This window comes from Myodes glareolus, chromosome 25 (genome assembly GCF_982192425.1).
Source record: "Myodes glareolus chromosome 25, mMyoGla1.1, whole genome shotgun sequence".
Classification (NCBI taxonomy): domain Eukaryota; kingdom Metazoa; phylum Chordata; class Mammalia; order Rodentia; family Cricetidae; genus Myodes; species Myodes glareolus.
Genome location: NC_142050.1, coordinates 27,405,105 through 27,468,298, shown reverse-complemented (window position 1 = coordinate 27,468,298; position 63,194 = coordinate 27,405,105). Strand labels below are relative to the sequence as shown.

Sequence of the window (63,194 nt, the reverse complement as noted above, 5' to 3'; positions counted from 1 at the left end):
AGTGCCATAATGAGCAGCCCCAATAAGATACACAAAAATGCCAACAAACTTTCTAGGCTTTTATTTCATGTGTCCGAATGCTTTGCCTGCTTGTATGTATGTGCGCCAATGGACTCATGGGACTTATGTGAATCAGAAGGGCTTCAGGTCCCCTGGGACTGAAGTTACAGATGGCTGTGAGCTACCATGTGGGTCTGGGAATTGAACCCAGGTCCTCTGCTAAGAGCAACAAGTGCTTTTACTGCTCAGTCATCTCTCCAGAAGCCTTCCTTCACATTCCTGCCCCCCCCCCCCCAAAAAAACAGGGTTTCTCTGTGTAGTCCTGACTGTCCCAGAACCCATTCTGTAGACCAGGTTGGTCTTGAACTCACAGAGATCCACCTGCCTCTGCCTCAGGAGTGCCGGAATTAAAGACGTGCAGCACCACCACCCTGCAACATGTTTTATCACTGTAGGAACAACTCACTCAAGTCAGAATTCTGAATTGACAAATCTCCTTCAAGGTTTTAAAAACAGTGCCACAGGGCCCTCTGGCTTCCTTGGTTTCCATTTGGGTATGCAAGATCCTATGAGTCAGTGTCCCTGTATTGTAAAATACAACTTTTCTGAGGCTACGCTCTACTTTTTTTCTAAGACTTTGTCTTTAATAGTTTCATTAAGATGTGAATAGCTATGTCTTTCTTTGGGTGATCTTACTGTTTAAGCTTCTTGAATCTCTCAATTTATAAATGTCACCAACTTTAAGGGGTCTTTAATTTTTATTCTTTTTCCAATTATTTTTTCTTTTTATGTGGGTGTGTGGTGTTTGTGTGCATGCATGTGCCTGTATGTGCGTGTAGCGGCGTCTGTGTGCATGCATGTGCATGTGTGGTGTTTGTGTGCATGCATGCGTGTGATCCAGGGGCTGATGTTGGTTGTTATCCTTATTTTTTTAAAAAAATGTGTACACTCATGTGTTGTATACATGTTTTTGCATGTATGTGGGAGCACATGTGTGCACATGCATATAGAGGCCCAAAATTTATGTAAGAAACAGTCCTCAATTGCTTTTCCACTGCATGCATGGGGGGCAGGATCTCTCAATCAAACCCAGAGCTAGCTGATATGGTTATTCTTTTAGGCAGCCTTCTCTGGAGATCTTGTCTCCTCCACCTTCTGAGGCTGGAACTACAGGCAGGCGACCAAGCTCATTGGACCTTTCCATTGGTTTCTGGGGATCCAATTTGCAGACTTCACATTTGTGTAGCAAGCACTTTAATCACTAAGCCATCTTTTGTAACCACTCCCAGTCTTTTTTATTTTTATTTTATTGTATTGGTGTTTTGACTGCATGTATATAGGTATGAGGATGTCAGATGTCTTGGCATTACAGACAGCTGTGAGCTGCCACGTGGGTGCTGGGAATTGAACCCAGGTTCTCTGTAACAGCAGCCTGTGCTCTTAATCACTGAGTCATCTCTCCAGCTCTCACCCCCCACTAATTGTGTTAGTTAAGACTGTCAACTCAACAGGACCTAGAGCCATAAGCCTCCCATGAGGGCACACCTATGAGGAACTATCTAGATCAGTTTAGCCTGAGGGATTACACTGGTTAAGTTACTCAGGTGGGAAGATCTAACCTGAATTGGCAATGTGCAGCAGCGTCAGACTCCCCGAAAGGAAGCCTTGAGCAGCCACTGTGTGAAGCTGTGGCAATGAAGTAATGGAGACCACAGGACTTCCTGTGAGGGAAGCTCAGGTTAGAGACTGTGTACTACAGAGGACACAGTCAGAGGAACTTGGCCACTCAAGCTCTCTGGAACCCAGATGATTCCATCATGAGCCCAAGATGCTGGACACAGAGCTGCAGGGTTTGGTGTTTGCCCTGCTGGATTTTAGTCTCGTCTTGGTCTGAGCATTGCTAGGCTCCTATTTTTCTCTTTGGACTGGGAATGTTTACTCTGTACAACTTTATTTAAAGTATGTAATTTGTTTTTAATCCTATGGAAGCTCAGAGCTAAGGGACTGTCTGGAATGTCAGAAGGAATTATAAGTTTTCAATTGTATGGAACTGGTAGACCATGAGCACTTTTGAAATTTGGATGTAATACATTTTTTGCATTATGAGGTAGCCATGAATCTATTGAGACAAATCGTAGAAGGTGCAGATTAAAAGTGATGTGTTTGGGGGCCAGCAAGATGGTTCAGCAGGTAAGGCGCCTACTGTCAGCCCTGACAACCCTGGTTACCTGAGTTTGATTTTCAGGATCCATGTGGTGGAGAAAACTGACTCTTGCAAGTTGTCCTCTGACTTCCACACATGTACATTGACACCCACACATGCATACACATATACACACAAAAAATTAAGATGCAATAAAAAATAAACTTGATGTGTTTGAGTTTCAGGTTGACAAGGGGTATAGACAGAAGTTTCTGTCCCACCCAGTCCCAAAGAAACACAAAGAGGCTTGTATTAATTATAAACTGTTTGGCCTATTAGCTTAGGCTTATTATTAACTAGCTCTTACAACTTAAATTAGCCAACAATTCTTATCTATGTTTAGTCATGTGACCTCGGTACCTTTTCTCAGTAAGGCATTCTCATCTTGTTTCCTTTGTGTCTGGCTGACACAACTGTGGCTACCTTTCCATTTCCCAGAATTCTAGTCTGTTTTCCCTGCCTATACTTCCTGCCTGCCTACTGGCCAATCAGTGTTTTATTAAACCCATATGAACGACAAATCTTTACAGTGTACAAGAGCATTATTCCACTGCAAAGGAGTAGAGTTTTGATCTATTTGTGACAGATTATCTAGATTAGGTTAGCCTCTGGGCATGCCTATGAGAGGTATTCTTTCCTGGGTTAATAGAGATAAGAAGATCAACCCTAGAAGGGGATACTGTTTCCTAAGCTTATGTACTGGACTACCTAAAAATGAGAATGCCAACTATACCATACAGATCCCAGAAATTGAACTCATGTCTGTAGGCTTGGCTTTTACACACTGGGCTATCTTGATGGTCCAAAAATAGATGAATTAAATAAAAGAGGAGGAAGGAGTAAGGAATAAGGAAGAGGCAGCAGACAGCCAGATGTGTTAGCTCACACCTATAACCCAGTACATATGAGGAGGACAGGAGAACTGCCTCAAGTTCTTTGTAGTCCACCCTTCGCTACAGAGTGAGACCCTGTCTGGGAAAAACAGAAAAAAAGGAAGGCAACAGACAGGCTCACATGATGGTACACATCTTGAATTCCCATCACTTGAAAGACTGAGGCAGGAGGATGGCAAGTTCAGGCCAGGTAGGCTAATAAGCAAAACCCTGCCTCAGAGAGGGAGAGAATGTATGCTTGCACAAACAGTTTTGGTAACTTTTTTGTTTGTTTTTTGAGACAGGGTTTCTCCGTGTAACAGCCCTACCTGTCCTGGAACTAGCTCTTGTAGACCAGGCTGGCCTTGAACTCACAGAGATCCACCTGTCTCTACTTCCCAAGTGCTGGGATTAAAGGCATGTGCCACCACCATCCGGTTCTTTTTTTTTTTTTTCAAAGTTTTTTGAGACAAAGTTTCTCTGTGTAGCCCTGGCTGTCCTAGAACTCATTCTGTAGACCAGGCTGGCCTCAAACTCATAGAGATCTACCTGCCTCTGTGTCCCAAGTGCTGGGATTAAAGGTATGCACCCATGATTGCTCAGCTTGGATAACATTTTTTTAAAAAATGAATAAAGCAAATGTTAACATTATTTGATAAAGTTTTCTGAATACATCCAAAATCTACAACATAAGTCAAATGGCAAGATATGGAAGGAATGCGTGTGTTTGTTAGGTTCCCAAATGTAAGAAAGTAGCAGATATTAATTCTAATAGACTATGAAAGGATGCACATGAGTTATAATACCTAGAGGAAATGAATTCAGCTTCTACTGCAGGGCCTTTGCCAAACTCCTGATACGGTAGCAAATGTAAAGATTATTTATTTTCAGTTCTGTACATATGGGTGTGTTCCTCTGTGTGGGATGTACATGGGAATGCAATGTGCCTGTGAAAGCCAGAATCATTGGTTTTCGCCCAGGGCTGGAGTTAGAGGCAGTTGTGGGTGCTGGTAACTGAACTCTCTACATAGAGCAGTGTGCACTCTTAGCCACTGAATCTTCAGCCACCAATGGTCATATGTTTAAATGTTTAAATGGCACCCTAAGCATTCAAATGACCCAAGAGAAGAACAGGAACAAACCAGAGAACAGAGAACAAAGAGTAAGTGGATAGACCCAAATCCAGCCCTATTAACTCAAATCCTGTTGGTCTAAATATTCCAGTTAAAATTTAGTAATTAACAGATACATTACAAAGATATATGATCAGTAACCCATACATATAAATACATAGATTAAAATTAAATAGGGGCTGGAGAGATGGCTTGGGTTTTAAAAGTATGTGCTGCCCTCTAGAGTTTAGTTCCCAGCTCCCACATCAGGTGATTCACCACCACCTGCAAGTCCAGCTCCAGAGGGATCTGCTGCCTTTGCTCTTGGCAGGTACCCATATTCACAAGCACGTACTCACACACATATAAGAAATTAAACATAAAATTTATATTTATAATTATTAAATTTATATATTAATAATTTGTAATTAAATTTATAATTTAAATTCTATTACAATTAAATATTGTAATTAAATATAATAAGCTGGGTGGTGGTGGCACACATATTTAATCCCAGCACTCAGGAGGCAGAGACAGGTGGATCTCTGTGAGTTTGAGGCCAGCCTGGTCTGCACAGAGAATTTCAGAACAGTCAAGGTTGTTACACAGAGAAATCTTGTCTTGAAAAACTGGAAAAAAAATTAAAGTCATAGAACATTTTAGGTCTCAAACTTCACATGAAGGTAGGGAAATCATCATGCATTTGTTGTTGTTGTTTTGTTTTTGATTTTTAGAGACAGAGTTTCTCCATGTAACAGCCCTAGCTGTCCTGGAACTTGCTGTGGTGGTGGTGCACGCCTTTAATCCCAGCACTCGAGAGGCAGGGGCAGGTGGATCTCCATGAGTTCGAGGCCAGCCTGGTCTACAAGAGCTAGTTCCAGGACAGGCTCCAAAAGCCACAGAGAAACACTGTCTCAAAAACCCAAAAAGAAAAACTTAACCAAAGAAGGAAATAAGATTTTAATGCACAAACCTGAAGAAAAATTCTTGAATTTCTAATGAGCATTAAATTGAGAGCTTTGGCCCAGTGCTTCCTTAGTATGCACAAGACACTGAATCTATGAGTTTTGAGAATAGCCTGGGCTATATAGCCAATTCCTGGCCAAATCCCATCTCAAACAACAAACAACAACAACAACAACAAAAAACCTCTAGATGAAAGAAGAAAATGTTTGCAAGCATAGGAGACAAAGGTTTCTTTTTGTTGCTGTTGTTTTGTTTTGTTTTATTTGTTTGTTTTTCTGAGACAGGATATCTCTGTGTAGCCCTGGCTGTCCTGGAACTCTCTCTGTAGACCAGGCTGGCCTCAAACTCATAGAGATCCACCTGTCTCTGTTTTCGGAGCACTGGAACGAAAGGAGTGTACCACTGCACGGCCCCTGCAGGCTTAAATAGGATTCTTTTTCTCTTTCTCTTCCTTCCTTCCTTCCTTCCTTCCTTCCTTCCTTCCTTCCTTCCTTCCTTCCTTCCCTCTCTCCCTCCCTCTCTCTCTCTTTCTTTTCTGAGGCAGAGTTTCTCTGTGTATTTCTGGCTGTCCTAGAATTCACTCTGTAGACCAGGCTGGCCTCGAACTCACAGAGGTCCACCTGCCTCCGCTGGGATTAAAGGTGTGTGTGATCAGTGCCCGGCTTGAAATAGGATTCTTAAAAGAGAAACACATATGCAGTATTGGACGTTGGCTTAGGAGTTAAGTGTTTGCTATGCAGACTTGAGGACCTGAGTTCAAATCCCCAGCACAGACATAAAAGTCATCCATGGAGATAGGTGTCCATTACTCTAGCACTGGAGAAGGGGAGGAGTCAACTGGATCCCAGGAGTTCATTGGCCAGTCTAAATAGGCTTAGTGAGAGACTCTGTCTCAGAAAATAAAGTGGAGAGCAATGGAGGAAGGCACCTGCCTTGGACCGTTAGTATCCATATGCACACACACAGGCACATGCATCTGTACTCATTCAACACATACACAAAGCAGAAACACAGTACAAAGGCCTCAGTACTCTCACCAGAGACTGCAGATCCTCACCTCTCCCTCAGCTCCTCAAAAACCAATCCCTCAGTCTTATCCCCAGCTTGTAGCAACCACCCAGTCTCCCTCCACTGTCCCCATCTCCAGTGGATCACACAGATCTTCCCCTCCTAAACCCCACCCCATTCACTGCTTTATCCCAGTCCAATCCCCCAGTCTACCCCCAGCTTTGTAGCAGAACACTTGCTGCAGCCCCTCCTCACTCCATGCCCCCGTGGCCAGGGAGCTAAGCAGACCCTGGAGGAACACCAGGAAAGACCCTGCTTTCCTCCCTCCTGTGCACCTCCTAGCACACCCTCATTTCTAAGTATCAGCTCCCAATACCTAGAAACATATTTAACTTAGAACCCCCAGCAGGATCCCAGAATTTCCTCCACAGCTACCATAATCCTAGAACCAGAGAGGGCAACAGAAACCAAGGAACAAAACAGAAACCAACAAAGATAAGACCAGATATCAACACCTAGAATTGCAGTCTTCCCAAGCCTAGAGACCATTGTAAAAACACAGTAACCGCAGGACAACGTGTTTCCATTGGAGCCCCGCAACCCTACCACAGCAGGCCCTGAGCACTGCGACAGAAAGACCAGAACACAGCCTCTGTGGGTGTGACACACGTCTCTAAGAGGACAGGAGTGTATCCTTTAACCTATGGAAACACAAGCAGTGGGAAGAAATGAATAAAACAGTTCAAGAAAGTTCCTGAAAGTGGAAATAGAATCAATAAAGAAACCTAAACTGTGGAAAATCTGGAATGAAAAATTTAGGAACTCAAACAGGAAATTCGGAGGCAAGCTTGACCAACAAATACAAGAGATGGAAGAGAGAATTTCACGCACTGAAGATAACGACAGAAGAAATGGATTCCTCAGTCAAAGAAAATGTTACATCTAAAAACATCCTGACACAAACCACCAGGAAATCTGGGACACTATCAAAAGATGAAATTTAAGAATAATAGGAATAGATTATATTATATTATATTATGAAAAGCACAGAAAATATTTTCAACAAAATCATAAAAGAAAATTTCCCTAACTATCAAGGTACTCAAAACATACAGAACACCAAATAGACTGGACCGGAAAATAAAGTCTCCCTGGCACATAATAATCAAAACACTAAACATATAGAATAAATAAAGAATATCAAAAGCTGCAAGGGAAAAAGACCAAGTAACATATAAAGGCAGGCTTATTAGAATAACACATGACTTTTCAGTTGAGACTCTAAAAGCCGGAAGGGCCTGGGCAGATGTTCTACAGACTCTAAGAGCAGAGATATCAGCCCAGACTACTATACCCAGCAACTTACAATCACAATAGATGGAGAAAATAACACATTCCATGATAAAACCAAATTTAAGCAATATTTATTTACAAATACAGCCCTATAGTAGGCACTAGAAGGAGAACTCCAACCCAAGAAAACACAAGGAATAAATAATCCCAAACAAGGAAATCAAAAGAAGGAACACACACAGCCCACAACAACAAAATAATGGAATCAACAAACACTACTCATTGATGTCTGTCAACATCAATGGTCTCAATTCCCCAATATAAAGACATAGACTAACAGATTGGATAAGAAAACAGGATCGATCTTTCTCCTACACCCAAGAAACACACCATAACATCAAGGACAGACATCACCTCAGGATAAAATGATAGAAAAAGGATATTCTATGTAAATGGACCTAAGAAGCAAGCTGGGGTAGCCATTTTAATACCTAACAAATAGACTTCAAACCAAAACTAATCAGAAGAGACAGGGAAGGACACCATATTCATCAAAGGAAAAATCCAAAGGACATTGCAGTTCTTAACATCTATGCACCATCTGCAAGAGCACTCAAAAAAGAGAAACCGTCCTATAGCTTAAATCACATAGAGCCTCACCCCTTGACAGGAGACTTCAGTGCCTTCTCCCACCAACAGACAGGCCACCCAGTCACAAACTAAACAGAGGAATGTCGGCGCTGAATAGCATTATAAATGAATGTATCTAACAGATATTTATTTACAGAGCATTTTTGCCCAGATATAAAAGAATATACCTTCTCAGTACCTCATGTAACTTTCTCCAAAACTGACTATGTACTCGAGCACAAAGTAAATCTCCACAGATACAAGACAACTGAAATAACACTGAGCGTCCCTTTTGACCACCACTGATCAAAGCTGGAAATCAACAGAAACAACAAAGCTTACAAGAAAGCTCACAAACTCATGGAAACTGAACAACTCACTACTGAGTGAAAAACTGGTCAAGACAGAAGTTGAAAAAGAAATTAAAGACTTTCTAGAATACAATGAAAATAAATATACAATATACCCAAAGTTGTGGTACACAATGAAGGCAATTCTAGCAGGTAGTGTAATAGCACTAACTGCCTAGATTAAAAAAAAATAATGTAGAGATTTATTTATGTAGATCTTATGTAGATCTACTAGTAACTCAATAGCAAGCCTGAAAGCTCTAGAACAAAAAGAAGAAACCACATCCTAAAGGAGAAGGTCATAAGAAATAATCGAACTTGGGGTTGAAATTAATAAAATAAAAACAAAACAATGCAAAGAATCAATGAAACAAAGAATTGTGGGTTTTTCGAGAAAATAGTAAGACTGGCAAATCTCTATCCAAATTAACAAAATTAAAAATGAAAAAGGGGACAAAACAACAGACACTGAGGAAATCTAGAGAATCATATGGACAAACTTTAAAAGCCTATACTCCACTAAGTTGGAAAATCTAAAAGAAATGGATAATTTTCTCAATATATACCACTTACCAAAGTTAAATCAAGATCAGATAAGCAATTTAAACAGATTTATGGCCCCTAATGAAACAGAAGCGGTAATTGGAAGACTCCCAACCAAAAGAAGTTCAGGGCCTGGTGGTTTTAGTGCAGAATTCTACCAGATTTTCGAAGAGGAGTTAATACTCCTCAAATTATTCCAAAAACAGAAACAGAAGGAACATTGCCCAGCTCATTTTACAAGGCCACAGTTATCCTGACAACCAAGCTACGTAAAGACCCAACAAAGAAAGAGAATTACAGACTAATTCCCCTTACGAACATGATGCAAACATATTCCATAAAATACTTGCCAACAGAACTGAAGAATGCATCAAAAAGATCATTCGGCATGATTAAGTAGGCGTCATTCCAGAGATGCAGGGATGATTCAACATAGATAAACTAACAAGTATAATCTACCCTATAAACAAACTAAAAGGCAAAACCCAAAAGATCATCTCAATAAATGCAGAAAAGACCTTTCACAAAGTACAACACCCTTCGTGACAAAAGTCCTGGAGAGATCAGAGAGACAAGATACACACAGCAGAGGCAGTTTACAGCAACCCAAGAACCAACTTAAATGACAGAAACTCAATGTAGTTTCACTAAAATCGGGAACAACACAAGTTGTCTACTCTCTCTACACTTATTCAATGTGGTACTTGAAGTAAGACAACTGCAAGAGATGAAGAGGATGCAGCTTGGAAAGAAAGAAGTCAAAGTATTTTTATTTGCAGATTATATGAACCTAAAAATCCCACGGGGAGGCTCCTACAGCTGATAAACACTTTCAGCACAATAGCAAGATAGAAAATTAAATCACAAAAATCAGTAGTCCTCCTATATACAAATGACAAATGGACTGAGAAAGAAACCTGGGAAGCAACACCTTTTACAATAGCCTCAAATAATATGAAATATCTTGGGGTAGCTCTAACCAAGCAAGTGAAAGATTTGCATGATAAAAACTTTAAGACACTGAACAAGTTATCAGATGATGGAAAGATCTCCCATGCTCATGGATCAGCAGGATTAACCAAGTAAAAATGGCCACCCTACCAAAAGGAATCTACGGATTCAAAATTCCAACACAGACCTTGAAAGGACAATTTTCAGCTTCATATGGAAACATTCTCTCTCTCTCTCCTCTCTCTCTCTCTCTCTCTCTTTCTCTCTCTCTCTCTCTCTCTCTCTCACACACACACACACACACACACACACTAGGATAGTAAAACAATCCTGAACAGTAAAAGAACTGCTGGAGGTACCACCACCCCCAATTTCAAGTCTATAGTAATAAAAACAGTATGATAACAAAACAGTCATGTTGATTAATGGAATCTAATTGAAGACCCAAACATAAATTCACACACATATGAACACCTGATTTTTTATGAAGAAGTCAAAATACACACTGGAAAAAAGACAGCATCTTCAACAAATAGCGCTTGTCAAACTAGACGGCTGCATGTGGAAGAATGCAAATAGATTTCATATTTATTACCGTGTACAAAACTCAACTCCAAATGGATCAAAGACCTCAACATAAAACCAGATACACTGACCCTGACAAAAGAGAAAGTGGGGAAGAGCCTTGAAGCCTTTGGCACAGGAGACAACTTCCTGAAAAGAACATCAATAGCTCAGGCACTAAGAACAACAATTAATAAATGGGGCCTCATGAAACTGAGACGCTTTGGCACAGCAAAGGACACTGTCACTTTGAACAGCACAGGTTGCTGCCATTTGGACAAAGCAACAGCTTAAAGATTTTTACAAACAACCCATCTGATAGAGGGCTAATAACCAATATATATATATATATATATATATATATATATATATAAAGAACTCAAGAAACTAGATATCAAAAAACTCCAGATAATCCAATTAAAAATGGAGTACAGATCTAAGCAGAGAATTCTCAAAAGAGGAACTCAAAAAGCTGAGAAGCATTTTAAGAAATATTCAACATCCTTAGCCATCAGGGAAAAACAAATCAAAAATAACTCTGAGATTCCATCTTACACCTGTCAGAATGGCCAAGATCAGAAAAAGAACTGACAGGTCACACTGGCCAGGATGTGGAATAAGAGGAACACTCATTCACTGTTGGTGGGAATGCAAACTTGTACAGCCACTATGGAAATCAGCATGGCAGTACCTCAGGAAGATGGGAATCAATCTACCTCAAGATTCAGCTATTCCACTCCTGGGCATATACCCAAAGATGCTTCATCCTACCCCAGAGACACTTGCTCAACCATGTTCACTGCTGCTCTAATTATAATAGCCAGAAACTGGACTGGAAAGAACCTAGATTTCCCTCAACATAAGAATGGATAAAGAATCGTACATTTGTAAAATGGAGTACTACTCAGCCATTAAAAAAAAAATCTGAAAATCATGAAATTCACAGGTAAATGAATGGAAAATCATCCTGAGTGAGATATCCTTGATCCAGAAAGAGAAATATGGTATGTATTCATTTATATATATGTGGACATTTGCCATTAAGTCAATGATGAAGCAATCTACAAAGTGTAGAATCACAGAGGCTAGGTATTGAGTACACACTAGAGGGGACAGACAGATTTCATTAGGAAAGTGAATTAAAATAGCTATGGATGGATGGGGGCGAGGAGATGGAATGGGAGGTTCAAGTGGGGAGGGGAGGAAGGAGGTGGCCCAAGGAGGGAACACAGGGAGAGACAGCTAATATGAAGTTATTTGTGCGGGACAGTGTGGAAATCCAATACAGTAGAAGTTTTTTAAAATATATATAAATATGAAGGTGATCTAACTGCAATTGTCAAATAACAGGGAGACAAGAGTCCCAACTGGCCGTCTATCACCAGTGAAGCTTCCAGTAACATGGCTGAGTTACTTACAACTGAGTTGCTGGCCAAAGGGATCCCATGGGAACCCACCCAAAAAAACCCCAGGCGGTTGCCAAGACTCTAAGTTACTCTCCACCAACTGAAAGGAAGGCCCCACTGCTGAAGACACCTCCTCCACAATTTACTGAACATGGGGAAACAGAGCTGGTGCCTACACAGAGCCTTCACTTCGCCGTCCTGGTGGCTCTGGTACAGGAAGTTCTCTGCAGACTACCAAAAGGAGAAACATAAACACCAGCCCAGCCACAAACCCTCTGACTGGGAATGGGTCCTGCCTGTAAGACATGTTAGGACTGCAAGGTGGCACAGAGCTTGTGGGAGGCACTGACCGCATCTGATTTAAGGCCTACTCCACAAGATGGAATCCATGCCTGACACCGCGAGGGGATTAAGAACCCGAGACTGGACAGCCCAGGAACCTAGGGTAAAACCAGCACCCACGTGGTGGCTCAGAACCATCTACAATGGCATCTGGTGCCCTCTTCTGATATGCAGGCCAAACACTGTACACATACTAATAAATAAATCTTTTTCTAAAAAAGACATCTTGATTTTTTTTTTAAACTGGGCCTAGGACGTAATACAGTGGTGGAACCCTTACCTGGTACGCTCAGGCCTGGGCTTGCTCTCTAGTACCCAAAGTGGGAGACATACCAAAGGGGGGGCTATCAGTGAAGAACGTAAATGCATTCTTTACAGAAAAAGATGAAGTGGTCATAAGCATGCTGAGTAAGATGCTCACTGTCACTTACAATAAAAAACCATGGGAGCATCCCTATGCACCTGTTAGCAAAGATTAATATATACATTTTACACATACACACACACACACACACACACACACACACATGTACACACACATACATACGCACTACTTTGGAAGCCGAGCCGTGTTCTTTTTGTTGTTTTTTTCTACTTTCTTATATTGTTTTGGGAGGGGAAGAGAAAGAACACAAAGTTGGAGGGGTATGGAAGTGGGAAGGATCTGGTAGTTGAGGAGGGGAAAATATGATCAAAATATATGGTATGAAAATCATTTTTCAATAAAAAAAATTAAACACAGTGTTGTCATATGACCCAATCAACATGGGATAGTAATGCTACTTTAGGTATTTACCAAGTGAAATGAAAAAAAAGAACAAAAACAAAACACTTGTCTACACAAGATTGATACATGAATCTTATACAACTTTACGTAATTCCCCAAATGAAAAACAACCCAAAAAACCAAATTTCCGTAAAGAAAGATAGCAATACAAATTGTAATGTACCTGTAGTGGAATTCTACTTGACAATGAGTAACTATTTACAATGCAACACTGTAGTTCTGGCAAAGATACCCTGTTTTAAAGATGCAGGGAATGAGATGTGCAAAATTGGAGAACATGCAAACCACTGTACAGTTACAGTTATTCACCTTCCTAATGCTGTGGCCCTTTAATAGCACGCCTCATGTTGGGTGACCGCCAGTCATAAAATTGTTTTCATTGCTACTTCATAACTGTTATTTTGCTACTGTTATGAATTGCAATGTAAAGTCTGATATGTAGGATAACTGATATGTGATCCCCAAAAGGGTCACGAACCCCACAGACTGAGAGCCACTGGCCTAGGGACAGGAGTGAAGGGAGGAATGGACTGCAAAAGGCACAAGAAACTTTTGGGAGGGGCTGGAAAGAGGGCTCCACAGTTAAAAGCATTTGTTGCTCTTCTGGAGGACCCAAGTTCAGTTCCCAGCACACACACTGGGAGGTTCACAACTGCCTGTAACTCTAGCTCCAGGACAGCCAACTCCTCCAGCCTCTGTGGACACAGCACTCACATGCAAAACACCTACAGAGATACAAAAGCATACACATAATTTAAAGTAATAAAAATAATCTTTAAAAAAAAAGGCACCTGCCTTTAATCCCAGCACTTAGGAGACAGAGGCAGGCGGATCTCTGCGAGTTCGAGTCCAGGTCACCTAGGACTACACAGAGAAACCCTGTCTCAAAAAGAGAAAAAAGTAAAAACAAAACAAAACAAAATTTCTGGAGGGACTGGGGAGATGTCTTAGCAGTTAAGAGCCCTGGCTGCTCTTGCAGAGGACACAGGTTCAATTCCTGCACCCATGTGGCAACTCACAACTGTCTGTAACTCTAGTTTCAGGGATCTGATGCCCTCTGACAGGCACCAGGCACACACGTAGTACAGACGTACAATCAAGCAAAACACTCGTACACATAAAATTAAAATTTAAATTTAAAAAGCTGGGGGATAGAAATGTCTGTCACTGTGATTGCAGTTTCACAGATTCATTCTTATTATCAAAATGAAACATAGTGTAAACGTGAAGCAAATGCATCTACAGCCTCGGCCGCCGCACTGTGCTCTGCACCGGGGACGCAGGCCAGTTGCCAGGCCTCGCCGGCAACGCCCCCTGCTCCGAGACAGACTACGCGCGGCCCTCGGGAACGCTGGGGGGCCCCCCCGCAGATCCGCGGGCCGCGGCCACTCCGCCTCTGCCCTCTCTGCCCGCAGCTCGGCCAGCGCTGCCCGGCTCGGCGGGCCCGCGTCGGGATGGGGTAGGGCCAGAGCCTGTCTGGCGATGGCGGCCCCCTGGGCACGGAACAGCCCCCCGAGGCCTGACCGACCACGAGGACCCGGCAGGTGGGTGTGGGCTGATCCGAACTGCGCGAGCGGGGGCTGGGGTGGGCACCAGGGCTATGTGGAGGCGGGAAAGGCGCGGAGAAAATGGGCTGTGGGCCTTGGGAAGCCTGGGAGAGCTGCTGCATCCCGCTTGCGTTCTGGACAGCTCCTGATCCCCTCAACTCCTGCCTCTTCCAGGATCCCCGCCTGGATGTTAAGCGGATGCCTCCGGGCCCCTCGGCGAACTCGGTGGAAACCATGGCTTCTTTGATGCCTCTTTCCCCATATCTGAGTCCCACGGTCCTCCTGCTGGTCAGCTGTGACCTGGGCTTTGTGCGAGCAGGTGAGTGAAGAGGACGCCCGCAGTGGGGGTCCGTCAGAGCTAGTGTGGAAGTGAAACCTCTTAACTTGTCAACACCCTGGCAGACCGACCTCCCTCTCCTGTGAATGTGAGGGTCACTCACCTCAGAGCCAACTCGGCCACTGTGTCCTGGGACATCCCAGAAGGCAACATCGTCATTGGCTACTGCATTTCCCAGCAAGTACGAATCACCCTGTTTCCCCAACCTGTGCCCTTGGGTCTCTGAACACTCCTCCACATTACTCCTTTGGAGTACTTGGATGTTACAGAATCCCGAGTTAAACCTGATGGTCAGGGACCGTGGCTAGGTTGTTCTCCTTTCTCTACATCTTCTTGCAGCAGCGACAGAATGGCCCTGGGCAGCGTGTAATCAGGGAGGTGAACACCACCACTAAGGCCTGTGCTCTTTGGGGCCTGGCTGAAGACAGTGACTACACCGTGCAGGTCAGGAGCATGGGCCTCCGGGGAGAGAGTCCTCCTGGGCCCCGTGTGCACTTCCGTACTCTCAAGGGTTCTGACAGGCTGCCCTCCAACAGCTCCAGCCCAGGTGAGAGCCTGTGTCAGAAGAGTCTCCGGCTTTTGAACCAAGTTTTAACCTCTCATTGACTTGCTTAACGCTAACAACGTTCTAGCTCAGATGAATAGAAAGATGATATGATTTGTTCTACTGCCAGGGAAGGAAAGCAAAACAGGTGGGCAGGGGACCAGCTACAGAGACACTGCTAATGAATCCTTTGGAGGGGTGGGGGGAGAGCTTCCTGCTTTCTTTCACCCAAGCTCACATCACACCTGCCACAGCCTGCATGAGCAATTTCTATGATCACCCATTGGTCTCTAAACCACGGGCTTCTTCCTGAGAAGGGCAATGATGGGCCCTGCTGACTCTAACCCCCAGCATCTCCCTTCTGTATATAACAGAGCTGTCCAGTGGGTCCTCTGTAACCCCGAGGATGGCTCTCTCCTTAGGAGACAATTACAGTGGAGGGTCTGGATGGAGAGCAGCCATTGCAGACTGGGGAAGTGGTCATCATCGTGGTGGTGTTGCTCATGTGGGCTGGTGAGTACCGGACGGGGAGCCGGGGACTTGGGTCCATGATAGTGGGAAGTGGTGAAGGTTATGGGCCCCAGGGATTCCAGGATTTTCTAGAAGTCGTGTGGCTATTACAGCCTCAAGGCTGCGAATGGAGAGGTCAAGATCAAGGCTCAGATGGTATTGTTGTGTTTCAGCTGTGATTGGGCTAGTCTGCCGTCAGTATGACATCATCAAGGACAACGACTCCAACAACAACCCCAAGGAGAAGGGGAAGGGTCCTGAACAGAGTCCTCAGGGAAGGCCAGTGGGGACAAGACAGGCGACCAGTGGGGGACCAGTGACGTGTGAGAAGGGTGATCTGGGTGCCCAGGAGTATTCAGTGAAAGGCAGCGAAGGGAGGTGAGGCGGGAATGGAATGTCTGAGATGAAGGAGTCCAGAAGGCAGGAGCAGCACCTTTACCTGTCTGAAATTTGAGATTTGGGTAATTTTCTCTCATAGAAAAAGTCTCCTTCTATCAACACCATCGACGTCTGAGTGAACTGAGTGAATGAAATGCACTGATAATGGGGGGTGGGGTCGGGGAAAGCCTAAGGTGGTGATCTCTTGAGACTCCCACAAGGCTGTGCACTCCCAGAATCCCAGGCTGGTACCCATCCTCTTTCCACTGTGAGCAGGGCCAGAAGGTAGGTCTATTAGAAGCTGTACCCCTGGACCTGGGAGTGGATATCTAATGGAACATCTCCTATCCCCCAGGTCCAGCGGAGTCATTAATTCGACCCTATCCCACTAGGTCCCAAATAGGGGCCCCATCTCACCTGCATCAGGACTATTGGCATCCACTAGCTGCCGCCACAGCTTGCCTCTGGGCCTCAGAGAGGGCTGTTTCTGTCTGTAGTGCCCTCTTCCACAGAGGAAGAGGAACCATCTGGGCCTGGAGGCAGATGCCACACTGCACTACTCCAATGTCTTCCACGGAGCCTCAGGTGCTCCCCCCTCACCTGGCAGCCCCTCCAGCTGCTGGTGATCTCAGCCCTGGGACATTTTTTTCCAATAAAGGTTCTTGAACAAACCGGAACTGACTGTATGGTATGCTGAAGACATCTCTACACCTTTTCAGCTCTCCAAGGGCCCCTCATGCCACCACCAACTTAAAGGAACAGACCCGTTATAGGATGTTTGTGTCAGTGTTTTCGTCTAAGACGGGTGGGGAAAAGACAAGGAAAGGGTACAGAGAGCTAAAAGCCGCCTCTCTTTGGCTTTGTTGAATTGCGGGGGGTGGGGGGATGCAATGAGAAGACACAGAAGTTTCTGCACCAATGGAAACCAGGCCATGTCACCATAAAAGGGCCAGTAGATTTTCTTTCTTTTATCTTTGTCCAGGACCTTGTGCATAGCAGGCAAATGCTCTACCACTGAGTTACATAACCGACCCCCTCCCCATTCTTTCAACTCCACCATTCCCTCTGGGAAAATGGTCAGAAGGACTGAGCAGGGTCATGGAGCGCAGCTATCACGGAGGTGTCCCTTGGTGCCGTGTATCCTCACCCTGTGCACACCAGTGCCTCCTCTCCGTTTTCTCTTTCATCGATGTCTCTGTTCGTTTAACATTAATAATAATTGTAATCCATAAAGGCATTTATATTTATACTCTGTGACATATCCAGAGCATTCTAGAAATAAAACAAAGGGGTTTGGATGCCCCTATAGAAAAATTATAATCTGGGTTCTGGGACCTATTTGTGTTATCTGTGAAAAATGGAAACTGCCCTCTACACGTTCTTAATTTTTCAAGAGGGAGGTAGTGTTGGGGAGGAAAATATTCGTTGCCGTTGGCAACCGCTGTGCATGCAAGGTTTTGGGACCCAGTCCCGGTCTGGAGATCATATGCTATGCTTTTGGGGGGTATAGGTCTTGCCAACCTGGGACCATTTACAGAGAAAGGGCCTTTTCTGCCTTTCAGTCGGTCTCTCCGATACGGTGCAGGACACTAGAACAAAGATTCTTGAGAGCATTCCAATCAAACAAAATAAAGACAATAGTATCTTTTCTTAGTCAATCCCCAACCCCAGGTATCACACAACTCTAAGCTAGGAGGGCAGCCCAGCTCTGTCCATTACACTGATCCATAACGACATCTGGATTTCGGCAAGCAGCCTTGAACTCACCGTTTTTACCCACTGACCAAACGGTGCCTTGCCTTTCCTTAGCCAGTGCTTCCAATGCATCCCTCAGACCCCGATCACTTCCTGAGACCGTGTTACAGGTTAGAGAAGCTGAACAAAGAGACAATGAGTTGAGAAGACTTGAATCGTCTTACGGGAATTAAAAGGTTATCAGCTCTGGGTTGAATTCCGGTTCCATCGTTTATTAGCTGTTTCAACTTCGGCGTGTGACCCCCTCCTGTTGTGTAAAATGGGACTGTACCTCTGCCCACTTCAAACAGGTATATCCTTGAGCATTCACTGGTACCTATCAGTTGAGTGGCCTCGCGCAAGTCACAGAACTTTTGGCGGGGAAAACGGAGGCTGCAGTTCTGCGAATTGGCTTTCGCTCTCGTAGCACCTGCCTTGCGCTTCTCCAGAGTTTAAGCAACTAAAGCGCACTTGGCCGGATACAGCAATGAGAAAAGCTGGGGTTAAAGTGATATAGGATCGAGGGGCGGGGTTGGGGAGGGTGGGGACGGACGAAGACTTGTGGGTGGGGCTTTGCGTTGGGTTTGCATGCAAGTACAGGATTGGTCGAGGATAGACTTCAACGACCCCCACACTTATGAGCCCGCCCTAGGATTCACTGTGCTTGTGCACGTTCCGTTTGCACCGTCGCGAACCCACTACGTGACCTTATGACGTGTGTCGCACTCACGTTGCCTGTGCGTCAACGGCTGGCAACCGCTGGTAACCGCTGATTAACTCCAGGTATCTGCGGGAGTTGTCTCGGTCAGCGAGCATCCTAGACCTGTGTGCGTCGTGCAGTTGAAGCACCTGAGGACCCTGCTGAGCCCTCAGGTAACGAATCGGGTGACTCTTCCAGTCCTCGGCCACGGGGCGTTCCAAAAGAAAAAAAGTGGGGTAACAGAAGTTTATAATGTTGAGCGCCTACTGTGTGCAGAAGATTGTGAAAGATCTTTCAGTAGGCGACATGAATTGCTAAAGACCGCAAACTTCCATTGCATCGCATACATCATTTGAGTGCCAGGCCCCAAGCTTAGGTTCTAAGGGGTCGAGTTATGTCACAGGCTATGAGGGAGAGGCGCATATCTAGACAACGACCATAAATCTACACAGGATGAAATAAGCGCAAGGCTGACGCTTCATTTGAATCGTGAAAGTGTGTCTCAGATTCAGAAGCGGCTGGGCTCTAGAAGAGGAGCCCCAAACCATGAAGGATAGGTTTGGGGGTGACGGGATCGGAGTTCAGGTTTAGCGCTGATTTGACCAAATGGTATCTCTGGCTTTAACCCTCATCACACGTGGCCTTTCTGGCATTAGCTTCGTCATTTGGGAAAGAAAAGCCGTAATGAGAGCAACTCCAAGAACCTTAGGAGAGAGTTAAGTGAAGTTCAACACACACACACACACACACACACACACACACACTATAAACAGGGTTCGGTGGCACCAAAGGCCGGAAATCCCAGCAAGTGAAGACAAGAGGGTCAGGAGTGCATTCTTGGCTATACAGAGAATTCAAGGCCAGCCTGGGCTGCATGAGACTATCTTGAAAAAAGAAAAGAAAAATTGGGCCAGTGAGACGGTTCAGTAGATAAAGGCACTTACCACTAAGCCTGACTCCCTGGGTTTGAGCCCCGAGACCCACACAGTGGAAGGAATGAATCCATTCATGCAAGTTACCCTCTGACCTCCACACATGCGCCACCCCACCACACACAATAAATACATGTAAGGAAAACATTCTTTTAACTTTCTTTTTTAAAATTTATTCTTTGTGTCTTTCATATCATGCATCTCGATCTCACTCATTTCCCTTTCCCTTGCATCCGGCCTCTTCCCTGGCAACCTACCCCCACCCCCTCACCCCCTACTCCCCCACACACAATAAAATTTAAGATAAAAAAGGAAAAACAAAAAAGGAAGAAGGGGGAAATCTCGTCATGGAAGCTGCAGTGTCGCACAGAGAGTCACACGGTATTCTCCTTTGTCCATACATCTTTACATGTGTGGGTTCATCACAGAGATTCATTGGCTTCGTTCGAGGCCCCTGGTCTCGGCTACACTACCAACACTGGGGCCTCACCGGGACTCTTCCTGGATATCCTGTTGCTGCCCTGGGTCATGGAGCTGTAAGGGACAAATGGAAAGGACATTATGAACTGGACAGCTGTATGAAGAATGATAGACAGCAGGGAAGGACATCGAAATGGACAGGACAGGCTGACAACACAGATAAAGTTGGCAGTGGGGGAGATGGCTCTTCATGAGCATGAGATCTCCAGCATCCACTTGAAAGCTAGGCACACCTGTAATCGCGGTGCTGGGGAGGCAGAGACAAGTGGGTCCCTGGAGCTCACTGGCCATCCAGCCTAGCCAGATTTCTGCGCTCCAGGTTCAGTGAGAGAAGAGACCCTGTCCCAAAAAGAACTTCTCAGCCACTCTCTCGGAATGTTGTTGCCATTCTCCCAGGAATTCTAACTCAGCATATGCTATGTTTCTTGTTCCGTCTTGTTTGCCTTTCTAGCTTCTTCTGTGTCTCCTGCTCCATGAACATTCTAGATGACATCTTCAGATCCATCCTGAGCTCACTGGCTCACTCTTTTCCTTGTCTGCTGCTTATGCCACAAGAGGAACTTGTCCTTGTTCAGTGTCACAGGCTTCACTCCCATAAGATTTGATTTGATTCTCTTTCCAGTGTGCCCAGCCACTCCAGTCTTTCCTTAGTTAATTTTCCATGTCATCTTTATATCTTCAAATATGTAATATTTAATTTTATTGAAAAACATTATCTATAACTGCTATTTTTAATATCTAAAATGCTTAAAGACCTAAAATTATTGTTTATAATTACAATTTATTCTTTCATACTGGTTGTGTTATATTGCATGTGCTTGCACACATACACCCACATGTCACTCTGAAGGCAGTCTCTACTTGTTTTCCTGCTGAGATGGTTGTTTGCTTCTGTAGCAGTCAGAATCCATATTAAGGCTGTGCTCCACTTGCTTTGGTGCCCTTTGCTACAGAACGGGGGCCGGGTTTACTCAGAGACTCTGACTCAGCCCATCCACGTGCTGAAGGGCCCGAGGCTCATTTTCGGGTTCATGTGTTCGCCTTCAGAGCAGCACCCCCTTTCCTGCTGCTCAGATTTTAGCTTCTTAGCCTTTGCTCTTCTGTCTGTTCTCTTTTTTTAAAATTTTTTATTTATTTATTTTGGATTTTCAAGACAGTGTTTCTCTGTAGCTTTGGAGCCTGTCCCGAAACTAGCTCTTGTAGCCCAGGCTGGCCTTGAACTCACAGAGATCCTGGGATTAAAGGCGTGCGCCATCACCCGCCCGGCGAAAAAATGTCATTTTACTGATTTGTTTTGTTTTGTTTGTCTTTTTAAATTTTTTAAAAGAGGGATGGGTAGCATAGAGATGGGGAACATTCTTAGTGATTTCGTCACATGAACTGAGCAGTGCATGAAAAGAAAAAGTATGTTCTGGGTCCAGGTTCAAGTTGTAATTTAACTGAAGGACCCTCAGGAATATCTCAGTCTGGGGCCTGGGGAAATGGTTCTGTGGATAAGGGTGCTTGTTGCCAAGCCTGATGACCTGAGTTCAGTCTTCAGAGCCCACATGAATAGACAAACACATGCTAAATAAACAAATGTGAAAAAGTAATTATATAGATATATATTACAGGGTTTCTCTGTGCAGCCCTGGCTATCCTGGAACTCACTTTGTAGACCAGGATAGCCTCAGACTCACAGAGATCCACCTGCCTCTGCCTCTTGAGTACTGGGATTAAAGGTGTGTGCTACCACTGCCCGACAAAAAAATATACTTTAAAAAGAATATCAGTCTAAGAGTTGAGAAGATAACTCATTTGGTAAAGTGCTTGCTGTTCCAGTAGGGGGACCTGAGTTTGAGCCCCAGAACATTCAGCAAGAAAGTGAAGCATTACACACTCAAATCCCAGAACTGGAGAGGCAGAGACAGGCAGACCCCTCGGGCTCAGCCCAGCTTACTTGGTAAATTCCAGGACCAACCTGAGATCCTGGTTCAAGAAAGAAAGGGTGGAAGCAGCTGAGGAATGACACCTGAGCGTGTCTTCTGGCCTGCTCACATGTACAAGCACAGTCATGTGGACACACGCAGTCACACGAGCACCCACAGTCTGTGCGTGCACACACACCCCTTAGTTTGTTTACAGCTGAAGAACTGGATGCCACTCTTTGTATACTGTGCAGGGTGATGTTGTAGGTCTGGAGCGAGGTGGAGGGAAGACAGAGGTGATGGTGACCGAGGGTGTGACGACTGTGGCCTACACCCTGGACGAGGGCCTGATTGAGTTTGGAACAGCCATCGATGACGGCAACTACACCCAGTGAGAGGCTGCTGACAACCAGTGTGGTGGTGAGCCATGTGGGCATAGGGACCGCCTGCAGTGACTGCTCAGTAGGACCCTGCAATCATGGGAGGAGCCTTTCTTCCCCCCTCCTGCTGCCCCAGCAGCACTAGGGTTCCTCTCTGCTCCTAGAGATCCTGCTTCACTCCTGTGCTTTCTTCCCTCCCTCTCCAGGGCAACAGCCTTCTTGGAGACCCTGGAGATGACCCCAGAAACAGAGGCAACGTAGAAAACCTTGAGCAAACTGGCCCTGGAGGCAAGGCAGCTCCACACTGCTGAGAGGTGAGAGTGCATGGAACTGAATGCTGGCATCTAGGAGGCCTGTGGGTAGTCACCTATGGGCTGCTTCTGTCCTGTGTGTGGGCACTGCTCCCCACACACCCCACTGACAGTATGAGCCTCCCCGGTGCACTTACTGCAAACACCCTCCTACTCTAGATCAATATATCTTTTAAAAAATAGTTTTAAATTCTGTGAATAAGAATGTCAATGTGTGGGTTTGTGCACATGAGTGCCAGTGCCTGCCAAGGTCAGAAGAGAGTGTTGAACCTCCTGGAGCTGGAGTTCCAGGCGGTCTTGAGCCACCTTGATAAAGGTGCTGGAAGCAAACTCCAGTCTCCACAAGAGCAGTCCACACTCCTGATTGCAGAGCCGTCCCTAATATGAATACGCCCTAATGTTTTAGCTTCTCCTTTACAAAGTTCTCCTTTAACAGGTTGTTTCTTGTTTGTATTATTCCTGTTTATATATTTAAGGTTTTATGTTTTTAAGATTTAGTTACTTTGAGCTGGGTGTGTTTTAGTCACTTTTCTATTACTGTGGCAAAACACCGTGACCAAGGCAGCCTATAAAAGCAGCACGAAATGAGCTTACAGTTCCATGGGGTTAGAATCCATGATGGGTGCAGTGCAGGCATAGCGGCCTGGACAGCTGAGAGCTCACATCTTGGAACCAGCAAACACAGCACTGGAGATGGCAGAAAGCTTTTGAAACCTCAAAGCCTCACCCTCACCCCTTTTCCAACAAGGCCACACTTCCCAATCCTTCCCAAACAGTTCCACCTCCTGGGGACCAAACCTTCAAACATCTGAGCCTGTGGGAGGCAGTCTCATCTACACTGCCACATGTGTCTGTGTGAGGGTCCATGTGTGGGTATGGCCACATGAATGATGGTCCCTGCAGAGGCCAGAGGTATAGGATTCCCCTGGAGTGAGAGCTTCAGGCAGTTGTGAGCCTTCATTTGTAGGTACTGGGAATTGAACTCAGGTCCTCTGCAAGAGCAGTACACACTCTTAACCACTAAGCCATCTCTGCAGCCTGCCCAAGCATTTTAAACGTACCTCTGTGTCTTTCCTGGGTGTGGCACAGAGGTAATGAACACATTTGGGACCTCAGATTCCTTGAGATCAAACATTGGTTCAACTTTTCATCTTGTATACACTTAGGTCATTCATCCTTTCCAACCCTGGGATTTGGTTTTCTTCATATAAACTGGGGGCACTAATGACAGCATTTACCACACGTATTAGAAAGGAGAGTGGCAATGGTTATGGTGGTGAAGAACAAGAAAATCTGCAAAAGACTTAGATGTAAGGACTCAGTAATGTCAGCTGCTTCCCAGAAACAGTTTGAGCTTTTTCATATACACCCCTCCTCCCTTGACCCCATGTTAACTGTCTGCAAGTCCTAAGGACCCTACCTTGTCTGTCTGTCTGTCTGTCTGTCTGTCTGTCTGTCTGTCTATTTACCTCTCCCCCCTCTCTCCCCCTTCCCTCCCTTTTTCTCTCTATTTGTCTACTTTTTACCTTTTAAGGTGTATTTTATTTTTACATGTATGACTGTTTTGCTTTACATAGGTACCCATGTATGCCTGGCACCCATGGAGGCCAGAAGAGGGCATCAGATCCCCTGAAACTGGAGTTACAGATGGCTGTGAGCCGCCTTGTAGGTGCTGGGAACCAAATTCTAGTCCTCTACAAGAGCAACAAATGCTCTTAACTGTTAAACCATCGTTCCAGCCCCAGTCTTGTTTTTTTGTCTTGTTTTTTCAGATTTTGTTTTTAAGCAAAGTCTTGTGTAGCCCATGCTGGCCTCAAATTTCAGATATAGTCAAGGATGACCTTGGAGTTCTGATCCTCCTGCCTCTTCCTCTCAGTGCTGAGATTGCAGGCTTGCACTGCCTTGCCTAGTTTATTCAGTGGTGGGGATCAAACCCAGAGCTTAGTGAACACTAGAGTGCTCAACCAACTGAGCTACATCCCAGCCTAGGTCTTAGTCTTCACACATATTCCAGGTCTGATATCTGGCCTGGCCATACGACCACCAGTGCAGACCACCAGCATCTCCCACCCTCAGTCGTACAAAAGACTCTTCCTTAGCCTTACTGATGTTAGCCTTGTCCTTCAAAATCTGTCCATCACACAGTGGGGACCCACAGTGTAGACCAAGTTGACCTCAAACTCAGTGATCTGCTCAGATTCCCCAGTGCTTAGGTTAAAAACCTGTGCCATGACATTTGACCTATTTTTTTTTAACTAAGGGGCTAGAGAGATGGCGCATCAGTTAAGAGCACTAGTTGCTCTTCCAGAGGTCCAGGATTCGATTCCCAGGACTCACCTAGAATCTTATAGTCTTCTGTAACTCCAGTCCTTGTGATCCAATGCCCTCTTCTGGCCTTGGGGAAAACCAGGCATGCATGTGGTGTACAGACCACATGGAACATAGACATATATGCAGACAAAATGCCCACACACATAAAATGAACATTTTTTTTAAACCATCAATATAGGACCAGCAAGATGGCTCAGTGGTTAAAAGGTCTTGCTGCATAAGCTACTACTGATGAGCGTTCAATCCCCAGAACCCACAGTAGATGGAGAGAATCAACTCCACAAACACAGCATAACACAGGCATGCCTGCATTCACCCACATATAATACATGCACACAAACAATAACTAAAATAATTTTTAAGACAATCAATTAGAGGCTGGAGAGATGGCTCAGTGGTTAAGAGCACTGGCTGATTTTCCAGAGGTCCTGAATTCAATTCCCAGCAACCACATGGTGGCTCACAACCATCTGTAATGAGATCTGGTGCCCTTTTCTGGCATGCAGGCATACATGCAGGCCAAATACTATATACATAATAAATAAATAAATATTATTTTTTTTTAAAAAAGACTATCAATTAGAGGCCTGGGGCTTGCCTAGCACACGTGATGCCTGGCTTTGATCCCCAGCACCACATATGCAAGACATTATAGCACATGCCTATAATTTCAGCATTTAGGAAGTGGAGGCAGGAGGATCAGAAACTCTTTGACTATATAATGAGTTCATGACCAGCATGGGCTACATGAGACCCTGTACATAAGACAACAACCATAAACCTGCTGTGTTGTTTTTGCCTAGAATTTTCCAGTAGTTTACTCTTATATTCCATATAAAACCTAGAATGCTTGCTGTGGCCAGGGGTGCAAGTATTTGCTTCTGCTTCTTTCTTAGGCCAGTTATCTGCTCGCCCAGCAGTTTCTAGCCACATCGTACCCCTTGGCTCTGAGCATGCCCTCCTCATCCTTGCTGGGCGTGTGTTGCACAGCCATCCGCTCTGCCATGACTTAACTCCCTTAACTTTTTTTCGATTGGCATAGATTAAGCATATACACTAATAGATTTCCTTATGGTGTGTAATTCATTTTTACCATATTCACCCCATTGCCCTCTCCTGTCCCCTCTCACTGCCTCTGATCCCCTTCTTCCCAGCTAGCCCCTCTGCTACCTTTGGCTTTTAATGATTCCGTGAGTTTCTTTTAGAGTTGCTTACAGGAGCATGGGTGGGTGAGGGGTTGCTTACAGGGGTGTGAGAGAGGGGTTGCTTACAGGAGTATGGGTCGGTGAGGGGTTGCTTACAGGGGTGTGAGTGAGGGGTTGCTAGCAGGGATGTGGGTAAGAGGTTGCTTACAGGGGTGTGGGTGAGGGGTTGCTTACAGGGGTGTGGGTGAGGGGTTGCTTACAGGGGTGTGGGTGAGGGGTTGCTTACAGGGGTGTGGGTGAGGGGTTGTTTACAGGGATGTGGGTGAGGGGTTGCTTACAGGCTCATGGGTGGGTTGCTTATAGAAGTGTCTTTCTCTCCCCCACCAACCATTAACTGCCCTTAGATCCTGAGGGAGGGCTGTGGCCTCTTGAGTGTCTCCATCCCCATAACAGGCTATGTCAGTCCCCATATGGCAGAGCCATGTCATACCTGGAAGACAACATCCTCCCTTTCTTCCAACTCTTACATTCTTCCCATTCCCTCTTCCATGATGTCCCCTGAACTTTGATACATATGTGCCATTTTAGGCTGAGCATTCAACAGTCTCCCACCCTCATTACTCTGACCAGTTATGTCCCTGCAGTTACATCTACCACTACACGAAGAAGCTCCTCTGACCAATGCTGACTGCAGCACCAATCGAGGGCATGAACGTAATTATTTGGAAGGCAGTCTGGTGAGCACATCATGTGCATTTAGCAAAAAGTAACAGCAGTCACTTCCCAGCTAGGGCCTGTGACTTCCCGATCACAGACTCTGGGCCAGTTTTACAGCTCCAGATGTGAATTCCCTTTTACAGGGCAAGCCTGGAATCCAACAAGAAAACCCTTGGTTCCCTCCTTAACAGATTTGTCACTTTAGCAGTGAGCATATTTTTGCCTGACCAGTGACTAGCTGCTTCTTGTGTTCCGGTCCCAGTCAGTTTCAGTGGTCTCGGCCCCTGTGACAGCTGCTCATTTTACTCTTCATTCTCTCCCTGAGAGCAAGGCTTTTACCTTCCTGTGCCTCTGTGGGCTTTCTGTGACAGTCAGCAGTGTCGGCGCACACTAGATGCCACTACCTGTTTATTGAACCAGTGACTGAATGACAGCCCTGTACTACTGTAACGTGGTATCATTGCCTCTGTACTGACTGAATGACAGCCCTGTACTACTGTAACGTGGTATCATTGCCTCTGTGCTGACTGAATGACAGCCCTGTACTACTGTAACGTGGTATCATTGCCTCTGTGCTGACTGAATGACAGCTCTGTACTACTGTAACGTGGTATCATTGCCTCTGTACTGACTGAATGACAGCCCTGTACTACTGTAACGTGGTATCATTGCCTCTGTGCTGACTGAATGACAGCCCTGTACTACTGTAACGTGGTATCATTGCCTCTGTGCTGCAGGTGCTTTTCTGCTTTGGGTCATGTGGCAAAAGCTCGATTGCTGCATGAGACCAATGAGATTGCAGATCAGGTGTCCAGGGAATATGCAAGTATCGTCCTCTTGCTTCATTCAGTCTCCCAAGCTGGAGTTTCTGTTAGTTTTCTTCCTGATTCCTACTTTCCCAGCCTCTCTAGCTTCCACCCTACCCACTTTGGAATTGCCTGTGAAACCTTAGGCTGCTAAGTCCCTTAAAGATCCTTAGCTTCTCAAGTCTGCTAGCCCCCATGTCCTCCTGGCCTCCCTGTGTCCACCTGCGCCGAATGACCAAACCTCCTTTTCCCTGTAGGGTGGAGAAGGAACTGACTTCTATCAGGTCCGAGCATGACTGGCCATGCTGGAAAAGAACTACAAACTGGCAGAGATGATCTTCTTGGAACAGGTAAGGGGAGGTGAGGAGCAGGAAGGAAGAGGGGATTTGGGAGGGGAAAAAGGCTGAAAGACCAAGACTTCCAAAAGTTGGGAGAGAGCTTTTAGGTTTAGAGAGTTCATCCCATGCCTTCTTTAGGTTTTTCAGTTTCTCCTCTGTTAGTCTTTTTTTTTTTTAAGACAAGGTTTGTCTATGTAGCTTTGGAGCCTGTCCTGGAACTCGCTCTATAGATCAGGCTGGCCTCAAACTCACAGAGGTCCACCTGCTTCTGCCTCTCAAGTGCTGGGATTAAAGGTGTGCGCCATCTAGGCAAACATCCTTCTTTGGTTTTAATTTCTTCTTCCTTTCAAAAAGTATCTTAGCTCCTATCTACTCCAGAACGTGTCTTTGCAACCTTTTATTTCATTTATTTATTTGTTTGTTGGTTTGTTTATTGGTCTTTGCAATTTTATGCACAAGGTAGATCCAAGTTTTTGTGGCACCCAAAACACATAGTGTGAGGAGCCTTCATTAAGATAAATTGCTCTGAGTACCTGTGCAAACAAGGAGCCCAGTAGTCTATAATAAATTTATCACTGAGTCAGGTGCATAGCTCAGTGGTTGATCTTGGGCTTAAAATGTGCAAAGCACTCAGTTCAGTTTTTGATGCACACACACACACAGCATGTTCATGCCTGGCATCTTAGACAGTCTGAGCAGGATGTATCGATGCTCTGCCTTCCCGGGGTCCTCTTTCTTTTGTGTGAATGCTCTTAACCCTTAGAATGCAGTGGAGGAGGCCATGGACATGTACCAGGAGCTACAATGCTGGGATGAGTGTGTCACTGTGGCAGAGGCCAAGGTATTGTTCTGTCTTCTCTGCATGATTGTTCATGACTTGGCATCACCAATTTTAGCTGTCTTTCTAAGGAAGCCATAGGATCTGGAATGGGGCTGGGGCTGGCTGATAAGGTGAGGGATTAACATATTGGTGGAATGGGTGGAATGGGAGGAGCCACACTGTCCCAGAAGAGGAGCAGAAGAGACATGGAATCCCTACCTCCCTCTGTGATGTCCAGGGACACCAGCCCTGGAAAAGCTGCGAAGGGATTACTATCAATGGTTAATGGACACACAACAAGAGGAGCGAGCAGGTGAACTGAAGGAGAGTCAAGGGGATGGGCTGGCAGCCATCAGCCTCTACCTCAAGGCTGGGCTCCCTGCCAAAGCTGCGTGGCTGGTGCTGACCCGCGAGGAGCTGCTGGCCAACACAGAGCTGGTAGAACATATCACCATGGCCCTCATCAAGGGGGAGCTCTACGAAAGGGTATGTGGGCTGCCTCTTCCCAGTCATTATCCACCCAAGGAGACCTGGGGGTCCATAACTCTCCCTGACTGCCAGCATTTCTTCTTTGGGGAGCTGATTCCTGACTCTGTGTTCAGAGTTTCATTGTAGTCATGTGTTGGCAGGCCGGTGATCTCTTTGAGAAGATTCGAAACCCACAGCGGGCCCTTGAGTGCTACTGTAAAGGCAATGCATTCATGAAAGGTACTAGGTGCTCATCAGCTGTCTTTACCACTGTACGCTCCTGCCCACCCAGTATCCCAGCATCTCCTTGGTGACATCTCTTCAGGCTGACTGGCTTTGTTTCCTCTGCATTCCTCCACTTGTCACCCATCCGTCCGTACTTCATCTCCCTGTTCTGTTTCCCTGGGTCCCATCCCTGGGATTCTGAGCCAAGTGCCTCTTCTGTCCGTGGTAGCGGTTGAGCTGGCACAACTGGCTTTCCCGTGAAGGTTGTGAGGCTGGAGGAGGCCTGGGGGTGGTACTACCTGGTGCAGCAGAAGCAGCTGGATGCAGCCATCAATCTCTACATTGAAGTCAGGTATGGCAGCACAGGGCACAGGGATCTGGGCATGACGTGGGAAACTGTGGGTGAAGGAGGACGGCACGGCCTAAAGGAAGAGATCTCAGAATGTAGGTTAGGATGTGCTTGGGGTCTCTATTCTTCCATCCCCCTCTCTCCTCATACATATTAATGTCTTCCCTGACTATGCCAGGTGCTCCATTAAAGCAATTGAGGCTGCTCCGGGTGCCCGCCAGTGGAAGAAGGCAATTTATATATTAGATCTCCAGGACCGAAACACTGCGTCTAAATACTATCCTCGTGTGGCCCAGCACTATGCGTCTCTGCAGGAGTATGAGGTGAGGAGAAGTCCCGTTTCTGCAGCTCTGAAGCAGTGCAGGGCGGGAAGGACGTCCCCTAGAACAAGATATGGGGCAGCTCACCAAGCTCTTCCTGCTGGAGCGCAGCCATCACGTCCCTACCATCATCCCAGCATGGCACAAATATGATCTCTAGCTCCCTTTCCTGTGCCAGCTCAAATGATTCTTCATGACTGACTCTAGCATAGCTAGTGTAGATTGCTCTATGTGGCAGAAATGTGAGGCCCTTTAAGTTCCACCTGAATAGGTGGCTCAGCAGTTGAGAATACTTGTGTACAACTGGGAGAACCTACGTGGTCTCACACATGCCTGTAGCCCCAGAGCTGTGGGGGTGAAGCCCTACTGGGGCTTGCTGGCCACCAGCCTAGCTAAAAGACACATGCTCCAGCTTCAGAGACCAACCTGCCTCAAAGAAACAAGGCAGAGGGCAATAGAATTAACACTCTGTGCTCTTGCTCCTGTGTTTATGTGTGTGCCTAACACATGTGCATACACCACACATACATGCACCACACACACACACACACACACACACTGCTTTGATCTAGTGTTTCTCCTAGAGACACATTTTCTTGTACTCATCTTTCCTGCAGTATCACTACAAAGTGGTGGGCCAGGCTCTCCACCACCCCTGTTGACATCTTTGCAATTTCAGATTGCTGAGGAGCTCTACACCAAAGGAGACCGGACCAAAAATGCTGTAGACATGTAGACCCAGGCTGGCCACTGGGAGCAAGCCCACAAGGTAATGAATGAGCAGTGTCCATGAGGAAAGAACTCTGCGTTAGTGGCCACCATGTTGCCTCACTCCTTGATCTCCGATACCCCTCCTTTACTAGTTCCCTGAAAGCTAAGAAAGTACTAAAATACAGCCTTGACAGTTTGGATCCTGTCCCTTAGCCCGCACTTCAGCTTGTGGACCTGGGAGCCAGGCATTCTGAACTACCATTCCAAAGCCCCTGGTCCCTTGATAGCGCTGTCATCTCCCCTACACTGCAGACCTCAGTAGAGTAAGCAGAGGCGTGGTAATGCAGCGTGTCCTACATATCTGTCTCTCAGGCCTCGGCAGAATGGAGCTCTTCATGGGCTCCTGATGGTCATGACATTGCCTGGACTGAGAGTGGCAGTAACTAAATGCCCGTGATTGTTGGGCGGACTCAGAGTTTCCATGTGGCCTGGCACCTGAACCTCTGGGTTCCATGTTCACAGCTGGCAATGAAATGCATGCAGCCAGAGGATGTGTCAGTGCTGTACATCACCCAGGCCCAGGAAATGGAGAAACAGGGCAAGTACCGAGAGGCTGAACGGTGAGTGTGGAGAAGGGATGGGGCTGAGGCATCAGTGTGGAGAAGGGATGGGGCTGAGGACTTGTGGCCTCCTCCCAGAAGCAGTGGCAGCAGGGATCTAGCTGTAGGAGGCTCCAGGTGCATCCCCTGTCCTCAGGCTGTATGTGACAGTGGAGGAGCCTGACCTTGCCATCACCATGTTCAAAAAGCACAAGTTTTATGATGATATGATCCGCCTGGTAGGGAAGCACCACCCAGATCTACTCAGACACACACCTTCACCTGGGCAAGGTGAGCCTTTTTACCCCTGCCCATGCCTCCCAGCCAGTATCCATCACCCCTTCCATCATTATGCACTACCCCACAGGAGCTGGACCAGCCAGTATCCATCACCCCTTCCATCATGATGCACTACCCCTCAGGAACTGGACCAGTCAGTATCCATCACCCCTTCCATCATGATGCACTACCCCTCAGGAACTGGACCAGTCAGTATCCATCACCCCTTCCATCATGATGTACTACCCCTCAGGAGCTGGACTAGCCGGTATCCGTCACCCCTTCCATCATGATGCACTGTCCTGACCGCCTCGCCAGCAAGGAAGACGCAACACCGGACTCTTCTAACTGCGGTTTATTCAGAACCCTTGATTAATCTTCTGACCTCTCACCCTGGGCAAAGCCAGCCCACAGCTTAAATAACCTCTGGGTAGCCAACCCCAGCAAGCCACATGGGAAATGCAGATAGGTCCAGAAATGCGGAAGCAAGCCAGATCCTTAGCATTAGCCATATATGGAGTTGTTCACGACCGAGAGCACTCAGAGCACTCACCGTGGGGAAGGTTGAAGGCGGAAACCAGCACCATCTTTAAGGTGCGGCATCACGCAGCTCTCTACAATGCACTACCCCACAGGAGCTGGAGGCAGAAGGCCGACTGCAGGAAGCCGAGTATCACTTCCCTGAAGCCCAGGAATGGAAGGCAACTGTGAACATGTACCGGTCCAGTGGGCTCTGGGAGGAGGCCTACCGGGTGAGGAGTTCATGCATCCTTCTTTCCTGGTCTTACATGACAAATTTTAACTACAGTCACAAAGACCTGAGTATTTCTGTCTGAAGTACAGCCATACTTGTCTATATAGCATTTACTTATAATTTTAAGGGCTTATGGTTTTCCTGAAGCCATCCTCTGTCCATAAACACTGTGACCCTACGTTAAGAAACCTGGAAGCTGGTCCTCTTCAGTGTTGATCTGGAGCAGGATCCTGATCCTCATCACAGCTGGGGCAGGAGGCCAGAGGCGACAGGGGGCAACTGTGCAGTGGGCAATGCTCTAACAACTTTGCTTTACAGGTGGCCAAAGCCCATGGAGGAGCCAGTGCCCACAAACACATGGCCTATCTGTGAGCAAAGAGAATGGGAGGAGAGGCTGCAGTTCGACTGCTTAACAAGCTGGGGCTTCTAGAGGCTGCCATTGACCATGCTGCTGACAACTGGTGGGTCTCAGTGCAGTCTCCTCTCCTTCAGCTCCATCCCTCTCAGAGCAGCCCACACATAAGGAAAACTGACATGCAAACTGAAAAGTAATTTCAAAAGCTGAAGCAGAAGTAAAAACATGTGAGCTAGGCATGGTGGTACCAGTGTATAATCCTGCCACTTCCAGGTGGAGGCAGAAGGATCAGAGGTTCAAGGCCAGCTTTAGCTACATAGTAAGTCTGAGGCCATCCTAGACTATATGATACCATGCTTCAACAAAACAAACTAAAGAGTGAAAAATTGGCCAGGCATTATAATAATGCATAATTTTGGGGTTTTTTTGTCGTTGTTGGTGGTGGGGTTTTTTGTTTGTTTGTTTTGAGACAGGGTTTCTCTGTGTAACAGTCCTAGCTATCTTGGAACTCACTTTGGCTGGCCTTGAACTCAGAGATCCACCTGCCTCTGCCTCCTGAGTGCTGGGACTGAAGGCATGTGCCATCACTGTCTGGCACAAGTAGATCTCTATGAGTTCAAGGCTGGCATGGTCTACGCAGTGAGTGAGTGAGTCTCAGGCCAGGCAGCCAAGGTTACATAGTGAAACCCTGTATCAAGAGAGAGAGAGAGAAGGAAAGAAAGAGAACATAGCAGAGAGAGATCTTTGGAAGGGAGGTGTTTTATCAGTGGTTCTAGAGAGACAGGTGGGGCAGGAACAACACGAAAAGTTAGAACCTAAGTTAGGGCTTAGGGAGGCCATGGGGCGGGGGAGGGTTGGGGCAAGTGGGTGAAGCCTGAAGATTTCAGGGGTCCTCGTGAACCCCAATCCTTGAGCTCCGGGCATTTGCACATCTAGTCCCATCCACCCGACAAGTGATCTTACGACAGCAAAGAGAGTTCAATTATTACCTTTATTGATTTTAAATTTATCCATTTATCCATTCTCACTCCCCTCCCAGATAGCTCTTTGATTGCTGAGGGTGCAGGCAGTGGCTGAGCGAAGGGGCAGCTAGGTGAAGATTTGCAGGATATAATTAATAGGGGCAGATCTCTCCTTATCTATTAACTTTATGCCTCCAAACTTGCCCAACTTTGGGGGTTTGGGGTGTGGTCCCTAGGAGAGTTCAATAAGCCTTGAACTCTTTCGACAAGCTATGTCTGGGGCTCTCCTTAGGGGAACTGTGCCGGAGCCTCCCCTTGGGGTTGTGATGGAGTCTTGCATGGTGACCTTGCTGGTTCCTCTCTAAGTGTCGGCTCCTCTCAGAATGATCACGTCTGCTCTCAGAGGGGCTGTAGTGAGTTCTCTGAGAATGACTGTGGTGGAGTCCGGAAGAAGGCCTGTGTAGCCTGGACTTAGAGGGACTGCGGTAACCCCTTCCAGAAGAGCTACGCCTTGTCCTGCCAGAAGGTCTGGAAGGGGGTCTCTCAGAGACAGTATCATGGCTCCATTCTGAAGAACTGGTCCATGTCCTCCGGATGGGACTGAGATGGCTCCTTTTTGAGGGGCTGCGGCATCTCTGAAAAGGGGGACTGTGTTGGTTACTCCCATAGAGACTGAGCCAACCCTTGGGGGAGGGATTATGTCCCCATCTCTCTGGAGAGATACTACGAGTACTCTCTGAGGAACTGCGAGGCCTTCTCCCAGAAGATGCCCATTTGCCATCTCCTTCTTGCTTAGGGGTGGAACCCGTGAACCTTTGCTTGATAACGGGTGTACTGGCCCATTTGCCATCTCCTGGTAAGCAATCATCCTCATCTTTTCCTTCGGGGTACAAGTTTTTGCTTGACCACAAATTGTCTAGACTAGACCTGTCCTCAGGCTTCTGTCTATTAATAGCAATAATTCTGTGTGCTCTTTGGAATGCCTGCTTTAGGCCCTGAAAAAGCAGCTGGATGAACTTGGGCTGGATGGATTTCTTAGGTTGTCTCTTTGAAGAAACAGTGCTGGTTTGAGCGGTTTCGCTACTCTTGCTCCTCGATGGATCTGTCGGTGTTCCAGAAGGACTCTCTTCTGTGGTTCTACTGTTTTTGTAGAGCTTTGTGTTTTGCGTTTTAAGTTCCTTGGTGATTTTCTTCATTGAATATTTTAAGTCTGAGGTCTTTCTGAGTCTTGATTTAGCCCATTTTTCATCCCGGTTACTTTCAAAGCTACTCTCTGACACGAAGAGAACCTCACAGGATTCACACTGCCCAGAGTCTTTGGCTTCTGTCTTCCCTGCCACACTATGGCTGCCCCATTGCTTTTGCCTCCTGGGAGCTGGTACAGAAGCCGGAGACTGGGGAGATCTGGACTGGAAATCTCTTGTAGAAGTTGGACTCTTGGAAGCCGGAGTATAGATTTTAGCTTTCCGTCGTGATGGTGAGGAAGGGTTCTTCCATGTGTCTTTTCTGTTTCTCCCACAATACTTTGAGACTTGAGGTCTTTTTCTAATGTGCAACCAAAGACAGGATGCAACCGAATCTCACCACGGCCTTCAGAGTTTCTTATAAGGTGGACTGGAGAATTCATAGTTTTTCTTTGCTCTGCTGTTGACATTTCGAACACTACTCAAAGGGGTTCTTCTAGAGGGAGTGCGACATCTCCTCTCGGAGAGGTTTCTAAGGGTTCTGTCAGAGGGACTTCTAGGCTTTTTCTGAGGACTGTGGCATCTCCGATGAGGTCTCTGAGACAGACTGAGATAGTTCCTTTCAGGAGGCTTATTATGATTATGATTATGATTAAGTCTTCCAGTCCCTGAAGAAGCCATGTTGTTCTTGGTTGTGATTGAAGTAACTCTGCAAGGTTATCTTCAGAAAGGATTCAGGCACGAGTGTCTCTTGGGCCTGAAATGCATGGTACATGGTCTGTCTCCTCAAAGCTGGTGTGTTCTGAATATGTCACAGTCCCTCTAGAAGAATCCCTCAGAGTATCTCTGACAGGAGCTGGCTCAGGCTCTCTAACGGGAGAGGTCACAGTCTCTCAGGGAGGAGCCAACCCAGCCCTTCTGAAAGAATAAGGGTGAGGTCTGTGCCCTGCCCCACCCCCAGGCAAACTTACTGCCACTAAGAAACTTTTAGGTTGCTCCCCACTGTGGCTGCACCCAGTCTTCCTTCTTGCCATTCCCGTAGGAAGGTTCTTTCCACCCAAATGCTTGCCCATCATAACCAAGATGTCAGCACCATGGGAGTCTTTGTATAATCAAGCAATGGTACATGGGCTGTCTCCTCAAAGCTAGTGTTTTCTGAATATGGTTTTCGGGATCTGTCAAGTCCACAGATTTCTTATCTTCACGTGATGGTCTTGGAGCCAACTCCACCGTTTTTGTATCTCCTTGTAACTCCTGCGATGGGGCTGAATGAACAGCACCTTTCATACCTTGAGTCTGTGAACCTGAAGCATTGCCACTGGAGTGACCTTTACACTGTCCGTGGCTGAGCATGGTACCTGGGCTGTCAGTTCCACATCAGTTACTTGTGCGTGCCCTTTGTGGCTGAGTCCTTTTTTCTGGAAGACCTACTGATCTATATTCAGCTCTAATACATGCTTTGGATCCTTTCTCAGTAAAGCGTTTTCTTTCTCTGAACTATGTTTATGGGAGATGGAGTGCCCATTGATATAACTAAAGGGTTGTATCTCAGACTGTAACTGCTTGTTTGCGGTAAGTTACACTGTGCCACTTCTGTCCTGCTTAATTCGAGAATTCACCCCAATGTTCACATGGACATGAAACGAAACGATGGGCCATCTGGAGATTGGTTGGTATTTTGCTCAGCACTCTGAGGGATGAGTTTAGGTAACTGAGTATTGGGGGGCCCTTGTTCAGGGACTCCTTGTACATCCACAAATGATTGAGTATTTCCCAGGTCCTTTTTCAGTGAAGCGTCTTCTTCTTTCTTGATTCCGTGGCTAGATGCGGAAGACTTGTTAAGTTACGGTCGCCCATTAAGGTGTGTGCTTGGGACCAATTCACTAAGGTTCCACCAGTGCCTCAGGAATTAAATTCCTCCCTTCTACCAGCAGAGTCTTTGTATCTTCAAGCAATGCATGGTACATGGGCTGTCTCCTCAAAGTTGGTGTGTTCTGAATATGTACCCCGAAGGTTAGGGGTAAAATGTACTGATTTATTAACTTTGCAACGGTGGATCTGGGGCCAACCCAGCAGACTGTATGTTTTGGAGTTGTGGTTCAACTATCACTTGGCCAGATGGGAGCTGTGGAGGTACACCTCTAGACTGAGCAAAAGTCCTTGTACCCAAGTAAAAGTATGGAGCAAAAGTCCTTGTACCCAAGTCAAAGCATTTTCAAAGATTCTCTTTGTAAACTGTTTTATGCTGTTCTTTTTTATTTTATGAACTGATGATGTATGCCTTTGCCAAGTTTTTTGATTGTAAAAGAATATAAATATTACGCTGAAAAAAGTAAAGTTACAGCAGCATATTCAACCACATTGAATGTGTCTGTCTGTCATTTCCTCGCCGATTCCTGAATTCTCCTGAGCCTTCGCCCTGGTTCTCCCACGGTCTGAGTGGCTCCCCTGATCCGGTCCATGGCAACTTGTGCCCGCAAAGTAGAAACCTTCTGACATATGTGTCCTTCCAGTTCTCCTTTGACTAAAGGAGAGAGCTGAAAAGTAGGCAGGGATGAGCCCTGGCTTCTGGGGGTGGATGTGGATGGTTCCTTTCAGAAGAAAGCAGGTAAACTACAGCTCCGGAATTTCCAAGTTGGAAGATAAGACAGGTTCGAGCTGTCGTTGGATGATACAGACATACTGGAGTCAGAAGAACTGCTTCTCATCATATAGTGGCAAGAAGGTGGGATAGCCTCCCGACCCACAATGTCAGAGATGGAGGAGGAAGAAAAATTTTGGGACTCTTGTGAAGTCCATTCGATAAGTGTTGACCTGACAAAAAGAAATGTTTTCATTTTCTTTGGAATCAGTAGGCACAAAATCAGTAAGAAGAGAGAGAGTGGTTGTTTCAATTCCAAAACACTTTTGGTCTAAGGGAGAGATGAAAGGAGGGGTTGCATTCACAAGCATCAGTTGTTTGTGTAAAGAATCCCTCCACCAAGAGCAAAATGTGTGAGTCAATCAGTAAAGTACATGCTATTCAAAGAGAGAAGCTGAGTTCCATCTCCAGGACCCACATGAAAATAAACGGACATAGTGCCCTAGTGCTGGGGAAGCAGAGAAAAGCAGAGAAATTATGGAGCTGTTTGTATGACTTTGGAAGTGAAGATGTCAGAAAGATGGGGGTACTCTTCAGGACACCCTCTTTTTCAATAATAATAAATCGAAGCTAGAGAAAGGAGTGTAATGGTTAATTCTTATTTCGACTTGTCTAGGCTATGGAGCCCAGCTGTTTGGTCATGTATTATTGGTCTAGAACACTTTGACAGTAATTTTACATATGATTAACATTTAGAATCAGTACACTTTGGAGCAGATTGCTTTCCATACTGCGAGTGGGCATCACCCAATCAGCTGAAGGCTTTAAGAACAGATACCAGAGCTTTCTGAAGAGGAACAAATCCTCCATAAGACAGAAGCACACAGAAGTATACCTATTTTACTAGCCTGTCCTGTCCTGCAGATTTTGTACTGGGGATAATGATATTAACTCTTACCCAAGTTTGTCTATGAATTTCAGAGGAGATATAAAAGTTTGTTTTTTTTTTTTTTTGGTTTGGTTTTGGTTTTTGAGATGGGATTTCTCTGTGTAGCCTTGGAGCCTGTTCTGGAACTCACTCTGTAGACTAGAGGCCTCAAACTCACAAAGATACCTCTGCCTCTGCTTCTCAAGTGCTGGGATTAAAGGCCTGTGTCACCGCGGCCCAGCTGAGAGCCAATTTCTTAATTTTAGTCACTATTCCTTTGGAGTGTGTATGTGTGTTTGTGTGTGTGTGTGTGTGTGTATGTGTGCACGCACACACATATGTGTGATAAAGAACAATCTGGTCTTTGTTCCAGATTCTTAGTACGAACTCCCAAAACCCCTGTAACTCCATGAGCATTGAGGGAGTCTGTTCCATTAATGAGATGGCAATGTGGATTTGCTTCTGTTTTAATTGAGGAAGCTGGAACAATCACCATTCTGAAATCTAATTAAGACCTGTCCACTCAATATATTTGTGCAAAGTTGCATAAGTACCAAACAAAACATTAGAAAACTGAATCTAATAAATCTAATTAAAGTATTGGAGACAACATTACAAATGAATTATACATTTCCTAGGAATTCACAGTTGATTTATTATCTTACATTCTCATGCAACTCGGTACATTGATTGAACAAACAAGAAAAAATACGACCATCTAAATAGAGGCAGGAAATATGCTTAATACTTAGCACCCAGTACAAAAAGATTAAATTTAAAATTTTAGAACATTTTTTTAAAAATTAACACCAATTCTTGCTAAAATTTCCTTGATTTGCTAAAGAATATTTGAAAAGCTACAGAAAACATTATACATAACTGGTGAATTATTGAAAACGTTCCTTGACTTAATAAAAGAGACAGATGCCCACAACTGCTCCTGAATACTGTACTGAAGTCATACTCATAAATGAAGGCAAGGAGAACAAAGTCATTAATAAGAACTGGAAAATAAGTAATAAAACTGTTGTTATTTACACATAACATGATTTAGAGAATATTCCTACAGGAGAATAGATTCAAAGTGATAAACTTAGCAGGGTCCTCTAAGCAGATCCTTATGGAAAGATGTATTTGGGGGCTTCAGCATCATTTATACAATGGTATTTACAAGGGGCAGCGGTGGCACATATCTTTAATGCAAGCTCTTAGGAAACAGGAGAAGGTGGATCTCTGTGAGTAGGCCAGCCTGGTCTATAGAGTGACAAAGTGAGTTCCAGGGCAGCCTGGGCTACTCTGAGAAACCCTGTCTTAACCCCCTCCCCTGAAAGAAAGAAAAAGAAAGAAAGGAGGGAGGGAAGAAACATTATTTACAGTATTAAACCAGTATACCAGGCCTGAGGATGTACTTTAGTGGTAGACTGCTTGCCTAGCTCACCAGACCCCGAATTTGGTTCCTAGCACTAAAAATACATAAAAAGATAGATATAGGTGATGGAAGATGTGTGCCTCCTGATGATTATCATGACCTATTAAGTATGTCCTCTCTTCCCAACAGAAAACAAATTCCTCCTGGTTCTAGTTTATGTTGAGTTGCAAAAAATAGAATATTTGTCATCAGCTCGTCTTTGAAGAAAAGGGTTTACTTGGTTTCATGGTTCCAGAAGCCTAAGAGCCTAGTGCAACCATGTCCTTAGCTTTGCCTGATGTCTTTGTACAGCTTCAACTCAGCAGAAGTGGAGGAGCTAGGGGGTGCATGCGGAAGACAAAAGGGTTCCAACTCCTGTGGTGGCTAACCCAGTCCTCAGAGAGTAAGGGGCCATTGCAGGAATACCTCCTGAAGGTCAGCTAACCCAGTCCTCGGAGAGTAAGGAGCCCCGCCTGGAAGACCTTACCTAGTCTGCAAAGAAGGGTGTGAATCCCTCCTGAAGGTCACACTTTGCAACCCTGTTCCCTGGAAAATGCATATATTTCTACATGAGTTTTGGAAAAATCCCAACTCACAGAAAGTACAAGAGTCAGCAAAATTTATCAAATCACAACATGGAGGATTTTTTTAAAAGATAATTTTTCCTAATTCAAAAATATTTTATGCCAGGTGGTGGTGGTGCACACCTTTCATCCCAGCACTTGGGAGGCAGAGGCAGGTGGATCTTTGTGAATTCAAGGCCAGCCTGGTCTACAAGAGCTAGTTCCAGGACAGGCTCCAAAGCCACAGAGAAACCCTGTTTCAAAAAACCAAAACAAAATATTTTATACATGCATACAATAAACTATAATGATACCCACCCCTCCCCACTCCAACTTCCCCCACATACCCCACAATATATCCAACTCCCAGCCTCATGTTTGCCTTTTTTTTATAACCCACTAAATCCAATTAGCATCGTCCTTATGTGCACGGCTACACAGCATAGGTATTTGATCAACAAAATGTTGACTGTAAAATCTAGAGAAATGTCCCTTTTATCCAATATTTAAATAACATTATTAAAGAAAAGAGAGACTTTGTAGATTAGAATAAAGAAGCTTTCTGGCAAGAAACCTAGCTCTAGAGAAATTCCCAGGAATCCGCAAGGATGACCCCATCTAAGACCCTAAGTGATAGTGGACAGGGGACCTGAACTGGCCTTGTCCTGTAGTCAGATGATGACTATCTTAAATATCACCTTAGTACCTTCATCCAGCAATTGATGGAAGCAGAAACAGAGACCCACAGCAGAGCACTGGACTGAGCTTCCAAAGTCCGGTTGAAGGGTGGGAGGAGTGAGAATATGAGCAGAGAGATCAAGACCATGATGGGTTCACCCACTGAAACAGCTTACCTGAGCTAATGGGAACCCACCAACTCTGACCTGACAGTGAGGGAACCAGCATAGGACCGAACTAGGCCCTCTGAATGTGGATAACAGTTGTATGACTGGGGCAGACTGTGGGGCCACTGGCAGTGAGACCAGGATTTATTCCTACTGCTTGTACTGGCTTTTTGGAACCCATTCTCTTTGGAGGGATACCTTGCTCAGCCTAGATATATATAGTGGGGAGGGCCTTGGTCCTGACTCAAAGCAATGTGCTAGACTTTGTGGACTCCTCTCTGAGGAGTGGATGTGGGGAGGTAGAGGGGAAGGGAGGAGGGGGAGCGAGTGAGAACTGGGATTGTTATGTAAAATGAGAAACAAAAATTTTACTAAATAAATAAACAGAAACATACTGCTTGCCAGGCGGTGGTGACATGCACCTTTAATCCCAGCACTCGAAAGAGAGGCAGACAGATTTCTGTGAGTTTGAGGCCAGCCTGATCTACAGAAAGATCTCCAGGACATCCAGGATTACACAGACAAACTGTGTCTTGAAAAACCAAAAGAAAAAAAAAAAAAAACTAAAACAGGCAAACAACAACAACAACAAAAAAAAAAAAAAGGAAAAAATGCACCAGAAATGTAAAGTCATTGCTTTGCCTGGAAGGAGCAATGACCTGAATTTGATCCTCACTAACATACCCACAGACACCCAGATACTCACACGCTCACACACACGCTCACACACACTCACACATTCACGTCCACACACACTCGCAAATTCACACAAACAAAAAATGCACAAATGACTTGAATAGGCAGTTTACAAAGGAGAATTTCCAAACGACTAATAAACCTGAGACGTTGCTCAATGTCATTTATGGGGGGGCAGGGTGGGGGTGCACGTGAAACCACAGTGAGATACCACACAGTCACTGGAGAGACTCAATAAAGAGGTGGACGTGTCAAGTCTGGGCCAGATGGCAGGACTGTGGGAGAGCCAGCCACTCATGGTCTGCTCAAAGGACCAAAGACTCAGAAGAGACGTGATCTACTGATGTTTCAAACACGTGAGCCATGTACTCAGACAACCCTTCTCCCACTGGAAATAGAAACTCCCCAACCAAGCGACACTTGCAATTCACTTCCTGAGACCTTCTTTGTTTTGTCATATGGTTATAAATCTTTGTAAGACAAGCTCTCTCTACCATCTGCCTCCCATCCATGCAATGGACAATATCCACACCACTCTTACCACATTCTTTTCCATAACTTCCCCAGAGCTAAGTCATATGAATGCTCCATTTCAGCTGGAAGTCTAGACAGCACTTCCTCTATATCTAGTAATTCTTCTTCAGTGTCTATTTGATAATAGATCCTAAAGCTACTGAAGCTACTTCTTTCTTCTTCTTCTTCTTCTTCTTCTTCTTCTTCTTCTTCTTCTTCTTCTTCTTCTTCTTCTTCTTCTTCTTCCTCCTCCTCCTTCTTCTTTCTCTTCCCCCTCCCCTCCTCCTTTCCCCCCTCCCCCTCCTCCTTTTCCCCCCTCCATCTCCTCCTCCTTTCTTCCTTCTCCTCCCCCCACCCCCACCTTTTCCTCCTCCCCCCACCCTCTTCTCCTCCTCCTTCTCCTCCTCTTCCTCCTCTTCTTCTTCTTCTTTCTCTTCCCCCTCCCCCTCCTCCTCTTTCCCCCCCTCCTCACTTTCCCCCTCCTCCTCCATCCCACTCCCTCCTCCTCCTCTTCCTCCCCCTCCTCTTCTTCTTCTTCTTTATTTTTTGAGACAGAATCTCTCTACTTAGTCCTGGTTGTCCTGGAACTCACTATGTAGACCAGGCTGGTCTTGAAATCAGAGATCCTCCTGCCTATCCCTCCCAAGTTGGGATTAAAGGTATGCACCACCAAACCCATCCTAAGACTTCTTGAAGTGAATTAAGAGAAAGACAAGGTGGGTAGTGGTGGCTCATGCCTTTAGTCCCAGCATTTGGGAGGCAGAGGCAAAAGAATCTCTGTGAGTTCAAGGCCAACCTGGTCTACAGGAATCAGGAGAGCCAGGGCTACACAGAGAAACCTTGTCTTGAAAAACCAAAAGAAGAAAAAAAAAGAGGAAGCATCTATCAGTTCTGTCTCAACTTCCCTCTGTCCTCCATCCAGGTCCTCCTATGGCCCAGAGGACAGGCATTTAGACAAACCTATAGGCTGTCAGCATGGGGAGAAGTGACCCAAGAAAGAGTGGTTATCACGTACCTGTGTGTTGGCTGCCACCTGCCCCTGGTTCTGATACCTGGAAAACAGTACCCATGCACCATAGACTAAAAAACTAAGTAACGCAAGGCTGAGATACACTGGCAGTGGAGCAGCGAGGCCCCACATTAGCGCCATTCCTCAAGCCTATGCTCCTCTCAGCTACAGTTCCTGCCTTTATACTGAGACCCCATGACATCACAATAGGCACTGTCAGGGAAAGCCAGTCTGGGGGCGCGCTCAGGTACCAGCTGCTGCCCTTCCTTGTGTCTGCCTGTGGCTCTGAGAGCTCTGGTATCTAAAGCCCAGAAAAGAATCTATCTGTGAATCTCCTAGGGTTCAGCTAGACAGATTTGTCATTAAGGGGGGCGTGATGAGGCAGACTTTCAAAGGTCTTCCCAAATGACTTGTTCTGACTCACATTTTCTTTGGAGTCGGTCACTGGTCACTGTCAAGTTTGGACTGGGTCTATGGCCACAACTCACAAACTGCAGGTTAGAACACAGAACCAGGTGAAATCTAAGAGAGCTGGGATAGATCAAGTGGCCTTAAGAGAGGACCGATGGTCTCATTGCCCAGTTCGGTCATTACGTCACCCATCACTCCATCTTCCCTAGAGTCAATGCAGTGCAAACAATATTGATGTGCTCACTGATAAAGAAAAATGCTTTTTTCCATCTAGGAACACTAACGGACTACTGCCTAGAAGGTACCGTTTTAGAAGACAGACTAGGTCTTTTCCCCACAGGGTCTTCCGTCTATAGGGGCAGCACAATTCACATTTTTGGGAATCCCACTATAAAAAAGAATAAATAAATATGGTGTGCATGCTTTATGAAGCACTGTTCAACTTCTACAAGGATTTTAATTATAAAGAACTCTGGCTTGTACCCTGAACAATGGACAGGTACTAGCCACATAGCATGTATGTATGTACACCGGGGTATACCAGCCTGGAGCTCTGGGAAATAATTAGCAGTGAAATATCCCTTCGGGTTCTTAAAACATTTGTGTGCAGTTCAACAGGAACCTTAAAGATTTACTTTTCTATTTTAAATCATGTGTGTATGCATACACACGTATGAGTGCGGGTGCTGTGGAGAGGGGCCGAGAGGGTGTCTGCAGGGACAGGTGTGTGCTGAACCACACAACATGGGTGCTGGGTACTGAACTTGAGTCTCTGCGAGAGCAGTCTTCATTCCCCACCTCTGGGCCACCTCCAGCCCTAACAAGGAGCCTTTAGGCCCTGTCATTCAGATTATGATGTCAGCGTGTCCCTTAAGGGTTCATGGGGGGGGATTTTATCCCATAGTGAGGCATTAAGAGAGTAGGAACTTAATTCAACTACATAAATAGCTGTTAATTATTAAATAAAATAATGTTTACTATTTTACCTAATATTTTTACTTAACATTTTTTGATACAGGACCCAGTTGGGCCTCAAATTCTCTATGTAGCCAATGCTGGTCTTGAACTTCTTCCTTTTTTAAATTTTATTTAAAATTTCTTAAAATTTATTTTACATATTAACCACAGTTTCCCTTCCCTTCTCTCCTCCCCTCCCATCCCCTCCCCTGCAACTCCCTTCTACCCCCTTTCTAACCACTCCTTCTCCATTCAGAAAGAGCAGGTCTCCCATGGGCTTGAACACAGTACAGCACATCAAGTTGAGGCAGCACCGAGCTCTTCCCCCTGCATAAAGGCTGGGCAAGGTAATCCAGCTACGGGCCAGGCCCAGGTCCTGATCTCTCTGCTAGGAGCCTTACACACAGACCAAGCTACACAACTGTCACACACACGCAGAGGACCTGGGTGGGGCCTTGAACTTCTTGGTCTTACTGCTACCACCATCCAGGTGCTGGAAGGGCAACGTAAGCACCACTAGCCTGACCTCAACTGTGGTGATTAAAAATGGGAGCTTTCCGGGGAGATTAAACATAAAATTAGCAAGCGGAGCCCCCATGACCAAAGACTGCTAGCCTTAGAAGGGGAAGAGATAAAAATGGACATATGTACACACATGTGCTCCCTATCTCTTGCCATGTGACAACCCTCTCTGTTCCACATCTAGACTTTACCAGTGAAAGGTCACCAGATGTGGCCTTTCAACACTGCTTCAACTCAGAACCAAAATAAACTTCTTTTCTTGATCAAGAAACCTCCTCCTCAACATGAAAGACGAAATCAGTACTGCGAGGGATGCTATCACCCACTGATACAAGGGAACGGATCTAATGAGAGCTTACCAGGGCCAGCCGGACTGGGACTGAACGAGGACGTGATCTAGCCAGATTCTCGGAATTTGGCCGGATTCTCTGACTGTGGCTGGCCCGGGGTCTTTCTGAAAAGCCATTGACTATGACACTGGGACCTGTTTCCTCTGCATATGCTGGATTTTGGGGATCCAGTCTGTTTGGACGCTCGCCTTCCTGGACCTGGAGGGAGGGGGAGGGAGCTGGAGCTTCCCACAGGGCAGGAAACCCTGACTGCCCTGGGGGACGGAGGGGAAGGAGGGGGGAGTGGGGGGAGTGGGAGGGTGTTGGGAGGGGGGCGGAAATGGAAACTTTTATAATTTAATAAAATTTACTAAAAAAAAAAAAAAAAAAGAAAAAAGAAACCTCCTCCTCTGTACAGAAAAGATATCCTTTCTTTCTTAATTGTTTAGCCACCATGCCTGGGGTGTATACAGTCTCTATATATCCATTCGGTCCACTTGCATAGTGTCTATGGCTGCTTTCATGTCACTTTGTCACAGGTAAGTAGCTGTGCTGAAGGAATAGATAGCAGCATAGGAAACCTTTATATGCCTTTAGTAAATATCTTTTCCGTCAGTGCTGAGGGTTTCAGACCAGGGACTCATATATGCTGGGCAAGGACCTGACTACTAAGCTACCCCTAGTAAGTGTCTTTTTACAAATCACATTTATCACTTGTCTCTTTGTGTTTGTGTGTGTGTGTGTGTGTGTGTGTGTGTGTGTGTGTGTGTATGAGAGAGAGAGACAGAGACAGAGACAGAGAGACAGAGAATACTTGACTGTGGCTTGACTCCTACATACAGAAGTCAGGGGACAACTTGATAAAGTCAACTTTCTCCTTCTTTTCAAATATATATTTTTTAGATTTAGTTCTTTTTATGTGTTTTGTCTGCCTGTATATGTCTGTACCACATGTGTGCCTGGTGCCCAAGGAGGTCAGAAAGGGGCATCGAATTTCTTGGAACTGGAGTTAGAGATGCTTGTGAGCTGCCTGTGGGTGCTCTTAACCACGGAGCCAGCTCTTCATCCCTGTGCTCTCCCCTTCTGAGAATCAGGCTCAGACCACCAGGCTTGGAAGCCAGGGCTTTTCCTGCTGAGTCAGCTCACCAGCCCTGGGCATCATTTACAGTGCGCCATACACTGATCAGAGTGTTAAATCAATCAAACATTTATTTTCTTATGTATAATTCAGGGTCCTTAGATCATTTAAACTCATTTAGCCTTTCCCATGCACAACATGCTATTATAGTCAGGAATTCTGCTGCTTGTTTGCTTGTTTGTTTTGTATAGCCCCACCCACCCTAAAACTCTTTGTAGACCTGGCTGGCTTTGAACTCAGGGATCCTTCCGCCTCTGCATCCAAGTGCTGGGATTAAATCGTGCACCACCACTGCCTGGCAGGAATTCTACTTTTTATTTTGGAGTAATTATGAAAGCTGTAATAAATGTATAGTAAACCCCAGTTACCCTTGCTCCTCTATCCTTAACACCTTTTTTAAAATTTATTTTATGTATATGGATATTTTGCCTTCATATATGTCTGTGTATATACCACATGTGTGCCCAAGAGAGTCAGAAGAGGACATCAGATCTCCTGGAACTGGAGATACAGACAGTTGTGAGCCACCATGTGGGTGCTGGGACTCAGCCCAGGTTCTCTGCAAGAGCAGCCAGTGATCTTAACCACTGAACCATCTCTCCAAACTCACTCTTTTGCTTGTTTGTTTTCTTGCTTGCTTGCTTTAGTTTTTGTTGTTGCTATTTGGGACAGGGTTTCTCTGTGTATCAGTTTTGGCTGTCCTGGAACTCGCTCTGGAGACCGGGTTGGCTTTGAACTCACAGAGATCCAACTGCCTCTGCCTCCTGGGTGCTGGGATTAAAGGCATGTGCCAACACTGCCCGACCCCAGGCCCACTCTAAACATCTTGTAAAACTTTAGTACACTTGTCAAGGCCATGAGTTAAACTTGGAAGGTGGAGGCAGGAGGATCCAGAATCTAAGGTAATCTGGCTACACTGCAAATTCGAAGAAAACTTGAGCAACATAAATCCTATCTCAAAAAATTAACTAAAACCACTGGCGTACTTACTATTAACTGAACCTCAGCCTTCATTTGGATGCCATATTTTCACACCAATGTTCAGGGTCCAACCCATAGTACCATGTTGCTGGAGACCAAACCCAGAGTCCTCTGAGGGCTCCACCAGCGCTCACCCACTGTGCCAATAATAGAAAAAGAAGAGCCCTAAATTTGTGTCTCTGTGATGTTCCCTGTATGCTTAGACTGAGATTGTATTGGTGGGGTGGGGTGGAAATGGACAACACACAGTTGTGGCATGTCCTTCTTATTCCAGCACGCCAAGAGGGACATGTGATTAACTTGTGGTACTGGTCTCAAGTACTTTGTAGGGTAGTGCATGCCACATTTCTCCATTTGAAGCTATTATTTTCTTTCGCTCCTACTTTTCTTCTGAATGGGGCAAATCTATAAATCTAACTCCTATTGGAGGTACGGGAGCTAGCATGATTAAGTTCCATCTCCTGGAGGAATATTATAACACAACACAAAGTAGTTGAAATTCGTGAGTAAGAAAGATGTGTCTCCCTCTCCCCATAGTCTATTTGCTCATTTGTGTTTATTGGTATGGATGTGTGTATATTTCTTTTGTACTTTGTATTATGGCTCGATACCATTGTTATTCATTTTGTTGCTCAATTTTTCCAGCTTTAGCTGTGAGAAGCTCTTCTGTCTGTTTATCTTCAATACGTTCCATCATTCTGGAGTTTGGGGCCCTGTAAACCAGAGCTCATCTTCCTGTGTCTTTCTCTCACTCTGTAACCCTCAGCCACCAGCTAAAAAACGGACCCAGTTCTTCCCTCTCACATGAAGAGAATGCTTTACCATCTAGATTCTATATACAATGTCTGTCCTCACAACATTAGGATCTAATCCATGTGTTTAATCCAAAATGGATCTAATCCTAGATTAATCTAATTAATCTAATCTAGGATTAGATCCAGGATCTAATCTGCCTTGAATTTAGACGGGATACTGGGCATTTCGCTGTGTTTATGAGCCCATACATGGAACCAGGTTGGTACTTTCATCCCCTACCTGGTTCAATTTCCCTTCTTTGACCTTACAGACTCTTTAACATATTCAAGACCTATACAAGCCTGCCTAAACCTCCCAGCACCACCTACATTGTGAAAATAGCAGCTAGCTGACCTGGAAGAATGGAGTTCCATTTTTAGTGTATTAGACTTCGTGTACAGTCAGTATGAACTGCCTCCTAAGCCAAATCCTCTTGGCTTTGAGCCAGCAAATCGATACCCAAGAGATCATTTGTTTTTCCCTTCTTCAATCCAGTGGTCAGCTTTCTGTCAACATTTCAGGATCACTGCTGCCTTCTCTGGTTGTTTTCCTCTCCTCAGATGTTTGCTTTCTCCAAAGAGTGCTAGTTATTTGGAGACAAGTTGTAGCCCATCCATCTCTGGATAATTCTTTGGTGGAGAGACAGAGAGAGAGAGAGAGAGAGAGAGAGAGAGAGAGAGCACTCTTGATATGAAGCCTCCAATTCACAATCTCCTACTGCTCCTCTCAGATGAAGGGATTACACAATGCAGCACCATGCCTTACTCAGTTCTAACCTATCTCTGAACTGTTTTAGCTCTGCCTAGAGCCCAGAATCCCCTAAGAAGGACCCAACTCTGTTGTTCACACCACACGCTGGGAGCTGTGCAGCCTAGTTTCAGATCAGCAGAAGACTACATGTTCTATGGGCTTCCTCAGGGCAAGGCACCTGTGGAAACAGACTCTCACTTGGCAAGACCAGTGTAGGAATCTGCGAAATCCATGCAGCTTGCAGGTTCTTTTCTCTCTCACTATTTTGGTGATTCTTTGGGTGGTTTTTAGTTTTACCCTGTCAGCCACATGTGCAACAGCTGTAATTGCCCCTGGAAATTCTGCTCCTTTTTAAATATTTTCCCCTAATATTCAGCAGGGGGCTAACGCTTCTCAAATCTCTTCTCTGGAATTGCTAACTACAACTCCCAATCCTGGGAACTTTTCTGACTTGATAGAGACAGGTACGCATGAGAGAACAACACTTCGAACACTCACTCTGTCTCACGGTTCTAGAAAAAAGAGTAAGGCATGCGTACACAGAATAAGGGAAAAGCCTTAGGGATTCACACAGTGCCAACTGCTGAGAGTAAGGTCCCCGGACACCAAGCATAGAATCATTGGTAGGATCTGGTATGTGCCAAGAGGAAACAGACAATGCAAAATATGGGATGGAGAGATCCATCTTTACCATACACAGGAGCTTGTGTTGGTGGGAGACGCATGATACAGTGAGATGAGAAGAGTGCTTATCAAAGTCTGTCTGCCTTCTACAGAGAGATCGAGGCATAGGGCCCTCTTGTAGGAAAAAGAGCTGTATAAAATACACCTTGCAGACATGAACCAAGGTCTGGGTTTGAATACTGTCCTTAAAGCATTGTTCCCATGTCTGTTACTTTTAACTTTGTAACTGCAAGCAGCTGTCAGCTGACAAGCTCCAGGAGAGCAGGCTGTGTCTGGCTCGATATTTAGTTAAGGCCTGCAAAAATGCTGAACTCTACGTCTATAGTAAGGTATTGTAGCAGGTGGGACGGTGTATTTGGGGAAGCATAAAGGGGAACAATGGGGTTTTTCATACTGTATTCCTTCGTTTGTGATGTATTTCTTAAAGTCTAAAATAGAAGCCAATAATAAAGTTGTTCACGTAACCCTGGTAAGAAAATTTCTGGTAGGTATAAATAAAGTCGGCCTGAGCTATTCGGGGCCTCTTGAGCACAGCCCACTTGGTGGTCAGAAGTTTTCCTTGGCCAATGTCCCTTCCCTGCCTCAGGACCTGAACTCAAGTTGAGGCTAAACCCTAGCAACGTAACACTGTAAGCCTTCAAAACATTCTCAGGTTTTATTTGCCTCACTCTAATCTTATTTGTTCCAAAAGTTTCCTTGATTCTTGAGATGACTTAGCAGATGAAGTACTTTCCTCAGAAAATATGAGGACAAGCGTTCAGATCCCCGATACCCAGTAAACAATGGGCAGGGGTTGCAGCCCACTGTAAGCCCAGCACAATTCTATGTAGAGGACTTAGAGACAAGAGATCCCCAGAACAAGCTGGTCAGCTAAACAAACTTAGGTCTCAGGGTTCAGCAGGAGGGTCTACCTCAGTAAAGAATGCCCAAGGCCAGCCTCTGACTTCCACATTCGTCATACAGTAACAGATCACAGAGACAGAAACAGAATGGAGTCCCCGTGGGCTGGGAGGATGGAGAGTGGAGCTAATGGTCACAGGATACAGTTGTACCAGTGATATGGGAAGGGCTGAGCTGGGCAGTGGAGATTATATAAGTAAACTTAGTATCACTAAATCATAGTATCTTTTATGTTACATGTACTTTACAACAATAAAAAGTTAAGACAAAGCTGGGCAGGGTGGCACACACCTTTAATCTCAGCACTTGGGAAGGCAGAGGCAGGCCGATCTCTGAGTTTGAGGCCAGCCTGGTCTACAGAGCAAATTCTATAGCCAGGGCTACACAGAGAAACCCTGTCCCAAAAATATAAATAAATAAATAAAATAAAGTATGTAATTAAACCAAAAAAGTCAATCAATAAATAGTAAGAAGATGATGTTGGAGAGATGGTTCATTGGTTAAGAGCACTGGCTGCTCTTCCAAAGGACCTTGTTCAATTCCCAGCTCCCACATGAAGGCTCACACAACTGTTTGTAACTCAAGTTCCAGCAGATCCTCACACATGCAGGCCAAGTACCAAGTACCAATACACATAAAAATTAATGAACAAATAAAAATTACTTTTAAAAAACAAGATGATCATACAAGGCTGACCTGGTCTATAGGAGGTAGGGTTGGGTTTCAGGGGTACTTTAGTGATAGAATGCTTGCCTAGTATGAACAGGCTCTGGATTTGATGCCAGCACTATCAGAAAAAAACACCCAAACCAATTATATATATATATATATATATATATATATATATATATATATATATATATATATACAGAGCACAGCGACTTCAACAAAGGAGCAGGGATTTTCTTCTCTGCTTTACTTTTATTTGCAAAATAATTCCCTTGCCAGAGGAAAGCAGAAGGCCAATAAATGTTGAGAGGGGTTGGAGGGGTTACACCTGGGTAAGAACACTCGTTGCTCTTACAGAGGAAACAGATGCTATTCCTAGCACCTGTATGGCTGGCTCACAGCTGTGTAACTCCAATCCCCAGGGATCTGATACCTTTGCCATTCTCCTGTACTGTTTATTTTAGACATGCATGGCCTGTTCCAACTGTGTAACTGGGGGGCTCATGCCCTGAGAAGAGCAGGATGAAGGTGACTGTTTACCCACAACAGGGCCAGGGATTACTGGAACTGTAGAGCCCCCAGTGAGACAGGTTGGTCCCCCTTGGCAAGTACACAAGTAACGCCGCCATGTCTCCGCTTTCAGCGGAAAAGGAGAACCAGTGACTGAACTCAGCTGGCATTCCTGTCGGCATCTCCTCTACCAAGCGGTGGCCACAATCTTGTCCCATGCGGGCTTTGAGTGTGCTAACGCAAGTGTCCTAGAGACCCTAACTGACGTAGCACATGAGTACTGACTCAAGTTCACCAAGTTGCTGCGCTCTGCTGTAGACCGGGAGGCCAGGCTGGGACAGACCCCTTTCCCTGATGTCATGGAGCAGGTGTTCCATGAAGTGGGGATTGGCAGCGTGCTCTCCCTGCAGGAGTTCTGGCAGCACCGCATCAAGGACTATCACACTTACATGCTACAGGTGAGGTGACCCTGACTATCATACTTACACGCTACAGGTGAGGTGACCCTGGGGCAGTCGGCAAAGGTGTCATAGTCTGGGAATGTTCGGCAGGGTCTACAATATGTGTTCTGGAGCGTAGCGCACAGGGAATGTAACCCACTTTCTCATGGCCTGTTGTTTCTCTGTCCTCACACTGATCTAGTGTGATGTCGGGGCCTCTTTCAGTCAGCGGACAGCCCATTCATTGCTTCTGTCTCTGGAAGACATACACAGGTATCTGGAGTCGCAGACACTCTTCCTCAACAAATATTTACTGAAGACTTACTATGAGTCAGGCATTGTGGGAGACTGTAGTTTACAGGTGGGTAAACGCTTGTGAGCTTACAGTAGTCATGAGAACAAAAGCAGGCAAGCAAGTAATAGCCACAGCAATTCAGACGGCTCTGAGGGCTGAAACTGAAGACCCAAGGAGTCCTGGAAGGGCTCCTGAGGGTAGGGCAGAGCACAAACATCTCTCCACTTCCTGAGGGTTAGGCAGTTTCAATTCTCCACTTAAGATTGACCAGGAGCTTGGCAGTGATGGCACACACCTTTAATCCCAGCACTCAGAAGGCAGAGGCAGTGGATCTCTGTGAGTTCAAGGCCAGCCTGGTCTACAGAGCAAGTGCCAGAACAGGCTCCAAAGCTACAGAGAAACCCTGTCTCGAAAAACCAAAAAGAAGTGGGGCGGGGGTGAAGGGTGAGTGACCAGGAATCCTCAGCATCTAACAGAAAGCCTTTGCTTAGGGTCCAGATCGCTGCTTCACTCAGTGTTTGCCTATATGTCACATGTCTGAAAGGTTTCTGTTGTGCGACAGGATTCCACTGTGCAGGTTGGCTTTACTCTCCACCCTTCTTTTCAACCTCCTAAGAGGTAGAATTCCAGGCATGTGTTGCAATGGTCAGATAATTGTTTATTTTTATAGGCAGAAATGCAGTATTCTGTCTCAGATCTTATTTGTCTTATGTAACTTTTAATTAATGATCAAAACATTTTCTGACACATTTTTCTTTGTATGTCTGTATCATAAACTCTGACCCAACCCATTGCCAGTGGAAGTTGTTCTTGTTGCTTTGTGGTGCTTGGAATGCCTGGCCTTGCACACCGTAAGCATGCACTCCCACTGAGCTGCACGCCCAGTCCTAGCAGCAGAAGTTTTAAAATTCATCTTTCAGGCTGGCTCAGTTAGTAAAGTGTTTGCCTCAAAAGCATGAGGACCTGATTCATATTCCCAGGGCTCATGAGATGCAAAGCGGACACGGGGATTCCTGGAGCTCGCTTCTTAAAAAAGTGGAAGTGCCTGAGAAAAGACAACAGAACTGACTCTTTGACCTCCATATACATGCACTCAGGTGTGCAAGTAACACAGACATACACACACACACATGCATATACACATGTGCATATACATGCACACACCAGAAGGAAAGAAAAATAAACAAAAGTACACCTCATGTATTAACTTGTACTCTGCTGGGTTCTCGTTGGGTACCACCAGTTGACTATTCAATCTCCTTCTGAAATATCCTTGGAGAATTAATTCTTGTTTGCCAACAGATTAGCAAGCAGCTGTCTGAAGAATATGAAAGGATTGTCAATCCTGAGAAGGCCACAGAAGACACTAAGCCTGTGAAGATCAAGGAGGAGCCTGTGAGTGACATCACGTTCCCTGTCAGTGAGGAGCTGGAGGCTGACCTTGCTTCTGGAGACCAGTCCTTACCCAATGGGGTCCTGGGAGCTCAGAGTAAGCGCTTCCCGTCCAACCTGGAGGTGGAGGCTTCGCCACAAGCTTCAAGTAAGGAACAAAGTGTTTTCATTTTGATCCAAGTTCTGTCCATCTTAGCAGTTAATGACATCTTGGAATCATACTCAGAGTAGGAGAAAAGTCGGCATGGGCAGAACGGAAGTTGCTGGGACAGACAGAGCTGTGGTAAATGCTTAGGATACACTCTGGTTAAGTAGCCGTGTTTCCTTGACAGAAGTTGTCTAAGAAATTGCAGACCAACGGGAATGAAATTGTTCTGCCTGGTTTGAATAGGCTGGTCTCTTGTAGGTTATAGCTGTGATGACATTAGGAACTTGGACAACTGTTCATCACTTTTTCATTTTTAGGGAATTATATGTTTATTTGTTTGTTTAGTTGTTGAGACAGGATCTTGCCATATAGTCTAGGTTGATCTGAAATTCATGACCTCCTGCTTCAGCCTCCCTTGTGCTAGGATTACTACCCCACACACTGCCTGCTTCACTGCCTGAGTCAGTTAAAATGCAAATTCATTTGGATACTTACTTGTTTACAAACATAAATGTGTAAGAAATTTAAGTATCAAATCTTCAGATGTGACCCGAACAGAATTAGGCCAGTGTTAAGCGTGCTGAAGGGAGGCGTCGCCAAGGAAGAAGTCACAGTTAAGAGCAGAGCTGCACTACCTGAGTACAGAGAGGTAGTGTTGGACCCTAGAGTCCAGTCACCGAGGAGGAGTTGCCCCAAGAGACCACCACAGGTGATGGAAAAGCATGAGGATTTTATTAGTTCTATCACGACAGGGTCTTTCAGCATTCGAGAAGCCAAAAGACCCCAAATAGCTGGTATAGGCTACTTTTAAAGCAAAAAGCCACAGAAACAAAGGGGGGAGAGTCTGGGGGTTGTTTTTCCAACCATTAGGATTCGCTGATTCAAAGGGCTATTAACAATGATTGGTCTGAGCCAGGACTGGAGGGCGGTTGCCAGATCACGTGAGGTAAGAGGAAACATTTGAGGATTACTTTGACCCCTTCCCAGGGACTGAGTCAACATCTAAGGGTTATCTTGCCCCAATCTCAATAACTGAGTTCTATCTTGGAGAACATCCACAAGGGCACAGGGGGGTGGAAAATCCCCAACATTCCAGTACTTGCATGTGAAGCTGTTAGGTCCTTGGTTCCCAGGGGAGGGGTACCACTACTGCTGAGAGGCCTCAGAAATGGCCTCAGAGTTGTTAGAAATGACTTCAGAGTTATCCTAGAGTTCTACAATAGGGGACATCAAGGACCACGTCTCTTGTCAGGAGAGACAAGCAGAAAGCTGATGTTAGCATCCAGTAGTGATCATAGTCTTCAAAATGTAGGAGAGGCCCAGAGGATCCTCAAATAAAAGACAGAAAAATAAGACAGCCTCATAAAAGGAAGGAAAAGGAGCTAGAGAGATGGCTCAGTGGGTAAGAGAACTTGCAGTGCAAGCACGAGGACCTGAGTTCAAATCCCCAGCACCCATGTGAAAGGTCCTGGCTATGTGTGCTTGTAATCCCGTTATTGGGAAATGGAGACAGATGATCCTAAAAGCTTACTGGCCAGCCAGTCTTGCAAAAATAGTGAGTTTCCAGGTCAATACAGTAAGAGAGCGACAGATACCAGCACTCTTCTCTGGCTTCTCCATATAGATGGGCACACATGCCTACAGATTTATTTGTATAATACACACACACGGGGGGGGGGGGGGAAGGACAAGATAAACTAGCTGAGTAAGGCCTGTAACTATATCTGCCTTTAAACATAATCTTTCCAGTGGGGGTGGGTAAGGTGAAGGAGAGAAAAATGAAAGAAGTTGGTAACTTGGGACTGACATTTTGAACCATAGACATCCTTAATCCAGGTGTAGAACAGCAATGAAAACAGTGCAAAGGAACTGGGTGGTGGTGGTGCACACCTTTAATCCCAGCACTTGGGTGGCAGGGGCAGGCGGATCTCTGTGAGTTTGAGGCCACCTGGTCTACAAGAGCTAGTTCCAGGACAGGTACAGCCTCCTGAGTGCTGGGACTAAAGGCATGCACTATCTATGCCCCGCTGGATTCTTATTTTTAAATACAGTGGGCTTTCTGAATTTTGGAGAAAAGGTTCTTAACCAATTACATTTCACTTTGGCATTTTTTTGTACTTTTTCAGAACAGCTAAGCCACTGTCACAGATGGATTGTGATGCTGGCAGTAATCAGACCAAAGCACTGTCCCCAACTGGTACTTACTGTGGGACAACACACTTTTCTTAGCTTCTCTCAGCCATCTCTCTGGCACGGTTGAGAAGAATCATGTCACTTTGATGCTCCCTGCAGAGGTGTGAAGCTGAGATTGCCTAATGCTTAAACGTCAAAGCTTGCATAGCGTCACAAATATACGGCATTATAGATGTCAGACCTTCATTCATTTATTTTGGAACAAGTCACATCACTGGGATCCAGTAGTAATACAGGAGATAGTTAAACATAACAGAGCTCAGAAGGCAAGTTTCCAAGCCATTTCTGCTGCTCAAGCCTCTCACAAAAGGAGAGCCCTGTGGTGACAGCCATTATCTTTATGCACACTGCTCTTTCCCCACAATTCTTCCTTTTCTAGATTATTCCATCCAGCCTCATCCTGCATTTCCCCCATGCTCATTTTCTGTGAAGAATGCAGACAGGGCCCTGCTGCAGTTGCTAGGTGGGCAGCCTTTGGTTTGTTTCAGGTTCTTTGTTTGTTGTTCTTTAAAAACACATTTGAGGAGCCAGAGAGATGGCTCAGTGGATGAAGACAACTTGATGCAACTTGAGTTCGATCCCTGGAACCCACCTGGTGCAAGAAGAGAACTCCAAGGTGTCCTTTCCATGCCGTGGTGCATGCTGGGGCACAAACACAAATAAATTATTTTTGAAAAAAGTCATTTGAGTTGTCCCGATTCTTTTTCTAATTCTCTGACTATATCATACAAGTACATAATAAATATTTCCCTCTTTCGAATAAGTCCCATTCCCCATTCTTTCCCCACAGTCGTCTCCCCCACCACACACACAGCTCCTTTCATGTCTTGTGTGACCCAGAGTTGCCTCAAGCATGGGTGAGAACTTACTGGAATAGGAGCAACTTAGCAGCGGCTGTCTCACTGAGGAAAGGTTTGCACCACCCTCCCTCAACAACCATTCTTTGCCAACAGGCCCTCGGAGGGGCGGGGGCTCATGGGTGCCCTGTCATCACAGTGAACACTGGCAGACCTGTCCTGTGCAGTTGGTGAGTGCAATGGCTACATTACATCCAGAAGGTAGCTTTTTGCTGTACATCTCCCATCCAGTGGTTCTGAAATTCTTCTCACCCCTTATTCAAGGTTCCCTGAGCAGGGAGGAAGGAACAGAGATGTCCTAATGAGCGCTTCACCATCACTCACTCTGGCCAGTTCCGGGTTTCTGCATTAGCTGATGCCCACTGCCCACTGCTATAAGCACCAGTGAAGGCCGAGCTCAAACAGCAAGTTTAGGCCCAATGACGTGTGTTCCCATCTCAGAATGTTTAAGGATTTACTATGTGCATTTGTGTTAGCGCATGGTATGTGTGGGGGCATGTATGGGGAGGCCAGAGACAGCCGTGTGCTGTCAGTTCTTCCTCCACACGGTTCCAGGGACCGAACACATGGCGTCAGGTTGGCATACTCTCCATTCCAGGTTTTTCTTTTCTTCTTTTCTTTTCTGTTTTGTTTGTTTGTTTGTTTGTTTGTTTTGTTTTTTGAGGCAGGGTTTCTCTGTGAAACACTCTAGCTGTCCTGGAACTCACTCCCTAGACCAGGATGGCCTTGAACTCACAGAGTTCCACCTGCCTCTGCCTCCAAAGTGCTGGGATTAAAGGCGTGCACCACCACTGCCCAGCTAGTTCCAGGGTTTTCAAAGACAGTCACATCACATACCCTGAACCAGCTTCCTGCAATCCTCCTGCTTAAGTTATAACTTACTTAAAATATTTATAAATTTGCGGCCTGGCGGTGGTGGCACACGGTTTTAATCCCAGCACTCAGGAGGCAGAGACAGGAGGATCTCTGTGAGTTCGAGGCCAGCCTGGTCTACAGAGCGAGTTCCAGAACAGGCTCCAAAGCTACAGAGAAACCTGTCTCCAAAATGTGTGTGTGTATATGTATATATATATATATATATATATATATATATATATATATACATATGTGTGTGTGTGTGTGTGTGTGTGTGAATTTGGAAATTAATCCTTAACAGTCTTAAAAATCTATTCTGTTTCGATCCTCACTTTCAAGAATGAAGTGGCCAGCAGGGAGCTGGTGTCTGTAAAGTTTTTAGCTCACTTAGAAAACATTAAGCACAGTGAGATGAAGACAAGCCGCTTACAGAGCTGACGGCAGGAGAGGGAGGCGCCATGGAGAAGAGCAGAGTGTGTTCAGAGCTTTGCTTTGCAAACGGTTTCCCCTTACATAGGTCAGGCAAGTATGGTGGCCCCACCCTACAGAGGCAGCACTCAGGTGACAGAGGTGGATTGAGATACACACAAGGGTGGGTCCTTTTTCTCTTCCTGTTTTAAGAAAGGGTCTCACTATGCAGTCCTGACAGGTCTTGAACTCAGAAATCCACCTGCCTCTGCGTCCCGAGTGCTGGGATTAAAGACGTGCACCGCAATGTCATGATGTTGGGCAGAGAAGGTTTAAGCTTTGAAAAAAGGAAGAAAAAGCTCATATTTTTAGAGGTATGGAGTATTGAATAATAAATGGTAAGATAAAATTCTATGTTGCTTTAAAATAATACTAGAGAACAGGCACCGAGTCTGAAAGGCAAATTGTGAGGACTGGGACTCAGGCTGAGCTGGGGCAATGCTGTGAAGGCAGAGCACACCAAGGTCACCTGCAGGACTTCCTGAGCGGCCTGTTGAGCTCCCCACTCTGGTGAAGCCCATTGCAGAGGTGTCGCTAAGATCCTCCTGGCTGCTGACCTTCCTTCTGTTCCACAGTCTACACTCTGAGAACCAAGGTAAGCCCTTCTAGTTATGTATTATTGGGTGGATACCTAGCCAAACCCTGCAGTCACAAGCAATGTTTTATATTGTTCTAAGGACAATATAAACAGGACAGGTTTGGGGACCTGGTTAGGCGAATGCATCTGGGAAATTAAGCTACAGCTTACAGCCGACCAGGTCTGCCTTTAAAGCTCAGTTGTAACTAATAGTGCTGAATCTATTAGTGATCACACAATTTCTAATTTGAAATCATGACACAGAGTTAAAGTTGAAAACTTTATTCTTTATAATGTGTTACACATCTTGTGCAAGCACACCCCACTTCAGCACTGGCTGCCAAGGGCAACGCGCTGTCCCTCGGTTCAACTTCATTCTCCCCTCCCATTCTGCTTAAAGAACAGCAACTTAGACGCAGAGTCAAGAGCACAGCGCTAAAGAGCTGAGGCCACGGATCCAGCCTAGCCAAGGTCCAAAGTTGTCTCCAAGATGGAAGTTCTCCTTGTCCAATCAGCAGCAAAAGACTTGAGTTCAAACAATGCAGCTTGAAATCTCAGGCTGAACGATTATCAGCTTCCAGAGCGGTGAAAAGACACTTCCTTGCATAAATACCAGGAGAACTGACCAAGGACGGGCACCCACCTGCCAGCTCCACCTTCACCGACTTCATCTCAATCTGGAACCCTCAAAGAAGCTACTATCCTGCTCTTGACTGCAGCCCTGACTCACAGGAAGGGCTTCTCTGTGTGGAGACCCAGTACGTCCAACTTCCAGCAACAAGTGGGATGGTCTATTTGTTTCTCTTCCAGTGTTGTGCCATTGATTCTTGCATGAAGTTCTGAAAGGCTGGCTCTTCGCGGCTTTCCTCTGTAACTGTACGAGGGAAGGGTGATTCTTTGAAAACCCTCAGGATGACAAGCCAATCAGCAAGCCTGTTACCCACCCGACAGAAACCCCATTTTTAAATTATTTTTCACGTTTTCAAGACAGGGACTCACTATAGATCCCAAGCTGGCCTGGAACCCATAGTCCTCCTGCCTCGGTTTCTACCATTGAGGTTACAGGCATGAGCCAAAACACCTGGCTAAAACTATTTTACAGCATCAAGGACTCACACCCTCCAAACATGCGGCATCTAAGTAAAGAGAGCATCCCTTTCATAAATAATAACAATGAGGTCTACTCAGGTAGGCAAGAGACAAAAAAATATCCATTGTAGATTTACCTACTGCTCCAGCCACCCAAGAGCTAGGAATAAAGTAGGGAGCCACCACACTTGACTGTTAAACACTCAAAACAAACAGAACAGTCAGGGCTGGAGAGGGGATTCAGTGGCTAAGAGCATTTGTTGCTCTTGCATAGGCCCCAGTTTTGTACCCAGCAGCCACGAATCTCCAATTCCAGGGGATTTCTGACCTCTGTGGGGACCAGACATTCACAGAGTGCATACACAGACATGCAGACAAGACTCTCACATACATAAAGTAAAAATAAATATAGCTTTAAAAAAAAACAACATTAATGACTCAGGATGTAGCTCAGTAGCACATGCTTTTAGCAAGCAAGAGGTCCTGGGGTACACCCTTATCACCAATTAACCAAAACAGCAGTAACAGCCAGAACAGTGGCATCTGCAGGTCGAGTCAGAAGTTACAAGACATAAAAGGCATGGTACTGGGGTTGCCCACTGTGTGTAGCCCGTTCCTAGACAGCAGTGCTGAGCTGTATCAGTGGAAACCAAGCTGATCGCATACACTCAGGTGAAGCTGTACACAGGTACTGCTCTCTGCTCCTGACTCTGGATGTGACAGAACCAGCGTTTGAAGTCCCTGCCTTGACTTCTCCATAGTGACAGAACCTAGAATTTTGAAATAAACCCTTTCTCCTCTAAATTGCTTTCTGTCAGGCTGTTCTGTCACAGCAAGGGGATGAAATGAAAACATGCAGCGAGACCAGAACCCTCCACATAGGAAACTCTGCTGGCACCATAAGCTTTGCCACCTCCTCATTCCTGCCACTGACCACAGGCTCAGATCTTCAAGTCTCCGCCCACCACCTCTCACCTCTGCGGTCAATGTCATCAGTGTCACTCTCGGCTTCCTCGTCCTCCGCCTCCAAGGTTCCTCGCGTCAGGATCAAGTCAGAAGGGTCCAGTGCAGGAGACAGGCTGTCTAGGGTTAAAACACTGATCAGTACAGACATGCCTTCGTTTCTGTTCGTCAAGAGCACTTTTCGCGATTCACTGGCAGCATGAAAGTACTCCTGACGAATGGAAAAGAAGGAGCTGAGACTTCTAAATGTATGAGAAACTTCACTTGTTATCTCTACAACTTCTACGATTGGTTCCACTGAGGAAAACTTAAGAATTGTATCCCTGAAACACCAGCACTCTGCCTCACGAGCTTACAGACTGGAAGAAGCTGGTTTTTCCAATGAGAGATAAAGAAACATAAGGTTGCAAACTGGCAATAGTTCAAATAATGCAGACGCTTCTAGGGAGGATGCAGGTCAGGGGAGGACTGGAGAAAAAGGTTGAAATGATATGGAATAGAGCAGCTGTGGCAACTTTCAAGCAATGGAATGGGGGGGGGGTAAAAAAGGGAAATCAAATATACTACTAGCCGGGCAGTGGTGGCGCACGCCTTTAATCCCAGCACTCGGGAGGCAGGGCAGGAGGATCTCTGTGAGTTCGAGGCCAGCCTGGTCTACAAGAGCTAGTTCCAGGACAGGCTCCAAAGCTACAAAGAAACTCTGTCTTGAAAAACAAAAAACAAAAACAAAATACCACTAGAGGTAAAATTCCATACTCAGTGAGTAAGGACTAAGCCCTAAGAATGAGAAGTAAGTCTGATCCCGAAACTGAGAGGGACCTAAACCTACAGGAGTGTGTGACCACTGACCAACGTTCAAGTGACTGTGAGACTGAGGAGTTCAGCTGGGGAGGGTTGTAAGACGGGCTGAAGGCAGTAACAAGGAGGGAAACAGATCTCAGTGGCCAACCAGGAGTGGTGGTGAACATCTTTAATCCCAGCACTTGGGAAGCAGAGGCAGGCAGATCTCTGTGAGTTCGAGGGCAGCCCTATCTACTGAACAAAGTTCCAGGACAACCAGAACTGTACAGTGAGACCATGGCTCAGGGGAAGAAAAACGAAAATCTCGGGCCTATGATCTACACAGTAATGGTGACTGAAGACGCTAACAGTGAATGCCTCTTTCCTTTCCACACCCAACTAAGAATTATGCAGATATCTGAGGGATGTTCCCCACATCATCCATGGAAACTCTCCTTCCCATCTGGATGCTGTAGCAGGAGAATGAACACCTGTGACTCTGGAGGACCTTGGTGTGCACTCACACACAGATGGGGAGGGTGTCTGGTGGCACGGAAGCATTTGTGTCGCTGGCTGTGCAGAAAGAAGGAAGGAAACAGGCAAACGGGAGCAAAGGTAGCAAAGAAAGGAGGGAAGGACAAAGACTAAGGTAGCAGGATAAAAGAGTGAAATACAGAACACAACACAAACCCATGCCCGTTGGAAGACCAAGCAGTTTAAAACAGTAACTTGTAATAAAGAAAATAAAATCCACTGCATAATGCAACAAGAAATATGCAAAATATACTCAGGATAACA

The 63,194-nt window shown here is 45.6% G+C and overlaps 3 protein-coding genes and 1 pseudogene across 8 annotated transcripts in view; 3 read left to right on the top strand and 1 right to left on the bottom strand.

Moving 5' to 3' along the window:
* The first annotated feature begins 14,274 nt into the window (after positions 1-14,274).
* On the top strand, positions 14,275-16,263 carry LOC148117858 (fibronectin type III domain-containing protein 4-like). 2 transcript variants are annotated; one of them, XM_087901691.1, is made up of 6 exons: positions 14,275-14,571; positions 14,749-14,893; positions 14,977-15,092; positions 15,254-15,458; positions 15,878-15,968; positions 16,139-16,263. In XM_087901691.1, exons 2-6 carry the CDS (start codon positions 14,773-14,775, stop codon positions 16,167-16,169), a joined length of 564 nt encoding a protein of 187 aa, XP_087757817.1. In that variant the 5' UTR covers positions 14,275-14,571; positions 14,749-14,772; the 3' UTR covers positions 16,170-16,263. The 2 variants fall into 2 exon arrangements, with proteins under 2 accessions (XP_087757817.1, XP_087757816.1); XM_087901690.1 differs by having other exon boundaries at positions 14,281-14,571; positions 15,251-15,458.
* A 2,543-nt stretch (positions 16,264-18,806) lies between these two features.
* On the top strand, positions 18,807-37,511 carry LOC146894343 (intraflagellar transport protein 172 homolog). Of its 4 annotated transcripts, none has more exons than XM_087901896.1 (11): positions 18,807-18,950; positions 22,351-22,516; positions 22,683-22,790; positions 28,044-28,136; positions 28,888-28,965; positions 29,183-29,430; positions 29,574-29,652; positions 29,867-29,989; positions 30,165-30,309; positions 30,986-31,075; positions 31,540-37,511. In XM_087901896.1, exons 6-8 carry the CDS (start codon positions 29,230-29,232, stop codon positions 29,896-29,898), a joined length of 312 nt encoding a protein of 103 aa, XP_087758022.1. In that variant the 5' UTR covers positions 18,807-18,950; positions 22,351-22,516; positions 22,683-22,790; positions 28,044-28,136; positions 28,888-28,965; positions 29,183-29,229; the 3' UTR covers positions 29,899-29,989; positions 30,165-30,309; positions 30,986-31,075; positions 31,540-37,511. The 4 variants fall into 4 exon arrangements, with proteins under 4 accessions (XP_087758022.1, XP_087758021.1, XP_087758018.1 ...); XM_087901895.1 differs by having other exon boundaries at positions 29,574-29,989; positions 31,540-31,637; positions 31,774-37,511; XM_087901892.1 differs by having other exon boundaries at positions 29,574-29,989; positions 30,986-31,637; positions 31,774-31,907; positions 31,984-37,511.
* A 14,938-nt stretch (positions 37,512-52,449) lies between these two features.
* On the top strand, positions 52,450-60,011 carry LOC148117857 (STAGA complex 65 subunit gamma-like; annotated as a pseudogene). The gene is made up of 4 exons (XR_015736670.1): positions 52,450-52,797; positions 54,377-54,614; positions 59,463-59,582; positions 59,896-60,011. The product of XR_015736670.1 is annotated as an STAGA complex 65 subunit gamma-like (transcript).
* Positions 59,892-63,194, bottom strand: part of LOC146894438 (GPN-loop GTPase 1-like) — an 8,139-nt gene continuing 4,836 nt past the window's right edge. Inside the window, exons 6-7 of the mRNA XM_087901740.1 lie at positions 61,629-61,736; positions 59,892-60,438 (exon numbers count right to left, since the gene is read on the bottom strand). Of these exons, the coding sequence (XP_087757866.1) occupies positions 61,706-61,736 (31 nt within the window). The 3' untranslated portion in view covers positions 59,892-60,438; positions 61,629-61,705. The remainder of the gene's footprint in view (positions 60,439-61,628; positions 61,737-63,194) is intronic.

What these genes read in the sequence shown, in the direction of transcription:
- LOC148117858 (XM_087901690.1), top strand. Translation starts at nt 14,773, where the DNA reads ATGCCTCCGGGCCCCTCGGCGAACTCGGTGGAAACCATGGCTTCTTTG. An exon ending in CCTGGGCTTTGTGCGAGCAG is followed by an intron (nt 14,894 to 14,976) that starts GTGAGTGAAGAG and finishes ACACCCTGGCAG; the next exon opens with ACCGACCTCCCTCTCCTGTG. An exon ending in GGTGTTGCTCATGTGGGCTG is followed by an intron (nt 15,969 to 16,138) that starts GTGAGTACCGGA and finishes GTTGTGTTTCAG; the next exon opens with CTGTGATTGGGCTAGTCTGC.
- LOC146894343 (XM_087901892.1), top strand. Translation starts at nt 31,465, where the DNA reads ATGCCCGTGATTGTTGGGCGGACTCAGAGTTTCCATGTGGCCTGGCAC. An exon ending in AAGTACCGAGAGGCTGAACG is followed by an intron (nt 31,638 to 31,773) that starts GTGAGTGTGGAG and finishes CCCTGTCCTCAG; the next exon opens with GCTGTATGTGACAGTGGAGG. An exon ending in CACACCTTCACCTGGGCAAG is followed by an intron (nt 31,908 to 31,983) that starts GTGAGCCTTTTT and finishes ACTACCCCACAG; the next exon opens with GAGCTGGACCAGCCAGTATC.